Below are 59,462 nucleotides of genomic sequence, written 5' to 3' on the forward strand. Positions count from 1 at the left end.
TGCAAAAGCAAGAAAATGCAGTTTCAAAAAATAACTTATCTTTATGTACTTATTATGAACATGTACATAACTTTGTTTAATAAAATATACAATTTAAATACCTAATGATTATTAAAATATTTGTATTTATTAATGAAGAACTGGATTTATTTTAATTTAGATAAGTGTTTTTTTCAATAAAAAGTATATGTTTATTGATTATTAATTTATTTGTAAGTTGTATTGCGGTTTTTTGTATACGCATTATAATTTAATGCACACATAGAAAAATGTAGTTGATTTAACTCTCGAAAGTGTCAATGCTATGCACAACTGCACGTCGTTTTCCAGCCAGTCCTAATTTGTTGTCAATTTAACAACAACAAAATGTTGATCATAACATTTATTTTAAATATATGATTAGTAGTTACCTCTATTCCAATTCCGAGTTGGAATAACCACTACCTTATTTAAAACAATTAAAATGTGGGTGACTATAATAAGTTGTATTATTGTTAAAATAACACCAACGATTAGTGAAACTACCTCTATTTATAATCAATTTAACTTCATTATTGTAGTTGTTTGATAAGAAGAATTATTGTAGAATCACACTATGCAAGTGTTAAATTAACCTCATTTATGTTATTAATTTAATTGAAAGAAAATATTGAATCAACAAATTTTAAAAATTCAAAATAATTTTCTTGTATGTTACTTTTACCAAAATACAAATAATTTTGAATATTTTTTACCTAAAAAGTTTTTACTATTGCCATTGATTACATTTATAATAAATGATATTGCATAACACACAATGCACAAATAGATAATATGATATTTTTATATGATAATATACCTAAGTATAAATTATGTTATTAAAATTAAGAATGATTGTTTTTTTTTTTTAATTAACTTCTTTAAAAATATTAAAGTAAGCTAAAGAACTGATGTAGGTAATACCGACTAAAAATAATTAAAAATAAAAAAAAAAAATAATAAAAAAAAAAAAAAAAAAAATAATAATTAAAAATAATAATAAAAAATAATAATAACAATAATAAAAAAAAAAATAATAATAATAATAATAATAAAAAAAAAATAATAATAATAATAATAAAAAATAAGGAATTTTTGACTAAGTATGCTATTCGTTTATGCTATGTTGTATAGGTAAACATAATACAAAATAAATAAATGAACAATTTTTTTATATACAAATCAAACTTTTATTTATGCCACAAGAACAATTAGGTAAATAAGTAAGTAATATCTATATATTATATACAAAATTTTCAAATCAATACATTATTATAAATAAGATATTCTAGTAGGTAGGTAAAAAACAATAAAAGAATATTAGATTTTAAATACATTAAAATTATAATGCATACCTTAATGATACAAACATATAGTTCCATTATCCAGTTCCTTCTATCAAAAGTAGGAGTTGGGTCTGGTGAATTAGTTAAATAACTATCAAAAAGTTGCAATTCAGAATGTAATTCAACTTGTAAACCTGCAGACTCCGTCACTCGTCAGTATAGTGGTAGTATCCTTGTATCGTCATGAAATATTTGTGGATCGACTTATAGTCACGTCTATAGTTCGAATGTAGGTATACTTATTGTTAAAAGTTAAAACGTCGCAATTCGATCGTAGAATGGACAATTTTCTATGCATTATTTTCATTTTTTTCTTTTATTGCATTTTTATTCCTTATGGTCAGTGGTATAGTCGTAAATATTTTTTTGAGTATAGGTACACCTAAATTGTGAAATATTTAATACGTGGGAGGGCTCCACCCCCCACACCCACCGTAAACTAATTAACTTAAATGTATCTATTATTATAAGTGTATTTAAATACATAATAATATATAACTCCATTATAGCAAAGTATTTATTTATTATTTACAATTTATAAAATTTCTACTTTGTTTTTCTAATGACAAACTTCTTTATTTATACTTCTTCTTTATACTAAGAGGTGGCCCATTTATATTGATAAACATAAGATTTGTTATATTTTTTATTGTCAATTTAGATTTTAGATCTGAACATACTATATGTTCATTAAACATTTTCCTATTTCTTATCATTTTATAATTAATCATAATTAATTATTCTGATTTCTGATACACCAATTATCTTGGAGTTATGAGAATAAAAAAAAAAATCAGAAATGTTCAAATTATATAAATATTATTAATAAATTGTGGTAATAAATAATCCAAAAGACCGTATACCCGCGTATTTGTTTTATTTTCTTTCCTATTCGCATTTAAGAATTTTTAGCGTTTTGGGTAGGTATACCCTCCACTACACCGCTGCTTATTGTGATATCGTTCAGAATATTTCGAGTATCGAATCATAAACGTCTTTAGATCTTTTTACAGCTCATTTAGATTTTACAACTGTATTAATTAATAGTTTGGTAGTAATTTATAGTCTAATAATAATGTGAATATTTTTCAAAAAAAAAATCATTTGGTGCGAAATTTTGTTTTGACGAATTTTTATTTTATGATTGAGTAGTGACCTTTTTTTGAGAATATGAAATTTTAACTTTATTCGGTACTGGTTTGTTATAGGCGGTAAACATGAATTATTATATTATATTTGACGGTTGCATTATATATTATATGAGTTAGTAAGTGAAAATATAAAGTAAACTAATAATCAAAAAATCATCTAAGTCATTTACATATTAGGTTAAGAAATTAAAAATTGTCGGTAATTTTTCGAAATTTAAATACTTTGCTAAATAAACAAACAACAATGACGTCAAAACATTCGCGTTGTCATGTTATATTTACATTGCCAATCAATCGATCGGAAATAGCTCACAGATGATATTATGATATATTTTATATTTATCATTATACGTATATAGTCCTTGGGAATATCCGACGTACGAATGCGTATAATATATTAAACTCACTAACTTTACATAACTAGTCCATAAGCGTGCACACAGGGCAGGCCGGGTGGGCCATGGCCCACCCTGCGAGCCGTACCAGAATTTTTATACAAGTAATACATGTTCTAAACATAACGATTTTTGATTTTTCAAAAATCATAAAACATTAAATAGGTAGGTGAAAAATAACTGATACACAATAATAATAACTTAAATATCTTTAAAAATAAAATTGATAAAATATTATGTCATATTACCATTACAGATTGCGAAATTGTATTAAACTGTGTTGGCAATTACAATATTTCTTATTTAATTTAAAAAAAATATGTATCTGTTTTTAATCATATGAATGATTTATGCCTTAAAAAGTGGGTGATTATGAGTAGGTAAGTTAAAGTATGTAACATTTTAATATTGTTTCTTCCATCAGAGTTCAGGTTTCTTAATATTTATTGACTTAGCCCACCCTGCCACAAATGTCTGCGCACGCCTATGATAACTACATAAGTTAAAGTTTGTTAAATTAATTTAGGTATTATTAGTGTTATTTAAAATGTTTACATGTATAGTTAAATCGAATGAAATGAAATATTATTATAATTAAAGAATAAAAACACACCTAAAAGTACAATATACAAATCGAAACCGTCGTTTTAAAATATTATACCTATACTGGCCGATTAGATACTCGCTGGCTAGTAATAAACACATCGCGATACCCGTCGTCAGGGAAATGATCGAAATTCCGGCGCCGATAACGGGCGAAACATATCTCACTTGCCTTTCATCAGTCCTCCTACACACTTTAAAAACATCGTAATCTCTACACAGCATCATCGTTATTAATATTGCAATGGCACTTTCCACGTCTGTTTGCTTTATACAATTTGAGTTGGTGAACGGCGGATTCGACGAAGTCGCGGACGATTACGACTTATCGATCCATATCATTCGTGAATTGAATAAAATTCAACAGATGATTGTCCAGCGAATGGAAAGTAACTGCGGCGGAGCTGGCGCCAGCACATATGCCTCAGAAACCATAGTCGTGGAGATTTTGAAAATCGGCACGGGCGAAGATATCGAAACACCGGATTTGCATACCGCCGAAGACGTTCAACCGCCACACTACGTCGAGAGCGATGATGTGGACTGCCCGGTGGCGATCCGGGAGTTGGCCGAGGAGGAGAGTGTCCTGGCCGGTTTGCCCGATCCGCACGCGGCCGCGGCCACAGGCGAAAGCGTCGGCGTTGATCCGTTGCCCCGCAGAAGGCGTTATTTCGCGTCTGCGTGGCGGCGGGTCAAACGCTCCGCTCTGCGTCTGTGCTGCTGCAGCGTGCGTTGAGACGGCGTCCGCAGGCACCACCCCTCCCCCTCCCCCCATCGCCCCCGAAGACGTCGGCGGGACGACGGTTTCGAAATCAGGTAAGTTGAGGGGGGGGGGGATACGAGACAGAGCACGGACGGTGCGCGGCGGTATGTCGCCCGAGCACGTTTTCTGGCCACTCGCTGGCGGGCGGGTGTCGCGGGCGTCGCGAGTTCGGTCGTCGACGCGGTCGATCCACTACGGCGGTTTGGCGGGCGCCCGACAGCTTTCGGTTCGTGTGCGGAACGATGGTGGACGTTGACGACGGCGAACGGCTAGCGGTACCGACGTGGGCAACGATCCCGCCCCGGCGGTTCACCTTGCAGTCAGACGGCGGCACTGCAGGAGACGACTCGTCACGACGGAGGCGGCGGACACTTTTCGGCACCGGGCGAGTGACGATTGTGCTGAGCCGGGAACACGGACGTCAGCGGCGCCGGACCCGTGGAGACAGTGCGTTGCACAGGATCCGGTGGCGCGCGACTCCGCGGCTGCTACCGCGGTGGACAGACGCGGCCGACGACGGGACACGCCAGTGGCGAGAGGGAGAGCGTCACTCTCTTTTTCGTCGCGAGGCGAACCGAAGCCGGCCGGGTCGCGTCCATCCGGTGGCCGCCGATTCCGCAGGCTCAAATCTTCTTCGCTCGCCCCGTGCCGTTTCCGGTATCCGTCGCTCGTCCAAGAGTCGCCGTCTGCACCGACGTCTGACGCGCGCACGACATCGCGCACTAGCCGCTCGCCGTCAACCATCGCTCCCGCGGCCGAACCTGTCGAGCCTCGCCTTGCCGTCTAGTGGTCGTCGTATCGTGCGGCCGAGCGAAACGATCTCGTGACACCCGTCTGTTCGTGGGCCGGTCGGAAAACGTTGCGGAGGCGACCAGTGGCCTTTAATACATTGCTTTTTTGCACCGAAACGCCATCTCGTATCCCCCCCCTCTTGCCTGATTTCGTGTCGTCCTGTCGACGTTTTTTTTTTGTTTTCATCTTTTATATCATTGTTTTTTCTATTGTTCTTATTCAAAATTTAATTCTTTTTTCGTACACACACATTGTGTTAGCCCATATGGCAAATTTTTTCCGGAATTTTTTTTTTTATATCTCATTTATTCAACTTTTCTACTTTTCAAAATTGTTTATACCATTTTGTACACTGTTTTATTTATCAAAATGTATGACATTTTTGACAGCTCTTATGGCAAGTTTTTTCTATAACTTTTTTTATAATCAAAATGTATAATGTTGTTAGCCTTTTAGGCAAGCTTTTTTGTTATTAAAATATGAATAAATTGAAAATCGTATTTACACAATGAATTACTGTTTTATATTTTATTTATGAGTATATAAATCAATAATAAAAAATTAACGTTTTATAAAATCGTTAAAAAATGTTCAAAGCTTATTGCAAATAGGTTCAACAATTAATAGTTAGATCCATCGAGAAGAACACTACTTGTAAGAATACACCGGGAAGACTGAGAAAAATAAGCAACTAGATATAGGTACTAAAGAGTGTTGCAGCAGCAGTAGAATATGACGGATGAACAGGAATTTGTAAAATGGTCATAAGAATTTAAAATCTCTTTCCCCAAAATGTAGGTGTATAGGTACTACAATTGTATCAGTGGCGTGCAGTCAGGCAAACTAGGTAAGCGGCGCATGCCCAGATAAAAGTAAAAAAGAAAGGCTTAGGTAAAATAAAATGTTATTGCTCATGATTTAATCAGAAGAATTTATGAATACAATAAATACAAACTATAATATAATTTGTAAAAAAAATCAAGAAAATGATTTACTGAATAGGTTACATGGTTAAGTGCTCAGTTTTTTTCAGACTCGACCTATGCTGTAGTATTAGAATGACTGAGTGTGGTAGATGGGGGCCACGAGCACGACGATTTTACATGGTCCTCGAAAACGCTCAATAAAACGCTTCTAATGCGATTTCATTAGCCAACGCTACCGTCACATTATATCAGCGCGTTCTTGACTATGGCATAGTTCGTGGTATAGTCGGTAGAATGGGCACGACACGGTTGCGCGCGGTTCTTATCGGCGGTACCTTTTTAGGCGTACGATTGGACGTGCTATATTATTTTTATTTTTAAGCAACGTTGTCAAATATATAGGTTAATGGTAAATCCGTTTACTATTTTCAAAGGAATGATCAAACCAAAATCGTAGGAAGAATTACAAAAAATTGAAAATTTGAATATTGTACACAAACATTATATAAATAATAAATCACCATAAAATTTACTTTTGGGTGGATACTTTTGCAGGTGGATGCGGTCGTTGTAAGCCGTTGGTAATCACGATGCATAAGAGAGACGAGTAAGCTGTCTCGTGCTGACAATAGACAATATAAAATCAGCACAGATGTAGTCGCCGATATTAGTCCACACAACTACCGCTTGTATGTTGTCGAAACCTATTCGAATACGCATGAAATAAGTACGCCGTAACACATATATTGTCGTATTTGCATAAAACACGTTTTTAGACGATTTGCGAACACGCTTCCATCTTAAAAACACGTATATTTAGTTTTTTAGGTGAAAAACGGCAAAATCCAACTATAGGGGCCGCGGCCGGCCGTAATATAAAATAAAAATCTCGATAATTTCATGTTCTTTTGCGCGCAAACGGTTTTGGCAACCCGTCTTACGATGCGTGTAAGTCAACTACGCACGTTATTCGGCCACTCAAAGACTGTGTCGGCGTGTTTGTTAGCAGCGAAAGCTCGGTTAAAGAGGGCGGCCGACTATAGTACCATATATTATATTATTACGGTTTGTGGCATGTTAAACAACAGTCACGGACTTGTTTACATGTCAGCGTTGCGGTGTTAAACGTCAATCTCAATAAAATTGCAGTCCGGCGAAGGCAAGCGCCTGATGGTCGATATAATATCTAATGTGTATATAGTATTCCGAGCGTAGATGCCGATGTAAATTAATGTGCCCCGTTTAGTCCGTGACACGATGTCAGTGATATAATTTTATGTCATTACAATATTTTGATATATTATAAATAAATATATTATGTCGTCATCACAGCCACAGTCGTATATTATATATATTATATTCATGGATATCGTTCAGTACCGTCGTGGCACCGCAACTAGACGTCACACGATATTTGATTTGTTTTTGTTTTTTTTACTTAATACCATTCACGATTTGGATCGACTTCTTTATCGGTCGCCGTATTATCTGCGTCCCCGATTGCGTTCAGCCATTCGTCAGCGGTATACGTCGTAGACCGGCCCGTTTTTATATAATATTATTATATGACGTGCGTTCGAGTGTGCCACCACTTCATGGCTACACGGTGTTAAACGCTTCAGTATTTTTATTATTGTTGTCCAGCTTCCTCGTCGGTTGTTCCATCGCCGCACCCCAACATCTCTACCGTTTGTCGTTACCTATGTACGAACTTATAGCCCCGCGTGGCATTGATATAACAATAAATACATCGTACAAATATAAATGAGTTTATTTAGTGATATTAATTTAATAATTAATGTGGCGATCAAAACTAAACAATAGTGATCCGTTTGACACCATCTTATAAGATAGAGCAGAATTTTTGGAATCACAGAAACCATAATTTTTAACATTATTAACATTTTTATACATTATTTAATTTATCAGTTTTAAAAGTATCATTATATTCTAAGCATTATAATATTATATCAATATATCATTTATCTATCACTATCATCGATTTATTAGATTAATATCAATAAATAAACTCATTATTTTTTATTTATACGATGTATTTATTGTTATATGGATGGCAGGGAGCCCGGGGCTATAACAAACCAGTACCCTTTATTCTTTAGTGCTTTGTGTAGTTCTTGAAATTGCATTTTAATCAATTTGTATAATGTATGAGAGTCTCATTTTTAATATTTCAGTTGAAAATAGTACTGGAGAAAATCTATGCGATGTACTTTTAAATATATTACGTGAGCTGAATATACCTTTGAGTAATATGCGAGGACAAGGATATGACAATGGAGCCAATATGAAAGGTGTGCACTCCGGAGTCCAACGGCACATTCGAAATATTAATCCACGTGCATTTTTTGTTCCTTGTAGTGCGCATTCCTTAAATCTTGTTGTAAATGATGCCGCAAAATCTTCAAAAGAAGCTGTAGCGTTTTTTGATATAATTCAAAAAGTATTCAACTTTTTTTCTGCCTCAACTATTCGTTGGCAAATTCTTTTAAAACATGTTAAAGAACTAACACTCAAACCATTAAGTCAAACCCGGTGGGAAAGTCGAATAGACGCACTTAAACCGTTTCGAAATTACATAGGTGAAATTTATGATGCTTTGTTTGAAATATCAGAAAATATAAATTTAGATCCGATGGTAAAACATGAAGCTGAATGTTTATGTAATCTTATTAAAACATTTAAATTTATTTGTTCTGTTGTCATTTGGTACAACATACTTAATCATATAAATCCAGTTAGTAAATTAATGCAAAAACCAAATTTTGACATATCTTTAGCTTTGGGCATTTTAGAAACTTTATTGAAACATTTAAATGAACTGAGATCTGAAGAATATTTTGAGAAAATGATTATAGATTCAACAGCACTTGCGACGGAAATGGGAGTAGAGTCTGTTTTTGAGAACTCACGGGGTAGAGTTAAACCACGACGTACTCGTAAACACTTTGATTATGAACACAACGATGAACCAGTTATTGACCCAAAACAGCAATTCAAAATACATTTTTATTACTTTACACTTGATGTAGCTATAAATAGCGTGAATAATAGATTTGAACAACTAAAAGAACATAATAACAATTTTTCGTTTCTTTACAATATAAAAAAAATAAAAAATCTTACACATGAAGAACTATTAAAACATTGCAAAGACTTACAAATTCTTCTTACCGATGGTGATTCAACAGATATCAATGGAATTGAAATGGCCCATGAATTAAAGTCAGTATCAGCTATGGTTGATGATAACTTAACACCTTATGAACTCTTAACATTTGTGATAAATGCAGGTGACTTTGCACCAAACCTATCCATTGCCTTACGAATTTTGATAACATTACCAGTATCAGTGGCAACTGGTGAAAGAAGTTTTTCGAAATTGAAACTTATCAAAACATACTTACGCTCAACAATGAAAAACGAACGACTTTGTGGTCTAGCCATGATCTCAATTGAACACGAAGTTGGTCAAGAATTAACAGAGAAAAAGTTAGTCGACGATTTTGCTAAGTTAAAAGCAAGAAAACATTTATAAAATTATGATTTATTGTTGTATGAATTATTAATTGTAAATATGAACTACCATTTATTTTTATAAATGTAAATAAAAAACTTTTGTGAAAAAAATATTAAGTGTAACAATGTAAAATGTAAATAAATAAATTGATTATTTATTTCACCGTTTAAACTCCTATTCTCCTACAATTTAGTCCAGTTTATAATTAATTTTGTATAAAATAAATAATACTATGTACTAATTATATGACAAAAAGTATTGAAAGGGGCGGCATTTTATTAACTGCACAGGGCGGCAAAATACTTAGCGCCGGCCCTGTATGAGACTATGATAAATTAAATTTGAACATAGAATTAGGTAATATATTTAATATAACACCAATACCTACTACACCATACTCAATGAATATTTGTTTAATCATACAGTTATTGTTTTTGGAAATGTAATGTTTATATTCCTATAACTTTTAAATAAATTGAATCTAAAAACAAAAACTTGTAAAGAATTTTTTTTATACCTACATTTTAAAATATTTCTATTGCAGATTAATCGTATTCCACGCAATTATATGCATTATGTGCATTATAATTTATAAGTTTCACTATGATAATATAGTAGGTAATCAGTAATTTGTGTTGAATAAATAATTATTTTAATAGGTTGAAAAATCAATTAATTTTTTTGTTTCTTTTAAAATAAATTTGTATAATTGTGTTATTCCTATGCAATTTACACATTCTTTTTATAATTTATTTCTTAAAAACAGTTGGGTTATCACATGGCTTTACCAAACTGACATAGTGATAAGACTTATCTATAGCATCACTATCAGACAGCACGTGTCTGAGGAATGATAACAATTATTTAAAAATCGACAATACTTAAATATTCAATTCATACTTTTTAATTATTACCTATTACTTATTAGTTACAAAACAGTGAAACATTTAACAAATACATTCCGAAAATTTGTTGACTTAACTCAGATTTCATTGTATAGCACAGTTATTTGCTGTTTTAGATGAAATAATGTTTTCCTGCAAAGATGTTGAGAAATCAAGACTATTTAAATCCGTATCTTTGATCAATACTGTATCATGTGTTAGATTTAGCAATAAATTCCTATTAGCCGGTGTGTATTTAATTGTTTATTTTATTTTTATGAAGTTTCACATAATCAAAAATTGTTTTCCGTTTAGGTATTGGCAATATTTTGCTGGTCTACGACACCGAGTCCCATGAACTGTGTGTGCGTAGAAAAATCTTTGACAAATCTTCGATACATGGTATTCAGTTTAATGACAAACAAATGTTGGTGGCCATCCATGGAGAAAAATATGTGGCTATTTATAAAGTGATGGCTCAAATAGATTTTCTGTAATTAAGATTTTCATTTTATTGTTTTAATGAAATATGTTTTAAATTCTTATTATAATTTTTAGCATTGAATTTGATTGTATTTTAACAACTACTGATTGGGTTTGTAACATTCTATGGATGAATTCAAATTGTTTATTAACAGTATCTGCACATAATGAGGCAACAGTTTGGAGCTTAGACCTTAAAAAGAAAATTAATTCTTCTAGTTGTGATGAAAGATGTATATTGTATCCTTTTTTTTTTAGGATGAATTAAATTAAAATTCACATGATATAATAAAATTATCTTATATTATATTTTTAATTCATTAATAATCATTATTTAGAAATCCTATTTATAAATTAATCAGATACTCAGCAACATCAACAGGAGAAGATGAAGAAAATATTATTGTATTTTCAGGAACAGTTTTCAGAGAAATTGTAATTTGGAGTCCCTTTAGGAAATCAAGTGGCTTAAATATCTTACACAGATTACAATTACACGAAGTAAGAAATATGCAATTGTATATTATTGTGTTATTTTTCCATTAAATTGCTTGCTATTTATAACTATGTAATTTTTAAATAGGGTGTTATATTTTCAATCACGGTGAACAAATCTAATTCTACTATAAGTTCTACTTCTGATGATAGAAGTATAGTGATTTGGAATGTTGAGCCATTTGCTAAGCACCAAAATACTTATGATCATTGGAAGTTTGCAAAGATTACACCAGCTTATTCATTTTATGCACACAAAGCTAGAGTTTGGAAAAGCATTTTAATGCAATCTGGCAATATACTAAGCGCTGGAGAAGTAACATTTTGATTTTTTACACTTCTATTACCTTATAGCTTCTAACAAAATAAATAATGTATAAACACTATATACAGGATGGTCAAATATGTCTAAAAACGTCTACTAGAACTTACCAATGGGAAGAAAGTAGAGGTTCTCAAGTTCGTAGTTTAGACTGTATGGAAATAAAAAATCTTGCAGCTAGTGGATGCACGACTGGGAGTGTTGGTTTATGGTCACTAGATACTGTTCCTAAGAGTGAAATTTTAGCTGATTATAAAAAAGATAATCGCTATCCAAAACATTTAGTTGTGTTAAGTAACACTAATACATATGTACTTTATTCTGATGGCCATGTTGTCTTATACAAAAACAATACCAGTCATAATGTCTATCAGAACGATGTCTTATGTTGCACTCTGACAATGGTAAAATCCCCATGTGAAACAAAAGTAACTTTTACAACTAGTAGTGGACATATAGTCATTCTAAAAAGTAAATACCTATAATTATCAACTAGAAATGTATTTATTTCATTGTTTCTAAATTTTAATTTATATATTTTTTAGGTACAAGTGTTCAAGTATTTTTTGATAAAATTTCTACAGTAAAAATTGTATCTACAATATGGTTGAATAATAATCAAATAATCGTTAGTTGTAAAGGAAATTTAATTTTTCGTTATGAAGTATTTGATGGTAAAATTGTTTCCTCTGTTTATTAATAATATACATTAAGAAACAACTAGACACACATGTGTTCTGTTTGTCTTACAAACATACAGTAGTAAATTTATGTTTAGTAGAACCAATTGTGTGTTATTAACTTTAATTTTAGAGTAAATGACTTATAATTAAGATTTACATTTTGTTAAAAATGCTCATTTCTAGCTTCAAAATTAAAATATTGAAAAAAGTTAACACTTAAGCATAGACAATGATCTTACCTTTTAACTTTGATAATAGACCAATTCACTCTAATATTAAGGCTAATACCATAAAATTATTGGTTTTTCTGAACAGAAATTTGTTGTGTGTTAAGTAAGATGAAGAACATAATATATGAGGGTAGTAACATCCTCTTAAGTGTATGTATAATTTGATTTTTTTTTTTATGTATATTAAAGACCTAAAAATAAATCAATTGGGTACATTTTGCATTTTATCAAAAACTAGTTCTTGGATAACAACTGCTGTATTAGTTGAAGGCCTAATATTTGCTGGTTGTAACGAAGGATCTATTTACTTATTCAAATTAAATAAGCAGGTACTTTTTTTTTAAATTTTGATCTGGATAGAAATTTATAATAATTAAAAGATTTTTTATTTCAAATCTGAAGTTGAGTTTTTGAAAAATTTTGGAATAAATTATGCTTTACATATAGTTAAGGGGATTGGGAACTGTGTTTTTGATTTTAGTCTAATCTTCATACTGTAAGGAACTTAAACATGTTTTATTTCAAATGTACCAATTGATATATTAACTTCGATAATAATTCTGAAAAACTTTGAATTTGTTATTAAGTCTACTTGAGATCAACTTTACCTAATTTTGTATTGAATTGTCCAAAGTTATACAATAAAAATAAAAAAAATAACATCTTCCAATTTTTGAAATAGTTGAAATCAAAAATGTGAGAAATTCAAATCTATTTTCATAGCTTTTATCACTTCATTAAATTAATTGATACATTAGAAGTAGAATATATCTAAATTCCTATGTTGTACATGTCTTAGACAAATACAGAAAATCATCACTTCCATTCCTCTTGATTCCTCTTTATATTGTTATGTATTTTAATATATTACAAAAATTTTTCATTTGTTTTTAACATTAGTAGTTACACTTTTTAAAAGCTTATAAATATAATTTTAGGAACCATTAAAAGTATTCAGTAAAATTCACAGTTTTGCTGGTGTTACTGCAATGTGGATACATGAGAAGTATTATAATTTTACGGTCGTAAGTTCCGTAGGACGTGATGGTCATCATAGATTCTGGAATGTTTGTTCACAATCAGAATCAGTGTTTGAAATACGTTGTGATATATTACCTACAAAATGGCCATTTGTCATCACTAATTCTAAAGTTCATGGACTATTGATTTGTGGTTTTAAAGAAGTAAGATTTACATAAAGTCCTTTAGTTAATCTATTTAAGAAGTAATACATTTGTCACAAAAAATAATATACTTTTATTTAAACTGTGTAACATCACAATCTTGAATCTTGTTTATTTTTTTCCATTCTTACTCATTCCATATTTAATGTAATTAATTTGATTTTTCACCATAGAAAGATAACATAATTCGTTAAAATAAATAGTTAGGGATGTTTTTGTTTCTATTGAATATTAAAAAGATAATGTTTGTAAAAAAAAACTTAATTCAAGTAATATAATTTTTAACCTTACATGTATAATTAAATTAGAAAAATAAACAGAGTTTGTGAGTTATGATTTGAATGTTAGAAATTAATTTAATACATGCACATCACTTAACAATTTTTGATATTTTTGAATATTAGGGCATTTTTACTATTTATAACAGCTATCAATAATATTTTTATGTTTTAGAGCAATTTAATTGTCTACAGTTCAGTAGAACAAAGAATTTTGGCAACCGTTTCTTGTGGCGGTGGTCATAGAGCATGGGATTTGTCATTTGTTAATAATTGTGATTCAATATATTTTGTTTGTAGCTCTTCAAATAATAAATTAGAATCAAATGAAATACCCTTACATGGTCAACATATGCTATTGGTAAGTTGAGAAAATAACTACCTAATAAAATAATTTAGTAATATAGTAATTATTACTTGTATAATATTTATAATCATTCAATTATTTTGTCTTTAGAAAGGTTTTCATTCTATGATTGTAAATTGCATGGCACAAATTACCGATGACTTAATGATTACTGGCAGTGATGACACTACTGTTAGATTGACCCGTTTTAATGATGAGGTTGATAATTTGTTAACATTAAGAAGTCATATATCATCAGTTCGTTCTGTATCTTGTATTACTTTAAATCCTAATGTATACATTATTGTTACAGCTGGCGGTAGAGCTCAGTTGAAAATTTGGACTTTAAATATAATAGATAATAGTCAGTATTCAGAATCCAGTTATATTATTTTTTATATAATTGTATTTATATATTTATAATTATTTTGTACTATAATAGGTATTTATTGTGAAGAATCAATATCACATTTATTAAAAACTAAACAAGAAAAAAAACCTTGGAGATCAGTTATACCTTCAAATGAAGGTGAGACACGCTTTATGGATGTTTGTGTTCAGTACACTAAATCAAAATCAATTTTAATTTCTGTCGGATGTTCTGATGCAATTCTTAGGTAATAAAAACAAAAAATATATAAACGGTTGATATTTATAAAAAAATAAGAATGTGATATATTGTTTTTAGAAAACAACAAATCCCTATTCTTAAAACATAAATTATTTGTACAAAATATTAATCAAAATAAAGTTCTTATAGACGGAAATAAATTTATTTAAATGTTACATATTAAGTATGTTTGACAAAAGTTAGAAAAATGTTGATCTCTAATAATTAAGAATCTTATTTCTTTTTTCATTCTTTCTTCATGGTTTCAAAAAGTATAATAATGTTTATTGTTCTTATATTATTTTTGAATAACATTTTCTATTTTTATATTTAGCATTTTAGTTATTAATTAGTTCATTGTTAAACCTATTTTATTAAAATTTGCAAAATTCACAGTCATTGTTGAACCCAGTAACATATTTACGGGAGGATATTAGGAAAATATATCTCCCCCTTTGTCACCATTTTTTTAAACTTGTATTTAATATTTATATTTATGGTGGTTATACTTTTATTTTTCCATTTAACACTTTATCACTAGTTTAAAAAAAAAATCAATAATTAAATGCTGGGATGTTTGGCATCTATAATTTTAATCATATCTCCCCTTTCAAAAATATCTTTAATATGTCACTGGTTCAACCTAATAGTTGTTAAGCTTCTAAAATTTCTTCAAAAAATACTTTAAAATATATAGTTCTAATAGAAGTATAACCATAGAATAAAGATATAATATAATGCTTAAATACTTTTAACATATATAATATATTTAATCTTGTGAGTGGTATCACATTATTTTATGTTTTCTACTAAGTGAGGAGGCATCAACTGGTTTAAAAGTTTAATTTTATAATAAATTAACTGAATAACTTAATTGTTTAAAACATTCATTGTTATAATTTGACTTTTTGCAGTAAATAATAATATGTAAATTTAAAATGTTGCTTAGTTTGTATAATATATTAATTAACTGTTTAGTTAAAAGTAATTATTATATGATTTTTATTTTTATCTCATTAGTTGCTATTTACAATATTTTAAAACATTATTTATAAAATAATATTTCTTGATTTGAACATTTTGTTTACATAAATATATAATTACCTAAACCACTACAACTAATGTACAATAAGAAGGCTAGTAGGATGGTTATGCATTTTTAATATTTTTTGTTATTATTTAACAAACTTAAAAATTCCATAATCATAATGTATGACACAAGTGGTAACTAAAACAATATTAAATTATATATTTTTAAATTGAATTAAGTTAATATTTTTCTTCGTATTCTATTATACTTTTAATAAAAAATATTGTTTGTAAATTATTTAATTGTAATTTAATATTCTCAATGTTGACTTAACCTTTCTACACTATATATGCATTCACATCATTTTATTAATCAATCTATAGTTAAAACAGGTATTAGGTTTTTAAATATACAAAATAAAAGTATTTTGTAACTATTATATTATTATAAGATAATTACACACTTTTCACTCAATTATATCTGTTTAAGTAACTTTACTATATGAAAAATTAGTATTTAGATTTATGTTTATTGGATAGTAAATTCAATAAACCTATTGGATCATTAATTTAGTAATAGTATTACAATTTACAATGTTAGGCTCAGTGTTGCACCCACTACCCATAAGGTCAAAAAAATGTATCTATAAATATCTAAATAGGTACCCAATATGTGGTGATAAAATTAGCAGTTAACATTATATTAATATATTATACAATTACAGGTTATATAATTTTGATACAAACAATAAAACTTTGACTTTAATTGAAGACAATTTGGACTGCAACAACTGTATATTAAAGATTTTACATGTTCAATTAAATAATTTTCATTATGTTTTAACTGCTGATACAAAAGGATTTGTTAATTTTTGGGATATTTCAAAATATATTGATGAAAGTGATGTAGAACTAAATTGTATACCAAAGTATAGACATTGTTTACACCAATCTGGTATAAACTGCTGTGATTGGTTGGAAATTGAAAATAATTATGGTTTATTGGCTTCTGGTGGAGATGACCAACGTTTAAGTTTAACAATTTTTCAGTATGAGGATACTGTAACATCATTATGCAATGTTTCTATTTGTGTCCATTGTTCTCAAGTTACAGGTATTATTATTTTTTGTTAATTAACTTAATCTTTGTACTGACATATATACTAGTATACTATATTACTGTCCGAGAATTATTTAGGTGTTAAAGTATACAACCAATTTGTTATAACTACATCTGTGGATCAGAAAATCATTTTTTCTTCGTGGAGTTGTGATTTGAGTTCCAAAACTATACAAGTATCGCCATTTGCATCATACTTTACAACAGTTGCAGACATCCATGGTTTAATAGCTCATAAATATGAGTAAGTACGAATATAACTATTTACAGACTTTTTCTCGGTTCAAATATTAAATTTTATTATATTAGAATAAGTTTTTAAAAATATTTTCCATACATTATTAACATTTTACCATACCCTAATTGCGTATTATTCGTATTAAATAATAGGTATTTATCATGAATTATAATTAATAATAAATATAACAAAAATGTATTATTACATTGACCATTACAAATAGGTAATATAGACTATTCACTAACTATTCATAATTTACTAATTTGTTTATAAAGATAAAATATATGTATTCAGCCAGTGTGTTTCTTTAAAGAAGGAAAATAATTACATGTAATATTGTTGCTGATACTATACAAATTTCATTTTAGCTGCAGCAAGACCGTGGCTGCAGCGTTGAGATTTGGTTTGATAGGAGATATAGGATTTTTATCCTTGTATATCCTTGGTTAAGTTTTTTATTTACATATATTTTTTTAATTTTTTTTTGTCTAAATGTATCCCTATAAGCGTTTTACTGAGTCACTCTTTCTGTTTCATTAAATTTCTTGGATTTTTATTTGTACCTTTGCTGGACTTGTGTGTTTTTCCAAGGTAAATATCTTAGCTTCATTTTTGCTTGGATTTAGAGTAAGTTTCCATCTTGAGAACTAAACGGATAGTTTATTAATTATTAGGATTACTCTGGAGAGGTTGGATTCTACTCTTATCTAGAAGGTATAATTCTTGAAAAATTGTTTGTGTTTTATAGGTATATTGGACGCTTTAGAGTTTTTAGTTTTAATATAAGTCTATAATGCCACGCTTAATCATAAATTTTAATATATCTAAAAAGGATGGGGTCATACATTTTTTAGTTTTTAAATCCATTTACTATAATTTTGGAAATCTGTTTAAATGGTGATTTGTATAGTGGAAGTGTTTGAGTCAAAATTGATGAGCTTGGTGGTTGGATATTAAACTTTTAGAAATGGTTTTATTTTGAAGAGTATAATTCTGGTGTTTGTGTATGGGAAATCGGGAACAATGATTGCTGCAGATTTCCATACATCTGAGAAACATCCTAACCCCATTATTGAATTCAAGAGACTAACTATTATAATAGATAGGTAGCTTAAAGTTTAAACACTATTAGGGAAAAAAGGATATTTAAGTAAAAATATAAATTGAACTATTCATTAAATAATGTTATGGTTTATAGTTACCATATTTTTATTATTCCTTTTGTAATAGAATTTATTATAATCAGCTGCCATTGTACATTTATATTTTTTATTTTTCTGAAAATTAAAATTCAGTGCGTTAATAACGATTAAAATACGATGTAGCTATCTACAGTTTGATTATTATGTGTTATGTAGTTTTAAATAGGTATAGAACAAAAATAATTTAAAATAATAGTACAATAATATATAAGTGTATGTGCCGTACCTATAATAAAATAAAATGTAACTAAAGATAAAATAGCTAATTTCAACCAAAAAAATTTTTTCGTAAATTTAAAAAGTGTGTCCTTCGTAAAACGATTTTATATAATGTTTATATAATACATTCTGATGTAAGTTTCATTAATAATTGGTTCAGTAGTATCTATAGTCTCAATAACTACAGATCTAGATTGTTGTTATTGCTTAATTTTTGATTTTCTAATCTATACAAATACCGGTTTAATATTGGATGATCCAATATTTTGATTTAATTTTTATTTACTTCATTGGCAATTGCAGTACCTAAATATTCTCGGCTTCTAATGAATTACAAATTTGATGTACAACACAATGTGGTATGTTCTATTAATTTGTAATTATGGATATTAATATACATACAATATACCTATATATTAAATAATTATAAACTTAAAAGTTAATAATGTGTGTAATACCTCTTAACCAGACCAAGCATTAAACATCTACACATCTACGCAATTTATGATTGGAACTATACATATAAGGTTATCGATTATTAAAAAATATCGACATGTTATTCTGATAACGTAAGTACTTATATTAAAAAAAATGTATATATATATATATATATATATAGGAAATAGTAAAAACAAACACATTATTCGCTTCGAATTTAAGACAAATTGTAAAATAGTAATAACCTGAAGTACTTTTGTGATTTATATTTCGCATACGATAAATCTTTTTCTGTTTGTTAATATTCATGTATCAAGAATTCTTTGTCTAGAATAAATATCCCCATATTATATCGTTCATTTTAATGAAAATTAATAATTAAAATATAGGGACATGAAAATTATGCCATTATATTTTATTAATTATTTTATGAAGGCTTAAGAATATGATTAGAAACATATATAGTTGTAGGTATATAGATACTTCAATATTTATTAAACTGTTTTTTTCTTAATTATTCCTTTATATAAATGTTATTATAATCGTAAAATAGGTGTATAAAAATTGTATACGGTATTTCTATATTACGTTTTATTAATTTGATCCGAAGTATTAAAATTTATTTTAAAAGCCTGTTTTAAGTACCTAATAAATTATACGTTTTTGTTATAATTGCAATCGCAAATAAATAACGAATTGTTTTTAAATCAAATTAAATATTATTTATTACTAAAGTAATCAAATGTAAATATACAGGTTAAGTTAAGTTATTATATAAATTATTTTATTTGTTAAAATTAAATTGTTTTGTTGATATATATTGTTATCTTATTAGTTTTTTCCAAGACCGATTACGCCATTCAAATGTAATATTGTAACTATATTTTATTTAAATAAGATTCTCTCTATATTATACTATTAGTATTTTAAATTGAAAACCTTAATGTGATAAATAATAATTAATAATGAGATAATATGGGCAACGAATTATTATTTTATTTTATTTATAGGAATATTAACACCATTCTTTTTATCTTTTTTTTTGTAATCATATTTTATAAATCACTTGTCATAACAATTTTGTTTTATATTTTATGCTAACCAATATCATAAAATTATTTATACAATTGCAGTGCACTACTTTTCATAATTAATTTTGAAGAAGTTTAACGTAGGTATTCGTGTATTTTCTCAAATTAGTACTATTATAATATAGTTCGATAATATATATAAAAATAATTGAGTAAATGACATACATAACATACTCCACAGGTATCGTAATTAATATATTTTTATATCATTCCAATAATGGGTACTAACAGATAATTCAGTATGATATTGTGGTTTAGCGGTATAACTATAGTAAAATATTTCAAATGTATCGAATTTATAATAATCATATTATTAATATACGCACATATGTATACAATTTAATCCGGCACCTTTTTCAATTTCGTTGTAAAAAATATTAATTTATTTTTTACTTTATGAAAAATTATGTACACACAAAAATTATATTATATGGTATTCGGGTTATATTCTGATTATAAAATGTTCGAATTAGTTTGTATGTAGTATGTACGAATACCTATATAGCCGTTAATTTCCTCAAATTTGTATCATTTATCATGTTCGTAGTGTTATGCTCGGTAGACCACAAGTAGATCGCCTTAATGATGATGTGACCGCATACTGTATATAGCACTATGTAATATACTAAATAGATCGCTATTAAAATCTCAAAATTTAAAAAATACTATAATATATTATCTCAATGTATTATTTTATTTTTTATTTTACATATTTAATCTGTATAAATCTTCTTTATAAATTATCATCCATAGTCAATAAAGTAGGTAAAAATTATTTTTTTTATTTGAGTTTATCTTAATTAGGATTATAATATAGTTTCGCTACTCATAGTTTCAAATGTTTCAATTCTCAAAATGAAAATTTCACATTATACCCATAGTATCTATAGGTATTACATCATTAATTAAAACGGATTATTTTATTTTAATATTGCATACTGTGTATATAGTGATTACTGATTAGTATTATTCAATTTTCGGCGTCTATCGTCATAGTGACGGAACCACAAACCGTTATTATGTACTTATTCAAAGATAATATTCGATCTACAGACGAATGTATAACATAGGTATACAACAAACAATACTATACTTATGTCTTACATTCATAGTTATAGCAAATAACAGATGGTGCTAATGTGCTATATGAATGATTTTTATTGCCAAAACTATTATACACTACCTATTTAGGTATTCACGATAGCGTTTTTACTTTCATTATATAAATATGTTTTAAGTGGTTTTTAACATATAATTATGTATGTATCAACATAAAGGTATATTATATTTTATATATACCTTGAGACACGAACCCAAACGTTTTGTACCTTAGTTATGTTACCATACATAATTTATTATTAATTATCGCGATGGGTGGGGTTTACCGTTTTGTAAGTAGACTGTTATAATTAAATTAGCAGTAGTGAAAATTTAACTCCTTTTGGGCTTTCTTTATTAATGAATCTTCTTATGGCCTGCGGCTATCGTCATTGCATAATACAATTTTATATATAGTTCAATATCTTTATCATAAACAACATATGTTCTACTATCACTAATCATTTATTTAGTGATAATATTTTTTTTACATACGATATACTAAAGTTTGCGTTTTAATTCCAATTCTAATATTTTACGAAAAATAAAAATTGTTTTATTTATACAATTTATAATTATTATTGATGTTTATAATAATAAAGTAATAAAATAAAATTATGTATTAATAAGTTAATTAATTAATTTTTTTTAAAGTGATTACATATTTATATCTGTATTGTTTTATGTTCTAAATGTTGAGCTCTTTTACAAAATTATAATTTATTTACACACTTACCGAGGTACGATATTTTATTCTTAGTAATTGTAATTTTAAAAAAATGATAATTATTAGATATAATTTACTATAAATTACACGAGTATAAAACTTTGACGTTTATTATCAAACACATCATATAGGTACATTTCCGATTTTAATCAAAATAAAACCGAAGTTGATCTATCTTTATAATTATAATTATATATTTGTTTTATAAAATATATATTTTAAGAGTTGACTGGTGAGTATAAAACTTTTTTAGTTCAAATAAAAATATTTTAATTTTTGTAACTGTTAGATAAATGATACATTGTCGTATTTACATAAATAAGATGTTTAATTATTAAGTACCTATATCAGGTATACATGTCTCAGTTATCTTATGATATTATAAATTGTATAATTAGTTAAAACAAAATAATTTAAAATGAAATGTATTTTAAAAATGAATCAATTCATTGATTTTATTTAACTATATATAATAATAATTTATGAAATCACCAATCTTAATTGTCTTAATAGTTGTAGGTATAATATATTATTATATTAATTACCAGTTAAGATTTTGTATAAAATATAAAAATTGCGATGAAATTATACTTGAATGTTTCATAAACTTGATTTTTTAGTTTAAAAATATTATTTTTTTCTTAGTAAAGAAAAGTCTTTATATTGTCCAATTATTGTCACTTATAGGTGTATATATATATATTACAATAACTATGTTATTTTTACAAAATATACACGTTTTAGTTTTTTTAATGATATGTTCAATAATCTATCTGTTATTGAAATTCAATAAAAAGTTTTAGAGTTTTAATGAAGGTCTTACAATGATGTTTATTATTTGACATAGGGTTTTTCGGTTCATTTTTGTAAATTGTTTAAACCCCCATTGTTTTAACAGTATATCATTTATTATTATATCAACCGTGGGCTATGTAATGTCAATATTTTCCCTGTTTAATGATGTTCATTCATTCAAATTAATAGATATAAATAAAATAATACTGATTTGTTACTTAGGTCTAAGGTTCCTTGATGTCATATGTGATTTCCTCAAACAAAATTTTCTCTTACCTTTAACAAATTATGCGTTTTGTTTTTAAAAATATAACTTATATACTACACAAGGTTATTTCAACCAGTGAAGTTTTTTTAAACTTCACATTTTAAATCTTGTTTTTACAGATTAACTGTTTGTTGGACATACTTATGAATATTGATCATTTTTTTAAATTATATTATTATATTTCTTGTAAAATTTCTTAATTTTTCAAGGATACATTTTGTTTTTATATTCGGAGTACATAACCGAAAAAACTTTTTTTAGAACTGAAAATAGCTAGTCCCTGCAAAATTATACTTTATAAAAACATTAAACTTTTACTAATATTTATAGAATTCTAAAACAAAAAATGTTTCATCCGAAAAATAGAATCGAAAATTATGTGGTATTGCGTACTAAATTTGTTTTTATATATTTTGAATTAATTACATTAAATTAATTGTTTTCAAGGCTAAAATATTCGCTATGGCAAGTAAACATTTAGTATTATTCCTCTTGTCTCATTATAAGAAAGTATTATATTTTAAATCGCATATTATACGTAACGGAAAAGATAAGGACATTTTGATATAGTTATTTTCTTGGCGCTTATAAGATTTCTAACAATTATTGGTCCTTGATTAAAACGATTTCTATTAAAACATAGTTACGAAAAAAAGTCCTTAGAATTATTTTTTTGCGTCACCATAATAAAGTCCTATTTGTTTAGCCTTGGTGAAATTAAAGTGTAAATGTGGAAGTTTAAAATTATATTTTCGAACACCGATTTGAGAGATGAAGATCATTCATGATGAATACAATACATACTAATATAATGATGGCGGTAGATTTTGCAATGTTAACTCATCCAATTTTAGAAATTCGTATTAATCTTATGTATACCTCCTCTTTTTCTTACGCTTCTTGTGTTGCCGGTATTAGTATAATAATACTAATTTATTTACTCGGGTATTAAATAATAGTTAATAGTTAACATTATGATATTTAAATGCGAGCAATTTGAAAAATAGAAAGAAATAAGCAAGAAATAGTGGTTGGAGAAAAGTTTCTAGCTTCCTCCCCCCTCACACACAAACACTTGCGACTTGCTGTTGCGTTACTGGTTATATCTATTGGTATTTTGATGCAACGAATAATGCCAATTGCAGTTTATTTTTATTAATAAACATAATTACATAAACAAATGTTTTTAGCATATTATATTGTTGTTGCGTCACTATATAAGTATAATTTATTGTAAATTGAACACGTGTCCATAATATTTTACAATAAATACATAAAATCATGTTAGCTATAAGAATAATAAATTCTTATTGGTGTTATAAATTATAATAGGTATTTTACTTAATATTATCAGTAATTTTTTAATAAGTTATAATATATACAAATATACAATTCGTATGTAATGATCCCTATGATTGTTTATGTATTTATACATGGCATATTTAAAGATTGAAACCATACTTTATTTTATAAGCTATATTTTTTTTGGCGTCTAATACAAATTTTCTGAAATTCCCGATAAGGAGTATTATTATTTATAATAAATTTGTATCGATATTATAATGGTTATAATAATACATACTTATATTATATTATACTGGTCCAAGTGTATTGGACTTCCAATCAGCCGGTGTAATATAATCATAATGAAAGACTTATATATATAAGTCTTCGGGGCACCTGAATCACATGATTCGCGCTTACTCGAGTAGCAGAGGTCTTTTTAGCCAACGTGCATATACAACGGTGTGTCATTAATACTGTGTGCCTGTGTTATAATCGTGTAGGCTCAAAAACAAGGCGATTTAATTTCTAGACAGATTTTAACCAAAAAAATGTATCCTTTTAATGAGTCCTCGTGCATCTTATCCCTGCTCTCTATAACCATCGTTATACATTTATTATTATTAATTGGTTGAGACGTGTAATGTATATATCTGTGTTCAGATTTTTTTATTCTAATATAAGTACATACGCACTTATTTATAACTGTTTCATAAATTATAATACATTGATGTGTATCAGGTTTACTACAATTTGAGCTTATTTAAATTATTATATTATTTATAAAATTGTGTGAACCCTAATTCTATTGGTTCGATAATAATTATTGGGACGTGTTCGTTACTATCAATTCAAGTAAGAAAACAATTTATATTCACATATATCGGCGGTTAGTGGTTACACTGTAGTTTTTATACGTATAATTATTTTGTTTATTGTTTATTCGATTCGTTATTTTCGCTGATTGGTCCTTGTTGCTTTCGAATGATATTATAATATGCGCATTGTTCACCTTGGAGTCCTTGGATGGCTTTATGTTACAAACAACGTATTCGTTTTGAAAATGATGATTATTATTGCCCACCGTGGCCTATTTCATATTATGTTTTCGACTATGACGTCTGACGCATCTTATATACGCAGGCATATTGTAAAAATATTTATCAACGACGATGTTATCGACTAGAATTTTGATGTTTTTTTAAATATTTTTATTTACTACGTATTTACAGTATATACTATACCTATAGTTGATTAGACGTTGAGTTTTCAGGACGAATTGTTTATGTGTACAATGCATAATGCGTTTTAGAAAAATGATATGACTGATCAAATTGTCAATTGCCATCACATGTATAATTTATAGTGCATACTTTATACATATTATTAATACATTTGATATTTTTATCATTTTATGTATAATCCATTTAAATATTTAATTATTAAAACCTTTAAATATAGACTAATAAGTTCGAATATTGTATAGTGCCTTTAACTACAGTTAACATTCCAAGCACTAAATATGCATGAGTGTTTTATCCATAATTTTAATAATTTTAGATATTATTATTATTTTGTACAACTTAATATTTGCAGTATTTCAATACTTTATATTACCTGTTTTTTTATATACACAAATTATATTGTTAAAAATATAAAAGGGAAACAAGAATTAATTTAAATTTATTTGAATTCAAGTTACAAAATTATTTTTAGCTGACAAGACAAAGTTTGAGATTACTTCTGGCCAACACAGCTGTATTACCGTTTCAAAAACAAATATTCGTTTTGCAGGTTGATATTAATGATTTAAGTATTAGTGAATTTATACATTATAATATCAAATCAACCATGAGCTGATTAAAACTATTTGTTTAGTGTTAGTTTATTTCTCTCTGGAGAAACGAAGTTTTTGTTTAAATGATTACATGAATCAAATTAAAATAAATAAGACTATATTTTATAATAAATGTCGAATGTCTATTGATATAAATGATATATTCAAGTCAACTAATTAACTTATTATGAATATATACATAATATTGAATATATATTTTAGGATAGTTTTCTCTCTGTACTGATATAACTAAGTCCCTGCACATGACAAAAATCCGGTGTATTAAGTTTTCTAAAAAAAATTTTATTTTTGACTATTTGCTATCGTTAATTTAAGAATTTATTCAAGATTTAATTGAACCAATAAGAACTTAATATGGACAGAATAAGTTGGAATCGATATAAACATAACAATAGCCCGCGGAATCAATATAAATCGTTTACACAAAGCAAGTATAGTTTCCACGGTGTCGATAAAAGTTAAAACCCTATTAATAAAAGTGAAAAATATCATTGAGCTGCTCTAGATAATATCGGATAAATATAATATTGGTTCTATATACTAAACGCAAATTTGTTGACAAATACACGTAGGTTCGACCTGCATGTGTCTTCTTAAACTGAAAACGTATAACTTAGATAAAGTGTGTTTTTTACACTTATAGTGTCGTCATAAATATATAATTGATTTATTCGATTGTTGAATTGATTCTTTTTTTTTTGTGAGCACCAGACACACCAGACACTTAGACAGTACATGATGTATTCCGGTATTGGTATCTAATCGAATTTATTAGTAATAAATATTATTGCTATATGAGTAATAATTGGTTTTTATTGTCGAAATTTGGTTGACAAAATACGTTTATGAAATACTGATTGCGAAATTTGTTTGCTTTTGTTGGTCTTATATCTAATATATATCTCAATACCCATAACTATCAGTGAGCTTATTACAGCTTTGCGATTTGTGGACGTGACTGGCTGGTGCTGTGTCTAGTAAGCTTCTATTTTTTTTGAAATAAAGTGACGGTCATAAATTATTGTATAATAATAATACTAGAAAATGTTAGATTTTTCGGAATTGATATAACGGGAACCATATACGAAATACGATATACACTTTAAACAGTTTAAACAATAATATTGTTTAAAATTTGGTTTGCAAAGATTTTATATTTACAGTAATTTGTTTTCCAGAGACGAAGTTAAAGTGATCGTGTACGGCCAAGGAGTAGAAACGTTTTGCGCAGATATGAGTTCGCTAACGCAGTCGCCGTCATCATCGTCTATACAGGTGTGTGTACAGTTTTGAATTACGATAAACAAGCGTAACATTTATACAAATACGTATACAATTTAGCGGCGAATGACGTACCTCCACCGCCGCCGGGATATGGTCTTATAAATACGACCGTTTGACTCGCCATGTAACATTTCCGTTTTTCCCGCCGCGTACCTACCTAGATATACCCCAAGTGCTAATTCCTCTCGATAAAATATGTCTAAGTCGCGTAACAACAACAATCGTCTATTAGATTTTTGGTCCATGTTCATCTGCGGCTGCTTGTTGACCGAAACAATAATCGCTAAACCAGCCGAGGTGTGCAGTGTTTTTATTTTTTAATTTTGACTTCTATTCGTCGGTTGTTTTATTGAAAAAAAAGAAATTAAATATAGCCTTCCGTTTATAGAAAATGAAAACAAAATTAATGACAGAATATATTTGTTTTCTTAAAGGTACGTCAGCAGTTCAACGTCGAACGCGTGACACCGGCTTTAGAACTCGGAGAAGGCCCGCACTGGGACCCGTCGACCCGCAGCTTGTATTTCGTCGATCTGCATCAGGGCAAGATCAACAGATACCACCCGGAATCAAATAGTTTCTTCAGCGCCAAGATAGGTACGATTAACGTTCGTCCCACTAGCGTCATCGTTGTGCAAAACAATATGGCCACAGAAATATTATGTTTCCTAAGTTTTCATAAGCGGAAACTTAGTAACTTTCTCAGTGTCGTCTTCAATTTGCATTGGTTACTTTTAACTATCCGTATTGCATTTTCGTCAAACTGTATAAATACATTATTGGATAAATAATGATGCAAAATATTGTTCAAATTGAATGAATATCAATTTAAAACTATTTGTTAATATTAATGGAAAACATTTCTTATCGCGCCGAGTAAAAAAACTTTGTCGAACTAAAATTTTCACAAACAACTACAACAACAACAAAATAACTGCTTTTAACAGTAGTAATTTAATTTAGATAATTTTTCTTACGAGGAGATATAGGTAATCTTACTTAATGAGTTATGAGTTTATGACTAATGTCCTGTTTAAATTAATAACTGTAACTTGGTTACTAAAACAATATAGTAACTTTACCGCGATTAAGGATTTACATGCTAATATATTATAATATATGCCGTAAATAATAATATATCGTGTTAACAAGAAACCGGCACGTGACGCCATTGAAAAATGTATGTTATTAAATTTGTATTAATATTGTTATTGTGCTGGTTTTTGTTATAGAGGGCTACAACGATGTAACACTCGTCGTGCCGATCGAGGACAAGGCTGATATGTTTGTGGTTGGTTTGGGCCCTTCAATCGGAATAGTGCAGTGGGACGGTCGTTCAAATACAACGAGTCAGCCCGAGTACCTGAAACTGATTGATGAGACACCGGGCAATCGCCTGAACGACGGTAAAGCGGACGCCTCTGGTCGACTGTGGGTTGGTGAGTTTAAAAACATTTTGATTTTTTAAATTTATTAATTATTAATTAAGTTTGGTGGGTTTTGAGAAAAACATGTTGTAATAATGTACTGTTTAAGAGATAAATAAGTGTCTACTCAAAGAATACATTTCTGTATACGAATTTACTGTTTTAAAATCGTAGAAACACTTAAATTCGTAAGAAAAACAGTATGGTGAATTAAGATTTTTTTATGTATTAAACGTTTTAACAGTATACATATGTAGCTATTTATTTTACCCACACTTTGGTTTAATCCGACGCGATCGTTTTTCCCCTCACTAATATAGGATCCATGGGTTCGGAGATAGCAGATAACCCGGGTCACTACTATAAGCGTCGTGGTTCGCTGTTCTCGGTAGAATCTGACGGCACTGTCAACAAGCGCTTGTCCAACGTGAGTATCTCCAATGGGATGGCGTGGAGTTCAGACAACAAAGAGTTCTACTACGTGGACACTTACAAGTTTGCGGTCGAGGCGTACGATTTCGATATCGCCACTGGAGACTTAAGTGAGTACTCGCCACCGAGATCCCTTATTATATTATTATGTTTGGATAACTGTAGTCTGTAATACTATGTGCTTAATTGTATGTTATTGTTTTTACGGAACGACATCGATCGCTGATGTACAGCCAACGGAAGAGTGATTTTTGACTTAACGGCCAATAAAGTCGTCGGCGATCCGGACGGCATGACCATCGACACAAACGGAAATCTGTGGGTAGCGTGTTTCAATAGCAATCACGTAAGTGTCGCGCGCCCAGCTGCGCATGTTTTCAAAAAATGTATTTTTATTTTTGTAACCTACCATTACTCGTGCGTTTATATTATAAATTATTATGTTTAGATCTTGAAAATCGATCCTAACACTGGCACGCTGTTGACAACCGTTCAATTTCCCGCCTATCAGATCACCTCGGCCGCATTTGGTGGATCGAAATTGGACGAGCTGTACGTGACAACAGCCGGTTACCAGCTAACCGAAGCACAAAAGACCAAACGTCCATATTCGGGGGCTCTGTTCCGAGTGACCAACACGGGATCCACTGGTTTTGAAGGCGTTTCCGCAAAAATACACGTGTGCCCGGAAAATCAACTGCACATGATATAAGAAATAATAACTGTATATATAGTGATTAAATTGTATTTATTATGTATTAGGTATTCAGTGTAAATATTACTGTTTGATTGTGTATAAACTATAAATATTTATGTATATGTATATTATTGTTAATTAAGGAAATAATTATTATATTATTAAACTAAACGCAGCTGTGCGTTATTACATGCGGATTTTATGAAATACTAATCTTTTATTTATTATAACTTTAGGAATTAAAAATATCAGTAATTCTAAACAGTTTTCTTTTTTATAATTAGGGTGTTATTTTATCATAAGTGCAATATTATACTAAAACACTAAATTGTCTTTTACATGCTCACAAAAATTTTAGTTTGGAGAAGTACCTATTGTTTGGTAACATACAACAGACCGTCGGAGAAAAGTAAAAACTTAAACTTTTTTACGTTTGACACTTATTTACTTTCGCGATTTCATAAAATTTTAAAATAGAGTTATGCCCACATAAAATGTATACGTTTGTTTTAATGCTCACATTTTAATTTATATCTGTGGAATGGAATTTTTTTAATAAAATGTTTTTACGATTTTTGTAAATAATAAATTGTAATTGTGTGTTGCAAAGGAAATTTAATATTTTTTTTATGGAATATTTGAAGGGAAATATGTGTACTTTTGTTGTTGATCGTTGAATACGTTGTACACTGACTTGAGTATTCTGATATTATATAGTAATGAATAACACTGATTTATATATACATTTAAATAATCGATAAACTAATGAAAAATGTGTTTATAAAATAATTGCATTTAAGTAATTAAATACTGTTCATTAATTAATGTAAAAGTACATAAATAAAGTATCGTATTAGATATCTATTATTATAGTCGTATAATACATTAGTATATTTTACTCATTATAACCGACGTATAAACTTAATTACAAACAACGTTATACGATGTTAAATTGATAAAGCTTTTAATAATTAAAAGAGAGGTCACTGTGCCTCTTTAACCTATATTGTGTAGGACGTAGGTATTTGTTTAAATTATAATTGTTCACACTTAACCGTCCTACGATGAGCTATTACAATAATATACATATATAACGTTGTAGTATACTTATATATTAATTATATACTGTTGAAGTGTTGATGTTTAAAACTGAATTCAAAATAACCTAACGACCACCAATATATTGTGTATTTGTATCTGTAACAGCCAACAGGTGGTGCTAAGTGCTAGTTAGGTATAGCCAATAGGTACCGCAGTTAACACATGTACATGTAATATATCTATATTGTACACAATATCGTATAGGTAGGTACTGTGTGCCGTTTTTTTTTTTTTTTTTAATTAGGTAGGTAGGTATTGCGTTCAGTCATATACCACAGAATACGCATACGGTATAATGGGATTAATATTTTGTATTATACGCGCAGTTGATTGATGTAACAAAAGTAAACATGTAGATATAGGTAGCTAGGCAATAGGTTTGGTACACATTAATGTATTATAATTTATCGGTTTGTTTTTGTCGCTATAATTGCCACGAAATAATATCGTTGATGTCCCTACGCGTCGGCGAGACATTTTCGACTCCGAAGCCTTGAACAACTAAGAATCAAAAAAAAAAAAAAAAATCGAATACGAAAACGTAGTGCATCTTATAAATGAATCCAGTTTGATATTTAATGACCGAAATCGGCGAAATCTCCGTCCGTGATTTCGTCGTCATGTTCATTTTCGTCGGCGACGGTGGTCGATGATAACAGCATCATATAGCTATGACATCGTTTGTTTATATTATTTATCACCATTAGGTTAACAATATTCCTGATTTCCGTGTACAAATATAAACATATTTTTTCTTCTTATAAATAGCCGTCTTGCAAAAAGCGCAATGTTCTCGTTTCGATTAACATTTTTTGTTCACTGCTACAACATTTGTATAATATTATATTGCCATCTGTTCGTACCGCCTGTTCGTTCGTTCGACGGACCGGCCGGGAAGATGACGAACGAAAAAATGCGAGTACGCGATCCACAACACCGGATACGAACTGAAATGATATAGTTTTTTGTTTTGTTTTTCGCATATTATGTACAGATCGGCACTGCGACACGGAACTTGGACGAGTATAAAGTCAATTGTCTGCACCAATTCACAAAGAAAGAGCTGAACGTGTACGCGGTGGCTCAGTGGAATTATCGCGTGAACAAGACAGAAGTGACGGAAAACGAGGCCGTAAGTCTCATCTGCGTAAAGTATTTGAGTTCCTGTACCTACGTAAATACGTAATGGTCGTGTAATGGCATTTGAATGCTCGTGCCGGTAATCAGACAGCGAATACACTTGGCATTTGTCCGGATTGTTGTCGAGATTATAAGTATTTTAATTTTTGTTCGGGACTAGGCAATATTATAGGACGCATCTTAACGTGCACGATACACGTAATATAACTACAATTGCTAAATAACGGAAAATATACATATGTCGATTATATCCGTTCCCTCACAGTCGCAACGTGTACCGTCAGTGTAGATTTGCCATACACAGATTGTAACGTGTACGGCGAGCACAAGGTAAATAAATTATGTGACATTTGACTGTTTAAAACGTTTGCTTCCAATATGCTTTCATATTCAAATGCTGAAGTGTTGAGAATGAGTCGACGATTTCCCCGACAAAACAATTATCCCATACTATCTAAAAGTTTTAACAAAACATAATACGAGCAGAGGAGCAGTGATATTGTTTTCTATATTCTATTAAAATGACACGATAAATCGATTGGTCGCTGTGTTCGAAAACTTCGAGTTAAAAAAAATAAATAAATGGTGTTGACAAAATTGAGTTTAAATAACATTGTCATACGTTAATAATATACTCGCTACAGTTTTGGCTCCAAACTTTCCGGTAAAATAAAATATTCACGAAAAAAATATATTAAAATCAAATGAATTGGTTTACCTACGAAACTTGAGTAAACATTGGATCACCACTCGTGAGTATATTATTGACGAGTGTTTGAATACAAATATAACTACCGTTCAAAGTTATAACTAATAATATGATAAAAACTATTACATCGATGCAACTTCCAGGATAACTCAAACTTTTGCAATATTCGGTGACTTGTAATTAAATGTTGCCTTTTATAAATAATTTTCCGTTAGGTACCTTTTAAAATTAAACGTTACTTTTGTTGAATTCGTAATTCAGTTACATCATGTAATAATTGTATGTTATCTAAATTCTAATGTACCTATTATACGTATGTGATTGGATATAATTATATAATTTGTGTGTTTGGGTATGTATTTTTGTTCTGTTTTTATAGTTACATAATAATATATTGGAAGTAAATTTTTTAACGAAATCAGTTCAACACACATTAGCGCATCCGTGTAGATTTTAGGTTATTATTTTAAATAAAATAATGTTCAGCATTATGGTACTTTATTAATCTATATTATGCTTTTTTTTTTTAATTTAAAATCTCTTAGAAATGTCTTTTCGACATGACGTGCAAAGTAGAATAAAAACAGTGTAAAAATCCACTGCCTGCTATGATTTGACGTCGAGTTAAATTATTAATATTATGCAAACGCTTGAAAAAAATGAAACGAATAAAATGCGCTTCTCGTTTGTATTTCCTGTTCTTATTATACACTTTTATTATTATTATTATTATTATTGTTGTTGTTATTATTATAAGACATGCGATAAAAATAATTAAAGAGATAAACAGCGCGGCTATAGAGATGTATAACATTAGTTATTAATGAAATTGTACCTTCTCATAACAGGCTATTTCATTAAGCCACAAGTATTCTCTTATACTATTTTCGATTAAAATATGTTCTTTGTCAATACTAAATAATAATTGGATGTATTCTGTATAGTGTATACCTATGTCCTATATATTGTGTTATACTGTTATCAAGTTTACCGTACATAACAATTTATTATATTATACGAGTTTTCTTTAACAATATAATAATAATTATCCATTAGTACAATTCTTTAAACACACGAAACTCACGAATAGCATAAAAAATAACGAACGACAAAATAAAATGTTTAGGTATTTGTTTTTACATTACAAATGTTAAAATATCACGAGAATTGGCTTAAATAAATATTGAAATTTATGATAATATTATACGCTTGTTTCAAATAAGTTTTCGAAAGTTGTTATTATTATTTTTATTTTTAGTTCACCGTCCATTCATACTTAATAACTTCTAAGTTTTCGGTCACATATTGGCTGTTAGAGATGATTGAAATACTCATAACATTATTAAATTATTCAGACAATAAAATGGTGTTTTATTATTTTAACAAAAATAAGGAACTTCAGATACGCAATATACAGTTGAACTGTAATTTTGTTTGCCTATAATACTAAATTTTTCGCAGTAGAAATATTATATTAATATTATTATAATTATAGTTGGTTTTTTTTAAAGCCATCGTTTTTTTATTTGCTTCTAATAAACTCATTTCTGCGTACACAATGAAATATTTGCATATTGCATGGAATTTTTCAAATAGATATTTAATAAACGTCGCAAACGATTCAATTTAATGTTTTGTATGAGCATAGAGTACATATTGGAGTAATACTTCTTATAGTGAAAAATAGCATTACGGTTTTGTTTAAATTCATTTTTATAATAACGGTCGTAAGATATTTATTGTTATTATTATGATCAATCATATTAATCAGTATATTTATTATTTGTTAAGTATACTTAAGTTCAGATATCTCACGTGGTTGTGTATTTTATGTCTATTTATCGATAGAAACCACTTATGGATAGTTTTTTTGCAATTTACCAATCCATATTATATCGTACACCACTGCATGGAAAAATAAAAAAATAATCACTTCCGCAGACTACCTACTACCCCGCCTTCTGCATAAATCTCATCGAGTAGCTCTATCATAAAAGTTTTGATCACTTACTCTACCCCTGTATATCTACTAAAAGGAAAAAACAGCATCGTGGCAAAATCAATAGCTTCCACCGTTTGCCGTTCAGAATGTGAATGCATATAATATACCCATATTATAATATAGCCTCAACACACGATGGTTAAGTTATTTTTTATACCACAGAGATCGATATTCTCATAATGCACATACGTTATGTGGAATAACAATAGCACGTAAACTAAATTATCAAAGTTTATAGTACAGTTTTAAACATAAAATTAAATTAGCATATTAGGTAGCTGATAGCTTGTAATGTTTTTGAAAATACGTTTTCAACGTTTAAAAATTATTGTGGATGCACATAAACATATCTTTGTAATATTTGATAGATCAAATAAATGCTGTTTGTAATATTAAATTATATTATATTTGTTATAATATATTATTATTGTAATGTATTGTTTACTTTGTAGTTGAAATCTTCCATTCAATTGTTTATATATCAAAAGCTACTTTTAACATCTGCCGAAAATATGTCTGTAGCTTTAAATATGAACTACGAAGACCTGTTGCCCTTAGTGTATTTTATGCACGACCGCGGCATTTGTCAGCTGAACTTGGACGAGTATAAAACAGTACGTCCATTTATCTTCTATAATTACATACGACAGTCCCACAAAGGTTCACCAATTTAAAATGGTCGAGTTTTTTAATTTACACTATCTCGTCACTTAAAAAATAACTATTAAATCATTGAGGGTAACGTTGTGTGTGCAAATATCGACGGAAGTGTCGTAATATTATAATATTTCGTCTTGGAATTGATTGCAGACCATAATGTTGAAGAGGCAACTAATAACAACGATAAACGAATTAGCAGTTTGCGAATACCGGAAGACTAATCATCTGTGTGACATAAAAGCGGACGGTAATGACTGCAGTGTGGTTTTAAATAAACTTTAATAACACAAAAGCAATAAACATAAAATATTATATCAATAGTTTTTATATTCATTGCAGTGGTTATTTTATTCGACGCGTTTTAAAATGTATATTTTTATATTATAATATTCAGTGCTGCATTTATAATACCCACTAAACTTTGAGACTTCCTGATAGGTTGTTTAACTTTCTTATTAGGAAGTATTGCGAGCCGTAACATATAACTCATATATTATATACATATATATATATATATAAGTTATATATATATATATATAATATATGGTATATATTGTACGGTTAACTGAAACCATAATATATTAAATTATTATACCTATCTTGGTCCTAAACTGGCTTTGGTGTTTAGAATTTCTTGTTAATTATTAGTTACGGAGCTTTAATCATTCACGTGGATAATGTTGTGGAGAAACCATCATTAGACTTGTACCACCTACTCATCCTGATTTTAATGTTTCTTTAAATATTTTATATACTAAAACAATATTATTCTGATTTATGGTCATAAACGTTACTAAATCGTGGCACATAACATAATAATTTAATTTTTAAACGTATACAAAATAAATATGTATATGAATTTAAATAATATGGTTTTTAACTATAAACACTTTTCTATATACTCTATATAGTATATACCTTTAATTAAATAGAACACACAGCCATATAAGTGAAGATAAAAAAAAAAATAAATCAATTATGTAAAATATAAGAGTATATACATTAGATCAATACTAAGTACTCGCACAAGTTTATTAATTTTGCTGTAATCATTTTTTTAGAAATAAATGTCATTATGATTAAGTCATCAGATGCAGCGGAGTTAAAATACTATTGGAAAGCTTGGCATAATCACACCAGCTTCGCAGTGAAAAATATTTATATGAAATATGTCGAAATGTTGAACTACGTGGCCCAGCTGAATAGTAATTTATATTGAAAAAAAACATAATAGCTTAATATTTAAATCCAAATATTGAATTTGATCACTGTGTACGGTGTACCATTACACATTTTTATGATAACGTTAAACAAATTATTATGATTAACAACAATTATATAGACCAATTTTATTATATTTGTTTTTAAATTATAATAAATTATTATTCATTAAGATTATTTTACATTTAAAGATTTTCCTAACGAAATTGATTACTATATGGAACCATACTTATACAATCAAGGTCAATTGAACATCGATCAGATGTACGAAGGTATAAGACCGCTGTACTTACATGTTTACACGCACGTTCGTAAAATTCTCAGAGAAAAATTTGGAACAGCTACTGTGTCTGCTAATGGTCCCATCCCAGTCCATTTATTGGGTAAGTTTTAAAATAGTCTTTATGAGCCTTGCTCAATATCTTTAAAAATATAAAAGAATAAACGGCCAGTGCCGGGATTTATCTTTCCCTAATTTATTAGGTGGGGGGGGGGTGTTGGTTGGGTAAGTAGTAAGCACTCTCAAAAGATCTCTTTGAATCTTTACGAAAAAAACTATAGGCTACTATCACACTCTTCGCATTATTAACTGTTGTTAATTTTATTTGAAAGATATTATTATATTTATTAATGTAACTGTAACAGAAGCATCGTTTTTTACTTGTTGTTTCTGACGGTTTTTTTTACTCTTTTGTAAAATATATTTTATAGCCTATTATGCAATATTATATGTGTATTATATAGATAGTACATCAGTACATGATGCCTACTACTTGAAGTGTTCTACGATATTAAAATATATGCACTTTTTTTTAGATTCTGAGTGGTACGATATGAATGAATTCATTTTAAAACGACATGTGTGTGTTTTTTCCTGTCTGCCATTATTGGGCAGTAAAAATGCTTCGATTTTATCTTTGAGGGTTGTTTTTTGTAGCAAATTGTATTTATTTGGTACTCTGGAGAATTAAAAATCTATGATAGGTATACATCATACGATGTGAAAAATAAGTTTAATGTATGTTATAAATTTATCTTGACTTCTTATATTGTTCATTCCATTATGTAGTAAAAATATGTTATTTTATTTGAATATGTTGAAAGTATTCTCTAAGTAGTCTAAACGCTTATTTTGTTGATTTTATATTAATTTATATTATTCAAATTTGAAGTTGTATATTTTATGTTTATCAGTTTTGCATACAATTAAAAAAAAAAAATCAGCTTCACAAATAAATAAATAATTGTACAATTTTATCAGAATAATGGAACCAATTTATTATTTTAAAACTCCAATAATTATTAAGTGGCATAATATACAGTCCTTGAATTTTAGTCGAATACGAAAAATAACTGATAAAAATATACAAAACCGAGCACGCTAAAATATAAATAATAATAATAATACATTTATGCATTTATTAAATTTTTTAAATTTATTCTTGATGAATATTTATTTTTGTGAACTTTTAATCTTTGGAAAAATATTAATGTAGCTACTTCAAAAAGAAAACAATCTAAACCCTTTAAGGGTTGTGTTGTAGTTGACAATCTAATTAGATACTCTATAAACCAATTAACACTAAAATTGAATAAAGTGCATATTTTAAGGGTATATATTATTATGATTTATAATATTATATTATTTGTTGTGAAAATGTATATAACTAATTTTGTAATCCAATTTGTTATTTGTTCATTATAATTGTTTAAATATATATATATTCACGGCACTGACATTTCAATAGGTAGTCTATTTTATATAAATATTTGATTAAAATAAATTTCTATTATAAGTTACTGCACATGCTGAGAACGCTAAGACTTATAAAGTTTTCAATATATTATATTGACATTCATCGTAATAATAGTTAATTATTTTAATTTTTATAAATCATACTCATCTACTTACTAGTCAAACGTTCGAGTTTCATACAACAAAATCACGACGTGCTGATTGATCACATTTTTTGGTTTCTTGTATTAAGTTTAGGTACCTATATAGGTTAGATAGATTAAAAGTAGTAAGTAAATGTGTAAATGTACAATTTAGTTACTATAGTCAGCTATATAATTTTCAAACCCATACAATATAATACATAATATATCCATCAGTGATCAGTAGACCAATAGTAAAATATAATTGAAAGTTAAAGTAAAATGTTTGTAATAATTAGGGCTCGGGACTTATAGCACTTAAAATCTTTAAAATAAGCGCTTAAAAAAGCACTTAAAAACACCATTATAAGCACTCAAATAAGCATTTAAAAAACTTAAATTTGAGCAAAAATATTTAATTCTAAAAAAAAACTTACTTTTTACATGATAAAGTAAGTATTATAGATATATACCTAATAAACTATACCTTAAAATATTTATTTAAAAAATAATTTTATGTTTTTGACGAAACATTTCTTTTTTGACATACTTTAATTTTTATCATATGCAATTAAAACTAAAACATAATTTCAACAATAATTGTTAAAACTTAATTAGTGAAACTGAGGTATATATCTATAATGTGTAAAATGTATTATTTTTTTTTAACCAGTTTTAAATAGACCTATTTTAAAATATAACCGACAAAAAAACCATTCACTCAACAAGGTAGGAACATAATTAATATTTATGTGTAAGGTAAAATATTTTATTAAATTTAGTTTATTTATATAGTATAAATAGTTATTTTTTGCTCACACAATATCTATATACTGTGTGAGCAAAAAATTAACTTCGGGTATTAATTTAGAATTAAAAAACAGTAACTTAAATCCATCGCTAATAGTAAATTAAAGACAAATCGTAATAACTAATAAAGCGTATAATACTTTAGGATGTATAATAGATATTCGACGACTATAATTTTTTTATTTTCGATTACATTTAAAGCACATCTAACTACAATCGTCAAAAAATGGTTAATGAAAAACACATGTTTATACTTTAATTATATTCGAAATTTATATAAATATATATCAAAATTAAAGTGAAAACTTATTTTGTACTCGTATATAATTTAAACAATAGTTTTTCAAAACTATATTAAGAAACAATACAATTTTTTTAGAAATATTAATAAATAATTTTTAATATTTTTATTTTTTATTATCATTACTTTTTTATATAATTTTTTTATTACTATTACTTTTTTATGTATATTTTTTTCATTTATTTCAATATTATGATTAATTTTTAAATAATAATTATCAATTTTGAAAAAATGTTTAATATAATTAAATTGTCAAGTTGTATTTGTATTCAGACTTATTCTTAAACTTTTGTTTTTAAGTATTTTTTATTAAGTTTTTTGATCGTCAAATAATCAGGTTCGGTATTGGGTCAACCATGGACAAAATTGATACCATTTATACTTCAGGAACTCGTTTTACACGAAAATAGCAGAAAAAATTCCAAGGTATTAATGTTTGTTCGATTTGAAAAATAATTGGAGTATATTATATTATTAATTACACTTAAGTGAACTATTACAGACTCCAAAGCGATTGTTTGACCAAGCTAATAGATTCTTTGTATCGATTGGTATGGGATGTGTGCCAAAAAGAGTTTGGTCCCATTCAGTATTTATAGAAAATAAAAATTTTTCCAATATCGTACCATTATCATGGGATATGTACGCGAATAATGATTACAGGTGATATTTTATTTTAATATCTGTTATTAATATTATTAATGTATCAATCTGGTGAAAACAGAACGATGTATAAAATTATATTATATACTTACTATTATAATAAATTAATAACTATCGTATTTTAATTTTAATTTTCACACTTTTACATATTTATAATATGAAACTTATTAAATAAATATAATATTTTTGTAAAATATCGTTTAAAATGGAACGTTAAAATTGAACGAATCTATTTTCACTTTTGGATTTTTCATTTACAATATTTTATATTTTCCATCACTTGCGAACCATTTGTATGTATATAGTACGCACACGTGACAGTGTTTACTAAAACGCAGCCTGCATTTTTCAGGATAATAATGGATTTTCAAGACACAGTCGAAAACGTGTACACCATGCACAAGCAACTTGTGTTAGTGCACTATTTCGCGGCCTACAAAAGACAGCCAATCGCGTATCAGCAAACATCCGACCCAGGTGACGAAATAACTGTAACAAAGCTATGCGTATTTATATTAGAAATGGTACGCGTGTAAACTTATCCTAACCTAACTTGGTAGTTGTCCGGGAATAGTATGGTATACTGCAGGTTCGATATATTTTTTCGGTATGCTCATCTACGAAAATGAGGGGAGGGAAGAGTGAGTAAATTTAAGTCTTCCAGCCTCATCCCCAAGAAAAAAACCATTGAAAATGTAATTGTATTATTTTCCTTTGTGAACATAGTTCATAGAAGAGTTCTGAAAACTGGCTCATCCCTATAACTAGTTACTTACCAATTACCATTGTTCCTTTGAAGGCAATAACAAGTTATAACTAAATAAGATTATTTAATCTACTACGTTATATTATGTACAAATATATAATGACGGACTATAAGAATTAATAATTATGCGAATATCTTGTGACCTCTGATATGTCGTTGAAGTAAAATATCAATAAAGTGCATGTAGTATATTTTGACACCAATCCGTTGATGAGAACTTTTATATTTTAATCGTGATGATAGTAATAATTTTTTTTTTGTGTGTGTGATGTGAACCTAATTAATTTGATTATAGTGTTACAAATGTGATCGATAATTAGATTATATTTTTTTTATATTTTATAATAACTGGACTGTAATACGTTTGAATTTATTTTTCATGTTTATAATTAATTAGATCCTAATACAATTTAAATATTGACTTATTATTAAAATCAGCCAAAAAAAATAATGGTTATCGACCATTGATTATTGTTGGTGGCGCGTAAATGTGTATTTCGCCACACTTAAAAAAAAACCATCTTGAGGGCCACTGTAGTTTCCGTACACTGATGTACTCGTACACCCCAAACACTACCACTTTTATATTAATATAACAATACCCGTCTAGCGTAAAATATAGTATTTGTAATAATATACTGTAAAATGAAAAAATTGAAATTCTATCATCTTCTGGGTGGCACATAGCGTTCGTGTACGGTTTGATTAACGCCCTAACATTGTCCGTACGGTATCAAGATTTCATTGGCAGATACAACGATAGCGCGAGCAGCCGGCACGTCTATCTGTTGCGGTTGGCCATGGAAAAGGTCACCGTCCTGCCGTTCGCTTACGCGGCCGACGTTTGGCAATCAGACACGAGCACGAGGTTTTTCGCACCAAAGCGTATGAACAATCTCTGGTGGAGCAAAAGGTACGTACTTTTTGCCTAATACGCATCACAACGACGTGTCCATGAATTTTAAACGGGAGGGGATGTTATAAACGGGTAGTTTTACAGTTTGGTCCCAAATCTGGAATTGTATTTATGGCTACATCCTACATTCCGTCGAATTGAGTTCGATATAACAGCTAGTCGATGTTAGAAGATAATTCATATTATTATCTTATCCATGTAATTTATTACTAACGATATTAATTAAGTACAACGTAGGATGAAATGACTTTTTAAATTCAGATGGTATCTTAATCAGTAATATAATGACTATACAACATTTTTTTTTTATTATTTTAATATTAATTAAAAAAATATATTATAACAAGTTAGTATAAGTTTACACGTTTTTATAAAACTAAATACGTATACAAGCATCAATAGAAATTTTAATACAATTTTCTCCACAGTAAACAATCTATTGCTTAAAATGCAAAATGCAGACACTTTGTACTATACTATCATATATATGTTTAAATAGTAATTAGTATAAAGTATTTGCTTTATATATAAATAATATTAAAAATATTGAAATGTAAAAAGTAAATTAACTTTTTGTTCAAAATTTTGTTAATTGTTAAAAATTCCACAATTATTGAAGTAATAATTTTACACTCTTTTGAAATACGTTTGGTTTTTTTTGTATAATTTTATTAATCCAAGTTGCTGAATTGTCGCCACACAAACTGATATAAATGAAAAAAACAACCTTGGATCTGGGCTCCATTAAAAAAATCGATTTATTACACTTATTACTCCTAACTCAAAATCTAATATTACTCGCTCAAGCTTAAGGGGAGTTTCATTTCGAACAGATGCTATAACGATATTTAATAGCATTTCTTGATAAGTATTTTCCAATTTGTTAGGAATAAAAACGTATAAACATGTTCGTACAATTCCTTAAAACTCTACTCGTACAAGGTATGAGTGTATAACATACAATTTAACAAATATACTAAAACTTTTAAATGTGCCATTCATAAACCATAGACTTGTTGAAGATAAGACAGAAAGCCTTCCAGTTGTAGTGAAAATTTAAATTCTATATGTTTATATTTATTGTCAAAAATTAAAAAATCTGTTGAGTCACCGCCCATTGTAGTTTTCCACTTTATCTGTTAATAAAAAGAGAAGATTTGTAGGCTCGTCAGGAATATATTTTTATTGTCCACGTCTTATCGTACGTCGTAAAGTGGCAACATTTCTCAATTTTGAACAAACTGTATTTTTAATTAAACATCAATAGATGTGCAAAATATTTCCCTATAAAAATAAATTGTATTACTATTACATTGATGTGCGATTAATAAAATAATTTGATTTGTACTCTCTTTATTGTTGATAGCGCATTGCTTTTTATCATTTTTAGAATTGTTAACAGCACATAATGTTTTATCGTCTAATTGTTTTTTATTATTTATTTTAGTAAATACGTTATAGTGCAAAAAAGTAAATATTTGAGTTAACGAGTTGGTTGGAGTTAAAAAGTCTTAAACTAGTTTATAAAAATAAAATATTTGTTTATAAATTATTACCGGTTCTATATGATTTGTGGATATTTTCTCGTTACACGTACATATTATAATATAGTATACAGTCAATACTATATTTGACGAGTTTCGGTTGAAATATTGCAGTTGTCATTATCACAGTCGTCGCGTCAGTTAAATTCATTTCAACGATATACGCAAACGGTAGTTTGATTACGTTTGGTATTGCACTTGGAAAATATTACCTATATGGCAATGTATAATATATATCAATAATAATCGTATTAGTAATCTCCGTGGTTCTCACGGTTCGTATAATATACTTTATACTCTGTATGTATGTTTACGTGTATATAATATTACGAAAAGTCCGCATTCTGCGATCTAATATTTTACCCGACCGCACTAAGTGTTCATGTTCTGGAATGTACATTTCTACACCCGGCCGTAAAAAATGTCCGCGTTTGGAAATTGAATATTTTTATCCGACTGTACAAAGTGACCTAGAACCCTACTCTGTAGATCACCGAGTAACCATATACGGACCCACTAGGGATTCACGAACCGCCAGTTAAGGACCGCCTTTTAATCAGTATAATATCATATATTTTGGCAAATGTGATGGTAGCATCGATGACACAAATTAATATGTATGACGTGGACTAACATAGACGATATTCTGTGCTTATAAATGTATAATGTAGATGGGTATATTTTATATCTTAGTCTTTGCTTTATATAATATCATAATATTATATTATAATCGTTAAGGGACATCTTCCCTGCAGCGTCAGAATATAGATATTATAGACACTAACAATATACCGGATCCATGTGGACGCTGCAAAGAAAATACATTGATACAGTATACAATGTTTAATTTGTTTAGAAATTATTATGTTCTTTTTATATTATGATATCTTAATTTTTATATTGACATAATTTTTTTTTCAATTTCATGTTTGTGGTGAAACGGTTATTGACTTATAGCTTTTTTTCCACATTCTATACCATTTTTAATTTCATATGATCTGAAACGGAATACTTTTTATTAAAAACGTTGAAACATGATATCGAGTGTATGAACACATTTTTTTTTTTTTATTAATAAGTATTAAAACTATTGATCAGCCAAAGTACCTATAGTAGCTTAGTATATAGTTCACCACAACTTAAGCGGAGTACCTTTTGACTCTTTTCTCTCATATTATAATTATATTATGGTTATAAATGGAAAAAAAAATATTGCTTCGATATTTTATAGGTATTCATATTATTAAAAGAAACTCTCTGTGGTAAACTTATTATAATTAGGGCCTGGGTTTTAATGCTCTAATAATTATTAAAAATGTTAAAATGCTCAAAAATTAGAAAAAAATGCATTTTAATTGCAATAATGTCTTTAAAAAAATATTTAGTTTTTTTAATTTTATTAATTATAATTTTAATTTTATTACAAAAATCTGAAAAATGTTAATGGATATGTCTTTTGAGGCTGAAAACATTCTAAACATACTAACATTTATAATTAAGTTTATATTATATTCTACGTTTGTTTGAGTACCGAACGCACAACCACCGTTAATCACACAATAGATATACCTTTTTTTATAATTATTAAAAAGTATAATTGTAATGTTTGTACAATAAATAATTTTTATAATAGCTTTAAATAACGGGAAGTTACAGAGTGGGAAGGTACTCAGTAGAGTGCAGTAGTACCATCCACAAGGGTGATATATCTATAAAGATGTTCTCGACATTTCGAAATCATAAATAGAACGATCGTCAAATGATAAATAGCCAGAAAAAATTTCTTTACCTAAAAATATATATACATAATGTATAAATATGCACTAAAAAAAACTAGAATTAAAAAAATGCTATAAAAATACAAAAAAGTTAAAAATGTAAAATAAAAGTTTAAATTTTCTATTATCTGATGTATGAAATGGATTTTATACTTTGAAAATATTTCCTAGGACTTCCGAAAAAATAATACATTTTGCATTCTAATCGGGACCTTAGTAGTATATTTTTATTTTTGTTTATAATTATATGATTTTATAATGTAACATTAGTTATAAAGCCCTTTCACACGATAATAATTATACATGTATCTTTAGCATACTAATTAGTAACTAGTTTTAAACATTGTTTTTAACCTAGTATACTAGTACTTAAACTAAACTTCATTCACACCATAGTAAATACTAAATTATACACTAGAAAGTACCTACAATTTTGCAGAAAAAATGAACAATTAACAAATTAGTAAATGAATATCAGTCGTCTGAAACTCATTTTGCTATTATGGAGTTGATATTAATGTTAAAAAATAAAATATATTTAAACAATATTTATAAACATTGATAAAATTTCTAATTGGCGGCAAATATTTCTATAGTGGTAAATAGTGTGGAAAATAGGGTATGTTTAATTATCAAAAACTTTATTATACTTTATTGACTAGCTCGGCTTCTTTAAACAGTATACTTTTTTTGTGATTCATACGGATATAAAAACAAGTGTACAAATTACCACATTAGGGATAGTACAATAATTATTATGTGTAAAACGGGCTTACATAGGCTTACGGGTATTCATGCGAAATCAACGTTTTGAATAAAATCTATTGACACCGACTGTTCCTATAGGGCATTCCATTTAACTTGCTAAAATTTGTATACATTTTATTATAGTTAATGAAAAAAATTGTAAACTTATTATTACTAAATTTTTGCAAAAATAATAATGTTCATTGTGATTTTCTAGATTATTATATTCTTTTATAGCAAGTAGTGCTAACCAGTTTTGATTTCAAATTCAAAAACAGAAGAATGCCATTTTAAAAATGTTGAGCTTAAGTACTGAATACGGCATTTTTATATTCATGACTATGAGTAATTAAATATCAACATTTTGTTCATCACAATTTCGTTTAGTATAATAAGGTACTCTTTTTCGGGGCCGTGGAGAATAACCAAAGGCTCGTGCTGCTCGTGGGTCAATTATTATATCTGAGTAAAAATTAGGTGAAATATAGGATCTGCCGATATGGTTGCTTTGGCCGGGTCCAGGCCTTCTTTGAAGTCCGGGTCCCAGGGCTACAGGCCCAGTTGCCCCCCTCCTTTCATCGGGCCTGCTCCTTTTTAGTACTTCTCTACTCTTGACTCTTATCGATTTTATATTAACTTGTATTAAATAAATATAAATAAAATACAAAAACAAAAACAATTTCGTTCTTTATTCGACATTTATATTTTATTCAACATTAGAAATTTATGTTAATATAAATATTAATTGGTTTTTTAAACGAATGATGGATTTTGCAACTAAAAAGTTTTAAAAAAAATAAACACAGTGGTATTTTGAAACATTTTTTTTATCAAAACCACAAAACATAAAATTAATGTAACCGGTTAGGTTCAACCGATCTAATTAAAAGTATTACCACAGACTCAAATACGAGGGTGTTGTGTCGCCCATTTCCAAAGACATGGACAAAAGTACGAATCCGAATTACAAACCTTTTGATCCGAGTATGGCGTACGCTGAAGTGATTGAGCTACCGCATATCAAGTATATACTATAATATTATTTTGTATATCTGTGTGTTTGGTATTACTACGATAATATGATAATTAAATGATAACGACGTCAACGTGATAATTATATTATCATTAATACAATGCGATTATACGATACGATAAATAATTTATCATTTTTAATGTGAATAATTAATTGCTTGCATTGTAAAAATAGGGACTTTCTGGGACCTATAATAGAATTTCAAGTATTCAAAGCGTTATGTACGATTTGCGGCGAGTACAAATCTAAACACGCGAAAACCAAACACTTGTACGAATGCAACCTACGTGGCTATAAAAAAGTTGGAAAAATTATCAAGTATATAACTATTGAAATTATTAAATATTCTGTGATTATGTTACTTTAATCTTAATTGGATACGAAATCATTTTCTACCGTCTATCATTATTTGTATTAATCAGATTTATTATTATCATGTTTAATATTATTAATTTAATTGTATACTGTAATTGTCGAACTATAATAGCTGTAGCTGAAAGTTCTAAATAAAAAAAAAAAAAAAAAAAAAAAAAAACTATTGAAATGAAATAAACAATATATATATATACATACATAATATTACATTCATTAAATACAAGTTTTTTTATACATCACAGATCAGTCATGTCGCGAGGCTCTTCGACAAAATGGCAATTTCTATTTGAGACAATAGTTGGACACCAACGAATAGAAATAGAACCGTTGTTGGAATATTTTCAACCTCTTCACAATCATCTAGTTAAAATCAATAACAAGACCAATGAGAACATTGGATGGACGTAGCTTTGACAAAAAAATAAATAATATTAATAAAATTTGTTTTAGGTAGGTATCATCAGAAATAAATAATATACATTCTTCTTCTAAATAATATAGCAGGGCTTCAAACCAGTTAATACCACTGTTTACTTTAAAGAAAAATTTACGTTAACGAAAACTAAAACACACTTTATTATTTAATAGAACAAAATATTTAACAAGAATTATTTTCCTTTTGATTTTGATTTTTGTATACGACTTTAATTATGAAAATATACGAGTATTACTCTGATTAAAAAAATTATGTTAGTATAATAGTGTTATATTTAGTTGAACTCATTAATAAACAATTATATAATAAGTGAAAAATATTGATATTTATCATGTATGAACAGATTTTATAAGCAGAAAAAATAATAGAAAAACGAAAACTATATGGTAGGTAACAAAAAAAAAAAAAAAAAACAAATGAATAATAATAATAATAATAATTTCGGTTTGAAACCCTGACCTATAAAACAGTCATTATAATAAAAGGTATGTGTATTAATTTTATCAGAGGGCCGAGATATGTCGTAGACTGTAGAGAAATAAATAGAAATGAAATGGTGACGAGATGGTTTATTACAATTTACAATATATTTCCGTACATCTTTGTCAGACAAGTAACTGCTTTCTGCTGTTCCGGCGTATTCGCACGGTGAATCCAGATCATAATTACAGTGTTGACATTAACAACATGCAATAACTCGGAACACAAATAACACAAGTCACGGAAATGTTGTAGTATTATGATTTTTCTGTAAAAAAAAAAAAAATGCGCATTATTGTAATAATTTCTTAAACGCGAATTGTTTCAGTGAAAAAATGTATGTACATAAGACATTTAAAATTATTTCTAAATTCCAAAACAATGATTCTATTACATAATAATATACTATATTATACACAATGGGTACTATACCAATTAAAATATTAAATCATTATTTTATTTTACGAAATATATTGTTATGCTTTATGATTCAATTATTTAATATTATTAATGCTTGGCAAATACAATATTATCGTCAACAGGGGAAGAGAGATTTTCTGTGTAAGATAAAATCTCAATCCTGCAATTATATGGAATATAGATGGTTATTTTTTTTTAAACAAAATAAATACACAGTATATATATATATATATATATATATAATATTATACAGATAAATATAAATAATAGGAAATATCAATAATTGCAATGGAAAAAAGAGAAGTTTTAAAATAGTTTCTTATACCAATTTGTCCTTGGGGAATAATTTATTTAAAGCCATTTGCAAATGGTTCCATTGTTTTAAATTCAAAACAACATTTGCTATTTTCCATCAACGATTATGCCGTTCCTTTTAAAAACCATGTTTTTTCATCAAAAATTTATTTAAAATAAAATATATTAATAAATTAAAATATGTGTTTTTTGCATTATAAATTCTGTTTATAACATAGCTAATACCTATATTTCAAATTTAGTTAACTTCTTCTGTAATTTTTTATCTTGCTCAATCAATATTTTTGAAAATCATACTGTGTTATAAAGATCCAAATTAATCATAATTTAAGTACCTATTTGAAAAAAAAAATATTTATTGAAATTCTATAATACCGTGAATACAATACAAATTAATAAAGAGCAATTCCAAAAATATGTGACCTACATTTTTTCTCTCGCGTCTTAATTATAATATTTTTTATTTTATCTATTTTATTTACCTGTGCAAATAGCACAAATTGTAAATTCATGTTTTCTTATATGAAATAGAAAAAAAATTATTATAAAATATATTTATTTTTTATGTTGTTCAGCCATTTTATATAGCCAATTCGTACAGGCGGGTAATAGTAATATGGCTTATCTGTTGGTATATAAATAACTAGCTATATGATAAACGTTAATTCGGAATTTTCGTTAAATATGCTACCTATTTGCATTACGTTGTTATGTAATATGTATTAAGTTTTAAAGTTCAAAGGAGAGAGGCTGATGGAAGAGCACATGACGTATACACAATGTTGTATTGTAGTTAGCAGGCGGGTAACATAGTACGAGGTCAAACGTTCCGGGACACCCTTATGATGAGATTATACACCAGGGGTTTTCAACCTGTGCGTTGCGACTCCCGCCGACGTGGCTGGTTATTATCGAGGGAGTCGCGTCCGCTGTAAAAAAAAATAAAAATTTATTAATTTTATTTATTATTATCATTATTCGTATGCGAGCTGTTTAAATTGTTTTCAAAGTCGGTAGTGCCGCAGACCCAAAAAAAGTTGAAAACCCCTGCTTTGTACATGCTGTACAGGACTGGTATGCGCGCGATGTTTGAACTTTCTGCATTAGAAATTCGACACGGTGTGTTTGCCGGTCTCTACGATGTCCGCGACGACGTTTACGACCGTTGCAAATGCAAGCAATATCAAAATAACGCATTGGCATCAATAAATTATGCGTGTTATATATTGTAATTTAATAAGCAAGTAGGAGGTGCCCGCCATAACGATGTCATATTATTTTATTATTATTATATTCTCCTCGGCGCTGCAGTGACAGGTATTATATTATAAGGGACACGAAATTGGATTTTTTCAAGTCATCCCGTCATCTATCGGCCCACGTTTGTTCTGTATAATATTATTATCAAATTGTTATTATCGCGACCAACTGTATAATAGTAATATAAATACATAACATAATACAAGAACCAGTCGGACGGTGAATAGGTACGGTCGACGGTCGTCCGGCGCATGTACCGCAGCTATATATGTCTGAAAAGTAACGGGTCAATGTAATAATAACTACGTACCCATATAGTTACTCCATGTGTGGAATGGGGTATAATCCGTTGAAATGTCGGTACGTAACGTAATAATAACGTGCACAATATGCTATGCGCAGTAATAATGTCGACGGAAACTTACAATTTTGCCTTTCTATTGGTTTTCCGGTCACAATGCACGTGGATCGGTAGGTAGTGTACATATATAGGCAGTGTAAATATTATATGTAATGGCCGTTAGTCTGCGGCGGGTGCACAGACACAGACACACACATGCACATAATAATATATATACTTATATATAGTTATATAGCATATATACGTATATAAAATATGATATTGACACGACGATCGACGATTGTTGTTGACAACAATCAATATTGTTAGGCGTGTAAATAATATTATAGTATGGATGCGGGTATGACTCTGAACATTTAACATATTTGAGGAATAAAATGTTTTTTTTATAATAATAAAAATGAATACATATTAAATACAAAATCTTTAAGAAAACTCAAAAGTCGCACAATAATGCAAAATATTATATAGTATACCTCGTAGAATGGTGTACGAAATATGGTAATAAATAATATTTAAGCGGTTTAAAAACTCATTTTAACATTAGATTCAACTAAGTTTTAATTTATAAGATATCAACACTATAAATGTAATGTGTGATTATAATAAATTACAATTGTGGACAACAGAGTAGTAAAGTATAAAGTAATGTAGTATAAAGGTATTCAATTTGAAACGCTTTATTTTTATTTATGATTTTATTAACTACATTTAGATCTTATAAATATATTTTTACTTTTTAGTTGTTAACTGCATAGAAATATATTTAATTTATTTATTGTGTCACTGTGAAAATTAATACAACACATTTTTCAATATATTTAACTTTTGTTCACAAAGGCAATTAAAAATATTTTATTTGATTCTCTAACATCTAACATTATAAAAAATAATATGATTATATTTTTTTTATATTTGTAATCGCTTTATTTTTATTTATTATTTTATTAATTACATTTAGATCTTATAAATATATTTTTACTTTTTAGTTGTCAATTGCATAGAAATGTATTAAACACAAGGATCACAGCTGCAAAATGTAAGTTCAACTTTATATACAATAATTTAATATTTATTATTAAGATGGAATTTCGTGATTGCAAAATACTATGCGTACGTGGAGTTACCTCAAATAATACACGTGTTATTCAATTTATTTTACGATGTGGGCGGCTACTATATTGTCTATATTGTTATAATGTCTCTTAAAGAAAGCCAGAAAATCATACTGAATTTTTTGAAAATATTTTCTATGTAATGCAATTATATAGCTAAAATAAAATCCATCGACCTACACAATAACACCTTACATAATATTTTTTTGTTATTTATTTTGTCATTGTGAAAATTAATACAACACATTTTTTCAATATATTTAACTTTTGTTCACAGAGGCAATTAAAAATATTTTATTTGATTCTCTAACATTATAAAAAATAATATGATTATATGTTTTTATATTTTTAATCATTTTCTATAATAACAAATGTATAAATATATTAACGAGAAATTATTGATATTTGATTATCGTTGTTAATAAAATAACGGACCAAAATAAAATTATTAACAAGATGTACCTGCAAAATTAGCAATAAAGTATATATTTATTACTAAAATTAGGTAGTAGGTATACGGAATACTATTATATACTTATTTAGACATTATGGTCGGTATATTATAATAACAAGGTATAATTGAAAATTTTTTTAAAGTAAAATATTTACATCATATTATATTATACTCGTCTAATTAAGTGGAATCAACTAACAATTAGAGTTATGTTTTAAATTATATTAAAACTGTACAAAAATAAGAAAATATTTTTATTAAATTAAATTTGTATTTTAGAGTGAAATGGAGACAACGGCGTTGATACAGCATAGTGTAATAAATAATTGACAGAGACTTTATACCAAAATTAATTTCTTTTAGTAATATAATATTTATTTTTATTGCAGCTTGCGAGCAATGAAGTTAAATGACATTCCAGATTAAAACTTGAGGTGTAGAACACATACAGACAATATTCCATGATACGAGTTGGTACAAGATACAAGATTAACGAGAACTCAGTAAATGCATAAGTTGATAAATTGGTGTTTAAATTCAATAAAGTACATTTATTTTGAAGTTTTAACACACGACGCCTACAGACAACTTTGTAGTATAATCGTTAACCACAAAAAGATTATTATGTTTGATTTAATATCATAAAACTTATTTGTACCACAGCATAAGAGTTATCCATCGGCCAGGCCGAAAAACTTCCAAATCAAATGTTGCAACGTGTAGTTTCCTATATATTATTATATTATGGTTTAGGTGTTTATGTATTATTATTTTTTTTTCTTTATTTCAGCCCGATCTTTGAAAATTGTCAAAGAAAAATAACCTCACGTTCGTGTAAAATATACTGCCGACAATATTATAGAGTGCATTATTTATCGTTATTATAAATATACGGTCGAATAAAAGATCCGCACACTATAGAGACGATATATTACAATAATAGTATATATAATAATAAAAGAGGACTTGCGACTCCCCTATAGGCTATAATCATAGCTTGCGTTGGAAAGTTTTAATTGAGTAGTGATATTATGATATACCTATATCTAATAAGATTTACATTTATTTATAAACATTAAAGGTATGCGAGTAAAATGGTCATTTTTGAAGTAAAACTTATGTGCATTTACACTATATGAAATTTAATTGTATTAATTTCAAGTATTCAACATAGGTATGGGCTTAAATATTAATTGCTACAGTGCTTTGTACCGAGACGATTGAATTTCGTTCAGGTTCTGTCGTTACCAATGCTCTTTGTACAATAATTAAACACGACAGTGATATTAAAATATATTTTATTCTATTGCAGTGGATTGCTACTGTCGTTCGTATTTCTGATTTGTTATTGAATTATTGTTCATCTGCGGAGCGTATTCATTCGATCACTCGAAATCATATTAATATATTATAGAATCATTGGTAGCAAAAATAATAATATTTTAATCTTAATCTGATATATATTATATTATATATATTCATATACGTTTATTGTCTGTGCGTGCAATTCAAATAATTAACAAAAAACCGTCACTCGTAGTTCGTACACACGAGTACAATATTAGTTAATATTAGACGTATATGCAATATGCATGTGTGTAAGTTTGTGGTTTGAAAGTGTTATAAAAGCTCGAGTCCACGGAGGCGTCGATAAAATCGGTACACATATAGAACAGAACGCAGTGGCATTGTTGCAAGTTTTGAACTTCCACCGTGGTGCAAAAAATGCATCGAACGTCGGTCGGAAGCGAAGAAAAAAAATAAAAAAATTCAATACCAACCGCTTATGAATGGTGAATGCTGGTGACCTAGTGTGGGACGAGGAGGGGGTATAATAATAATAATAATAGTTGGAGAGATGAAACGGAGAGAGTGAGTGAGTGAGAAAAAAATCGCATTCTCTTCCTTCCCTCTTCCGCCCCACGAGTAGGCATAGTCGGTCGGTCTATAGCGTATTATATGATATTATATATATATGTATATGACTTATAACACACATGGTATACGTTATACGTTATGTACGGCTCTCATTTGACCGAGTGATCCAGTGGCCGTACAACGGTACATATTATGTGCCAGACGAATATTATATACGTCCGATAGTGTTCATATATAGATAGATACCTACACTACGCGATGCAATTCTAAGAGCAGATATTATGATGCGCGCGGTGTGTTAGTGCATTAGTCGGCAACGACCTGCAATGTCCAATATGGCGATAAAACACATAGGTAGGTACTTGCACATGTACAAAGTGATCTGTTTGATCCGTACGATGTTTACACACGCGTTATTTCAAACAGTTCTACATTTTTATTTTTATTATATAATTTTTAGGTGATCAATTAATGGCTTTTTCGAAGAAAAAAATTATGTCTTATTAATTTTTTAAGTTCTTGATTTTTTGAATGTCGGCGTACTTTTTAAATTTAATATTCTAAAGCATGGTATTTTTCAGAACACTATCCGATAGGTTATAATCAATTATTTATTAGTATTTAATGTTTAGTGATGAATGGAGAAGTGAACTAATATTTAACGGGGTACCCCCGCAGTGCCACGCTACTCATCTTATCTAAACTTTATACATATACTTATAATTACTTATAAGTTATAAATAAGTACTCATTGAAAAAAATATTCTACTTCGAAACATTCAATTAAAAATGCGCGTTTTCGTTCAAAAAGTAAAAATGTAAAAAAAAATTAAAAATGATTTTTGATAACTTTAACAAATTGTACAATTTATATTTTTTCCTAGTGTTGTTTGACAACTTTGTTTTAAAAAAAGTTAAGACTTTTTGTTATAATGGATGTATTTTAGACAATTACGTATAAATGGATAGCTCTGTATAGTAAATAATGACGTTATGCACTTCTTACGCCGGAGATTACAGTTCACATGTAATAATAATTACGTTCTCTCGATTTTATTTTTCATGTTTTGTATATATATATATATATTGATATTTTACTCGTTCACCAGTCACATTATTATTTATTATTATTATTTCCATATTCGAAATTGTTTTCTCATTTTTCACCCACGTACAGCCATGTAATATTATAAAAATGTATTATTGTCTACACATATACATGCGGATCATCACCGTGTGCACACACGCAGATTATTATAATATTATATTACGTGATGTATATATTTTACCCATATTATATTTGTGCATATAATATGTCGGGGCGGTGTTAACGATGGTTCGGTAGAATTCACGTCTATGCATCCAACGCCGATGACGGTTTATTATAATATTATCTAGGTATGTGCTGTACTACAACATTATGTATATATATATATATCTACTTACGACTGTGTATACACAGCACACAATACCGTTGGAGATAGTAGGTAATACATAATTTGCGGTTTATCGTCTGTATAATATAATATTTAATAATAATGATATTGTACTATTATTAGCGCAGGTAGCTGCATGCGCGAAAGACGACAACAATACGACTTAGGATGATAAAATACTATGTACTAGTAGGACGATGCGCATCATGAAATTACAATGGACGAAATAAAAACAGACGACGACAAATGCAACAAATGATTAGCATTTCCAAGTTCTGACAATGCGTCGACTGCATTTTGATAGTTGTGTACAGGGGGATTTTTTACCAAGCATGCTTATCCCATTTTTTCCATTGAATAATATTTATTAAATCTCTGATTTTTTAAATGTTTAAATATACTTAAAGACCATATTTTCCATATTTTCAAGTTCTTGAGAATGTTTGTACTACTTAAAATGTGTCCCGTGGAGCCGTGGAGATACAAATTTCTGTCTCAGACAATTTAAAACGAGAATCTGCACTTTTTATTAACTTAAAAATGTTGATATAACTAATTCAAAATTTGATTGAATGATTTTTCAGTTATTAAAATTGTTGTACTAAAAATAAAAGTTTTTAAAAGTGGTTTAAAAATATATATGATATTTGATTTATTATTTATTTTATTTGGACCATTTTTATAAACTATTTATCACCATAGATTAATATAGATTGCTAATATTGTTAAATTACTGTAGGCCATATATCTTCCAAGCCTATTATCATGAACCTTAGTACAACAAGTTAAATAAATCAAAAACTATGCTCGTTTGAATTTTGATTTTGAAACGTCAATATTTAAAAAAAATATCTGCTTAATTATTCACCGTTTAAAAAAGGAGAGAGCTTTTAGAAAAATGAAGTTAATATCTTCACAGGATACTCCTTAAGTAATATAAAAATGTCAAGATTTTTAAAATACGGTCTTTCAGTATATTCAATAATTCCAAAACTCAGAATTTTAATAACTATACATTATTGAAGAAGATAGTGAGGAAGAGCATGATAAGTAAATCACTTTATATATTATTATGACATTATGATTAATAAATATAAGTATTCAGAATACCACACGGCTATCAGATAATATGATAAATTTCATTTTAAATTTTAAACAAGCGAGCAGCTTAAACTGAAACGGAAACCTAATGTGAGCACTGGACATCTACACACTGTAATTAAATTTATTTACCTATTTACAAATTTTGTTGTAATTCATAAAAATGTTAAATGTGTTCAAAAAGTTATAAAACTTTTGTCATCCAAATATCCAAGCCATCATCCTGATTTTATCCTCCTTGGGGACACGCATTATAAATATAACAACAATGTAAGATTTTGCGTAAACCGCCTACATTTGCATTCTAACGTTTTTGAATCGATCTTGCTCGTTTATAATGCATATGACGTAAACCGTCGTTTTCAAAATAGTTATTTGTTATTACAGAATAATATAATCTTTCTACTTACGGAAATGTCACAATAAGACGGTTAAAATAAACAAGTTATATAATATCTTTGCGAGATTCAAATAATTCAATAGGTTTGTGTGTAATCGTACATAATATATGATTGAGTGGATGTACAATATTTTCTATAAAAAACATTATTCTGTATAAAGCTTTTTTCTGTCACATTTTTTTTTGAAATCACCGCTGACGTTGCACTTGATGAAATGAGCATAAATAAAAAATAATATTTACTTTTTTTTTTATATTTTACGGAATGTTTTCGATACTTGTATACTTTTTTTAGCATTAACACAAAACTGGCTATTTGAGTGATATACTTTTCAGGCATAAAACTCAATTAAAAGTTAAAAATAAACTTCATTAATATTATTTTAAATTAATAATTATTAAATAATAATTTACAAAAAAGAATGCACAGTAAGGAAATTAGTATAATAGTGTGAACAATCATTGCAGCATGACGGTAATTATATTTTATTATAATAAACATATTATATTATTTTTATATATATAACCAAGATACTTGTATCATCTTCCATTTGTTTTGTATTATTATCATGAAGTCCCATCTATATTCTTAACTTACTATTTTTGAGTACTTTAATAAATGTATAATAATAATTGTTCGGCCGGCTACATGCACTTATTGTGTCGAAGTAGTCCAAGTTCATCACTTGTTCCGTGTATTGTTACCGGACCATCTGTAAAGTAAAATAAAATGTTTACATTTTATTTGAATGTACGTAAAATGTACTATGTACTATGCAAAACCAAATGTACTGTGTAATTTAACATCGAAATCCTCTCGTCGTATTCTGTCATTGGTATTAATTTGTCACTGATATGGTGTGTATGAATTAGAGATGGACTATGTTTTATAGCTATTGTAGCGTTAATTTAATATAATATTTTTGAAATATCTATCAATTATGAAATTATACAGGGCCTATAATTATACTTCATAATCCAAATTTCAACCACTAATATCAAAGATTATAATAATATATTAGTGCAACGATATAAGTAATAACTATTATTTATTGATATAGTAGTCAGCACTCTTCAGTATAGAAATACAAATCTGTTATACCTATACAGTATACATGTACAGTATGTGGATGGAATTTTATTAATGTAATGTACGTATAATATATCACGTAACATGCACATATTGAATGTCACAAGTGTTATAATTATTTTTATAATTAAAAACCAAAACGAATAAAACACGCAATTACTTTTTATATTATCTGCTTTTGAACAACCATTATAAAGAATAAACACGCACACACACACACACGCATACATATATTATATATATTGATACTTGATGTTTATGCTTTTAGGAATTCAAATTTGGCGATGTGTTGAACATGCAATTTTCACTATTATAATAATTATAATAGATATCCGAAAACAAATTTTCCTGTCATCAAAGGATTATTTGAGTAGGTAGTATTTTAAGGTTTAAATTGCACAAGCTAAGTAAATTATTTTAATATAGCTATATTAAGTTTAAGTAATCTAATAACCTGATGCGCACATAAGACTTATTATACGACTATTTTATATAAAAAAGGTAAGTTTAAAAATTGAATTCTCTATCATATTTTAACTATTACTATAGTCTTGATTGAATTATTGTTATAATTTTTCTTAAAATAAATTAGTATTTGTATAGACTAGGTACTATAATTATAAGCGTTATTACGACTCAACCGGGAAAAAATAAATGAATAAAAATGAAAAAAGTGTTGTTAGTACCACTAAAATAAGTTATTTTCCACATTTTAAATCAAAATTTTATTGTTCATAAATAATATTTATTTTGTACTGACAAATAAATAAGAAATACATTTAATTTAAAGCGTATTAAACGAATCAACTGAATATTAA

At 28.2% G+C, this 59,462-nt stretch overlaps 3 protein-coding genes across 3 annotated transcripts; all 3 read left to right on the forward strand.

Annotated features, from left to right (window-relative positions):
* The first annotated feature begins 8,158 nt into the window (after positions 1 to 8,158).
* On the forward strand, positions 8,159 to 9,550 carry LOC132922998 (zinc finger MYM-type protein 1-like). The gene is made up of 2 exons (XM_060986768.1): positions 8,159 to 8,951; positions 9,147 to 9,550. The coding sequence occupies exons 1-2, from the start codon at positions 8,159 to 8,161 to the stop codon at positions 9,548 to 9,550; spliced, it is 1,197 nt and encodes a 398-aa protein (XP_060842751.1).
* Positions 9,551 to 10,414: 864 nt separating this feature from the next.
* LOC132920760 (tRNA (34-2'-O)-methyltransferase regulator WDR6-like) lies at positions 10,415 to 30,516 on the forward strand. The gene is made up of 20 exons (XM_060983410.1): positions 10,415 to 10,664; positions 10,732 to 10,909; positions 10,975 to 11,139; positions 11,262 to 11,400; positions 11,483 to 11,710; positions 11,788 to 12,187; positions 12,262 to 12,390; positions 12,819 to 12,958; positions 13,568 to 13,813; positions 14,267 to 14,452; positions 14,549 to 14,801; positions 14,880 to 15,054; positions 16,802 to 17,190; positions 17,275 to 17,440; positions 27,593 to 27,689; positions 28,133 to 28,295; positions 28,931 to 29,137; positions 29,446 to 29,667; positions 29,791 to 29,903; positions 30,006 to 30,516. The coding sequence occupies exons 1-20, from the start codon at positions 10,562 to 10,564 to the stop codon at positions 30,267 to 30,269; spliced, it is 3,963 nt and encodes a 1,320-aa protein (XP_060839393.1). The 5' UTR covers positions 10,415 to 10,561; the 3' UTR covers positions 30,270 to 30,516.
* Positions 30,517 to 32,142: 1,626 nt separating this feature from the next.
* On the forward strand, positions 32,143 to 48,306 carry LOC132923003 (angiotensin-converting enzyme-like). The gene is made up of 13 exons (XM_060986775.1): positions 32,143 to 32,274; positions 32,350 to 32,487; positions 35,659 to 35,820; positions 36,017 to 36,113; positions 36,928 to 37,071; positions 37,279 to 37,470; positions 40,414 to 40,502; positions 40,579 to 40,739; positions 41,092 to 41,216; positions 42,193 to 42,418; positions 47,392 to 47,514; positions 47,698 to 47,841; positions 48,141 to 48,306. Exons 1-13 carry the CDS (start codon positions 32,143 to 32,145, stop codon positions 48,304 to 48,306), a joined length of 1,899 nt encoding a protein of 632 aa, XP_060842758.1.
* The last annotated feature ends 11,156 nt before the right edge of the window (positions 48,307 to 59,462 follow it).

Source organism: Rhopalosiphum padi, chromosome 2 (assembly GCF_020882245.1).
Source record: "Rhopalosiphum padi isolate XX-2018 chromosome 2, ASM2088224v1, whole genome shotgun sequence".
NCBI lineage: Eukaryota > Metazoa > Arthropoda > Insecta > Hemiptera > Aphididae > Rhopalosiphum > Rhopalosiphum padi.

Coding starts and splice junctions, on each gene's coding strand:
- LOC132922998 (XM_060986768.1), top strand. CDS start 8,159: ATGTATGAGAGTCTCATTTTTAATATTTCAGTTGAAAATAGTACTGGA. Junction 8,952..9,146: donor AGTTAAACCACGACGTACTC/GTAAACACTTTG, acceptor TTACACATGAAG/AACTATTAAAACATTGCAAA.
- LOC132920760 (XM_060983410.1), top strand. CDS start 10,562: ATGTTTTCCTGCAAAGATGTTGAGAAATCAAGACTATTTAAATCCGTA. Junction 14,453..14,548: donor ATGGTCAACATATGCTATTG/GTAAGTTGAGAA, acceptor TTTTGTCTTTAG/AAAGGTTTTCATTCTATGAT. Junction 14,802..14,879: donor TTTAAATATAATAGATAATA/GTCAGTATTCAG, acceptor GTACTATAATAG/GTATTTATTGTGAAGAATCA.
- LOC132923003 (XM_060986775.1), top strand. CDS start 32,143: ATGTTCTCGTTTCGATTAACATTTTTTGTTCACTGCTACAACATTTGT. Junction 35,821..36,016: donor ACTTGGACGAGTATAAAACA/GTACGTCCATTT, acceptor AATTGATTGCAG/ACCATAATGTTGAAGAGGCA. Junction 37,072..37,278: donor CTACGTGGCCCAGCTGAATA/GTAATTTATATT, acceptor TTACATTTAAAG/ATTTTCCTAACGAAATTGAT.